At 46.3% G+C, this 66903-nt stretch overlaps 1 protein-coding gene across 1 annotated transcript; it reads left to right on the top strand.

The window, feature by feature from the left end:
• Positions 1-44449: 44449 nt before the first annotated feature.
• On the top strand, positions 44450-45656 carry LOC125946298 (uncharacterized). The gene has a single exon (XM_049669008.1). The coding sequence runs from the start codon at positions 44459-44461 to the stop codon at positions 45620-45622; it is 1164 nt and encodes a 387-aa protein (XP_049524965.1). The 5' UTR covers positions 44450-44458; the 3' UTR covers positions 45623-45656.
• Positions 45657-66903: the final 21247 nt, after the last annotated feature.

The following is a 66903-nucleotide window of genomic DNA, read 5'->3' as shown; positions in this document are numbered from 1 at the left end:
ATTGTAGTGCACGTTAAAGAACCCCAGGTGGTCAAAATTAATCCGGAGCCCTCCACTACGGCGTGCCTCATAATCAGAACTGGTTTTGGCACGTAAAACCCAGAAAGAAGAAGAAGAAGAGAACTCTCTATAAGCATCAGTCGTTAATACATTACCTATCATTCACTTTGAACAGATACAGAAATGGCGGTAATTTCAGTAAGAGAGAACTCAGCTGACACTTTGGTCGCCTGTAATGTATCTGATGTGATTATTATTCAGCCTTTGTGTATGGTTCTGAGGAGATAATGTAAATCCTGTTTCGGGGGTTTTCTGAGCAAATGTTGATCTTGTAAAATTCAGTCTCATGCTATGTTGTATAGCTGGTGTTGCGTTGTTTTGTATAGCTAGTATTGTTATTGTAGTGTTGTTTAAAATGCATTCTGTTAAAACTTTTTCCAATTCTGTTAACTCACCGTGACGCAAATATTCTTTGTCTTTCCGTTCATAGTTATTTCGTCTATGAGGAATTCGAGCGATAGCTGGAAATATGTGAATTATTGTGCATGTGTGCACACTGTTTGCTGTACTATTGCCTTGCCTGGTCTTTTGGGTCACGTCAAGCTACATATGTAGCTTTTAGTCCAAAATGACCGTCTAGCATGTAAACTGCACAATAATTTGATTTGATTGATTTCGTCGGACACGTTGAAAATTATTATCTCGAAACTGGTTTAGTCCTGAGAATTCCTTCCAAGTGGGTACCCCTTGCGAACTCGGCGGCTATAATTCGTAGATTGAAAGATGTGCCATAAAATCATTAATCAAAACGTTAGTTAGCGTAATTCTGTTAATTCTTCAATTGGGCGTTTTGATTTCTCGTGGAAGTAATGGTCGCCTCATCGAGTAGTTTAGATTAAGGATTATAGCTACGCTATCTGCCACAGGCAATCTTTAAAAATTTGGTTCAGCTAAAATGAAACACCCTGTATATTGGTATGCTAAATGACATCATAGAACCATATCGTGCAAATCAAGGTAAGTGCATGCGCACCACCAGAAAAAATAGTAGCACCGGCAATGGGCCGGATTACTGATGTTCCCGTGGGAGAAACAAAGATTTCGGCCTTTTATTGCTTATCTACTGCAGCTGATTAAACCTCGAGAAGGTGAGGCTGACAGATACGGTACAATCCCTAAGTAAAAAAAAAGAACTTTTTTCTTACACGTCGGGCCTGGTCATACACACGCGGGCCCTAGCTAAGCTTAGTAATGAACGCCCGGGCCCGGGCCGGGCCCGGGCTCAGTAACACGTGCCCGGGTCGAGCCCGGGCTTGGAACGACGGGCCCGGGCCGGGTCCGGGCTGGTCTCGTTCATGTACGCCCGGGCCCGGGCCGGGCTCGGGCTTTGTATTACGGGCCCGGGCTGGGCTCGGGCCTCGTAAAGCGGGCCCGGGCCGGGCTCGGGCCGAAAAATCAGGCCCGTGCAGTGCTCTACCGTCCACTGCTGCAGGTGAAGATAGCGTGTGGCGCAGCTCCTTGATGTAGCCGCCGTCCAGCAGCTGGGTATCAGCTATTCGTCGAGGAAGTAGTATTAGCAGCAGGCGGTAAAAACGGTCAGCAAGAGAGGTGCAGGGCGGTTCGCGAAGAAAGGATCGCTTTATAAAAATCGTACTGACTGCAGTATATTGAGTTCGTCTTACAGTCGGCAAGCTTGAAGACAGGGAGGCGCTGGTGTTTCTTGGCTTCGCCGTGTGGCTTCACACGAGCTCAATTTGACATCGGAGATGTCCTCACGACTTATCCAGTAGACAAGGATGTCTTCGCTGTTGGTCGCTCTCGAAGCCGGTTCACTTCCCAGACGCAGCAGCCGCTGAGCCGGGGAAACCAGCAGGACCGTCGACACGGATCCAAGCCACAAACCATGGCTCCTGTCCAGAGATATGCGCAGAAATCAGTAGACAACCGATGACGGAGCGAAAACAACGGCATGACTCGCCCGCTGTCATTCTAGCCATTCACCATTGTCCACTACGTGAAATCGTGGTGAGATATACGACGTGCTCTCCAGAGGGATCTGAACGTTGAACGTTCCTTGTTACGTGTCGTATTTCCAGGCGCCCCCACCGCCGGTCCCTGCTGTGCTGATTCAACAGCAACATTAGTGTGAAGAGCATACTCGACAAAATGCGAGCACCGATTTCGTTCGGGTCATCGTCAGCCTTCATGATATGACGCCTTTGAAACCGCACTCAAAGACTTTTACACCCATTGTAACTAACGATTATATTTCATTTCTTAAGAAATCAGGCAAGCTGCTAACAAGGGGGATGACACAAATCTCGTAAGCATTTTGCTGTAAAATTACCTGATGCATAACAAAAAAATCACCAAAAGGTACTCGAATGCTGCTCTCTAGACTGCTATTGCAAAGAAAATTGCATGCTAGATGCAGTTGCTAACCCCTCTTTTCTTATTCTTTCCACAAGACTCAAGACCGAGGTTACTGGAAACAAAGGTAGGTCATTAAAGATGTGTCCTTTAATAAGGTCCATACGTTCCAGCAGGATTGTAGGCTTTGCTACTTGATAGATACTATTTCTCACACAAGAAGCAGTGCACAAGTGTGAAACATTTGTAGCACGTTCCAGCATTTATTTAGGTTTCAGTTACATTACTTCTATTAGAGAACATGTTTTTATGACATGCTACACCTGTTTGCTATCGCTTATAGACTTATCTGAAAGCGGATAGCTTCCATTGCCCGTAATGTAAGCATGATTACTTATTTTAAAAAAGTGGAATCACCTCTTGCCAATATTGCGAAGCTTACGTCGAGACCAATCGTTCCTGGCTGATCTAGAATGTAGCATTCGTGAAACTTTGCATTTCCTTATTACGTTATTGTGATCTCCTCTTGAGTCCTAGTTACATTGTGCTTCTTCTAGCGTATTTTCTGTGGCGAACCACATCGCCAGCGTAATAAGAAAAAAGAGAAGACGACGACGAGGTCAGACGGAAGAATGAAGGAATCAAATGAAGGTTCTACCTACAGTACCCTAGTGAAATCTTTACATTGGCGCAGTCAAAAGCAGGAACCTGTGAAAAAGATGGACGTCGCGTTCAGCGAGGGACGAACCACCATCGAAGGCTACAAAGCAAGTGACGAACAACATGTCAGGCCACTGGAGGACGTCACCACGCCTGATGTTCTATGGAGCGTTCCAACTGCCTCCGGGTTTACGGCTGACGACCCCCTTCACTGAAGCTACCGTTCCTGCATGCTATGGCCGAGACGAGTCTGAAACTTGTTTTAAAGGACCAATCTCAGCTCATGAAACTGAATCAGCTGTAGCGCTGCTGGACAATGATAGAACTGTTACGAACGCACTGCTTGACTTTCCGAAATGCCAGATGGAGCAACAGAAGCAGCAGGTAGATCTTGTTGCGCCATCAAGATCTGGAAGCAACAGAGAAGAGCTTTTCTTGAAACCAGACATGTTTGATGGAAATTCGTCCGTTGTACAAACCTGGCTTCATTTTTCACTTTCATAACTTCACAGTTGAGGTAATCATGGAATGAGTGGAATGAAAGTTTCTCTCGGGCATTTAAAATGAATTCCGTGGAACTTTGGAATAACACAATATTCTGTCAAATCATGAAGTCAAATCACGGAGTCAAATCACGAAGCTGGAATGACGGCGATGCGGGCGAGAACGATGACTTCGTGATTACGAGCACATACCTAGTAGACTAAGCTAGTGTATAACTTCGGCTGCTGTGTTGGTGTAAAATGCTAGATATATAGACAGGGTGAAGACAACGGCAATGACCAGGGTTCGAAGACGAAGGTGGAATGTCGACGATGGAACGCCCTCGACGGCATCACGGCAGCGATGGACATGGAATGCATGATCACTGTGTGACGACGATGACATTATGAGAGTCAGATGGTAAACCTGGATTGACGGCGATGCCACGACCACGAGCACATCATTAGTGGCCCACGCTATTAGACAAGTTGGTCCACTTAGTTGGCATGAAATGCATAATGACGACGGCATCATGAGAGTCGTATCACGAAGCTGCTATGACGACGATGGAACGATCACGACGACTTCCCGACAACGAGCACATACGTAGTATCCCTAGCTGGACGCTGTGTCGGCATGAAAGCTTAGATAGATAGATAGATAGATAGACAGACCGAGAGACTCAAAACACCTGAAGGAGGCAAAGAATGGTAGTTGCATAAAAATGAAGCTGTCCAGGCGATGTAATATGTGGGGCTGATAACCAGTGGTCAATAAATTTTACAGCGTGGATGCCTAGGGAAGGGTTACACAGTCGAAGTGCGGCAGGGAAATATGTGGTGTGCTTGGGTTCGGAAATTTTCAGGCGCAACTTATCAGTTAGCGCAAGACAGGGGTAATTAGAGATCGCTGAAAGATTCTTTCTTCTGCAGGGAACACAAAATAGGCGGATCATAACGATGGTTATGGAATATCTTTGAGATAAGCGTTGCTATGGTCTGTATTGCTATTTGAGTAAAAATCAACCAAAACACTGAAAAACATTCTGTTTTCGGACGTCCCTCTGCTTTCTGGGGCTTTACGTTCTAAAACCAGTTCCGATTATGAGGCACGCCGTAGTGGAGGGCTCCGGATTAATTTTGACCTTCTGGGGTTCCTTAACGTGCACTACAACGCAAGCACACGAGCGTTTTCGCATTTTTCGACATTATCCATTAGCAAAATTACAATTAGGCGTCATGAAAATTATTTGTACTTATAATTATTAGAAATGATCAGAAATAATGGAAATGAAAATGGAGGAAAAAATAACTGGGGGCCGCCGGTGGGTCACGAACCCACGTCTTCGCATTACGCGTGTGTTGGTCTTACCAATAGAGCTACCGCGGTGCCGTTTTCCCACCCACTTTCTGAGGCATTCATGTTTATCTGCTTGAACTAACCCTGGGAGTGTTAGCCAGCGCCACTACTCACCAGCCTTGAGGACGGATGTGGAACATCGTTTTGCCGCAGGCCTCAAGTGTAGGTGAACGCGTTGGGTGCACCAATGTGCATCTTTCCGATCGTGAAAGCCGGCTAATACGCGCAAAATTGCCGCGCAACTGGCCGCTCGAGTAACTTTTCCTAAAAGGATTATGCTTAATTAATCAACTCCTCAAATAGATGAAGAGTACCAATGAAAACATTTTAAAACAACATGAAAAACCGCCGATACAGCTTTCTGTGTCTCAATACGCGCTACATAAAAGTAAGTTCCGAGCGGGAAAGAAGCCCGCGAATACATACACGCACAATGCCTCGAGCGGTCATTAACGCGGCAATTTTACTTGTACTCGCTGGCTTTTTTTTTGCGCATGTTGTTGCTCTATAAATTCGCTGACGTTTATTTTGTGTATAATTGTACAATTATATTACAACATTACAATCTGATATGCTTAGTTGTACTTAGGTGTTGCTGTACATTTTTTTATAAATTTGAATTGAATTTACTACCATAAACTTTCACAGTAAGCAACGCTTTTGTAACGCGCAAAATTGTGCATGTATGTGTGATCTGCTGTAAAACCTGTCGTTCTAGGGTCTGAGACCTTTGCCAGGCGTTATGCCTTTAGTCTCAGTCTACCCTCGTTTGAATGAACGAGAAATAAAATTTAATTCAATTCAATTCTTTCAAGCTCTGAAAAACACTTTTATCTAGCACGTATTCAAAAACAGAAAGCTGTATCGGCGGTTTTTCGGGTTTCTCTACAGTGTTCTCGTTGGCACTTTTCGTCTACTTATAATATTTGAAAAGTTGATTAATATTTAAGTCTAACGATGTAATTAGGTGGGATGCAACAATTAACCTGAGTATGTCTAAGCGGCGGCAAACAACATTACCTTGGTTTTGTCGAGATAATGGCGTTTGCGTATTTAAAATTTTCGGTGCATGATACTTCGACACCCTGTATAAATATGCCTATAAGTAATCGAATTGGGATTCTCAGCAGTGCGTTGCCAAACCTTTTATCTAGTAGGAAAGGAAACGATCAACTCATTGCATTTACTTGCATAACATTTCACAAACTGCTTCTCGTTATACTTGCATAGGTTCCAAAATTAGCGTTCCTTCTGCATATTTCTTCCTTTATTGAAACTTGTAGAGGTACACGTGGACATGACACACATATAGATTGAGCCTAATCTCCCATTTTGTATCCATATATAATCAGCCGAAGTTTTTGGGTTGGAAAAATGAACAACTGCAAATGCTTGTACATTGCAGGAATTTTACCGCCTTGTATTCAGCGGGTCTGCGAAGTGGAACTGTTACCTTCGCAATGCTTACTTATGGTGAGAACATTTTCCTGTGTACCTTACATCCAAATTACCTGCCTCACAACTTTTGTACTTACTCCAGTGCCGCGCTGTGAATCTCTGTCGATAGAAGTTGATAAGCATAATCTTCCATACTAAAGCATTCGTTTTGTGACGCGTGATAAGATATTGTAGCGGCACGTGTGTACTGGAAGAAAAAGTTCGTGACGTTTCACTTCCTGAAGACGGGTTACGAGCAGGTGTACGGACGCCGCGAACATGCACAGCCAGCACCGCGGCGTCTAAGCACAAACGAGAAGATCGTAAACGTATCGCGGACGCTCGATTTATCTCGACGGTGCAATGCCTGGTGTGCCACATGGAAAGCCATATTAAGGCGAAAACCTCAAATGCTTTATCAGACGGTGGCCTTGAAAATGTTTGCCCAAAGCCAGCGGACATTATTTATCTTCTTATTCCTTTGATGTGCTTGACTGCAAGCGCCGGTATCAGTTACGCTACAGATCATAATACCACACTCCACAGCACTGGAAACACTGTTATTGTGAACGTACATGCAAACAGTGGACCACGGAATCACCACCTCCCATAGCTCGTTAGAAAGGTGTGTAAGATGAATACATTTCCTTCTCCAACGAAGCATGGTGTCTGCCCAAAATCGTGAAAGGCGCCAAATGTAACTTTATCAATGTTCAAGCTGAAGCGTCAACACAATTATTCTTTCAAAGGAGAATGTTAAACGTACTGCATAAGAATGGATAGTTGGGCGAGTTGGTACGGTAACATATTCTTGATATAAGCGCGAAGAAGACACGGACCTAGGCGGAAGAAGACGCGCTCGTCCTGTCTTCTTCCGCCTAGGTCCGTGTCTTCTTCGCGCTTATATCAAGAAAATGATAAACGTGCTGTTACCAATAAAACATTTTGCAATAAAAGAAAGGGCGTCAACATGTTACGCTCCTCTAACGGTAATCGTAATGCATTAAATGCTGGTAATGCATTAAGTTATACGATCGCAGGGGTCAGACTTCTTGCCAGACATAACGAGCCGCTGTGTTAAGTACTTGTGTGGTGCTTTAGGTTGACCTCGTCAACGACACATGCGAGCACTTAATGCGTACTACCTAAAGGTGCAGCATGCTTGTCACGTGTTACAAATGCGTAACACAATCCGAACACAGTTAAAGACACATGATTTTCGTACGTCGTGGCTCTTTATTAGTCAAAGTCCATTTTCAGCGTCGTCCGGTGGGAAGAAATCATCCGACCACATACCGTCACTGGAGCTCCGCGATGGCTTCTCGACGTCATAATCCACTAGGCCCCGGGAGAGCGCCCTCCATCACCGTCTCTCTCGCTTCGCAGTCAACTGTCGCCACAACCGCCGCCGCCACCGTTTGACGTCAGCGACGCAACACCTGCTTTTCTGCCTGCGTTCGCCGCTCGTTCCCGTCTCCACCCGCCACTCGCCCGGAGGTCACTTGTTCTTATTGCGATATCAATTATATGGACACTTCAACCGGATTTCTGCCGTCGCCGTGAGGTTCCCTATAGATAAAATCTTCGCCGCGTGCCGTATGCCCGAGCGGAAGCGTGCGGGGACGCGCACTATCACGGAGAGCGAACGCACTCAATCTCCCACGCGCAAGCAAGGAAGCGGGAAGCCAGCGCCGGATGGAGCGGGGGGGGGGGGGGGCGCACTTCTACTCGGCCAACAACCGCGCTCGTCGCTTGCCGCACCGTCTCTTATCTCCACACGGCTCTGACCTTTATGCGCTGTGCATTCGCCGCTCAGTTTCCGTTGAAGCGATAGACTGCACGTACCTTCGCCCGTTGCGGCGTATGTGCTTGCTGCCAGCGTTTTGACAGTCGTTGTCTGCAGTCATTCAGTGTGATCTGTTCATGTTTGTTTGTGCGCGCTCACGCCACGCTTGTTCATTCAGTTAGTAATAGTCGGGCCACATTTTCCAACGCACGCTACACATGCAATGCTGCCCGGATCGGCAGTGCAGCGCTACAGGTGTGTCCCTTCACACGCGCTGCCCACGGGAAGCGCTTCTCATCAACACCACCGTTTCACACGCGCCTTCTCGTGGTCATCGAGTCTCTCTTCACGTCGGTCTACTTACGCCGCAGCACGCCTGCTTACTTAATCAGCTCATGTTTACTACAATTCATATTGCTACCAAAGCCACTCACCTTACTTCGTATGACACTGCTGTGTTACTATCGCATTCATTGCTTCGCCCTTAGGGCGAAACTGTGACATTTTTTTTGTACCACTCGACTATACGCCGCGTTTTTAAGAATGAAATAGTTTTAACTCACGTCGTCAGAGATCATTTTCGTTAGTTTTCGTTAACTGTTCATTTATGCATTTAACATGTTTGTGCACGTAATGTACGCCTGTTCGAGTAGGCCAGCTCATCAACTAAAATTCTGCTATCTGCCAAACCAACCTTTAAACTTTTTGAAAGTGTTCGCTAAAACACCCTGTATATACGTACGGTTCTTCTAAAGGGGAGAGAGGGTATGGTGGCTTGGCGTGTGGTTAGCGGCGATGCGAAGGTGTAGAATTCGAAAGAAAGATGTCTACTCGACGCCGGTGGAGGAATGTGAGGTAGCGCAACGTGTCAGCCGGTATGACGTGTTACTGTAGGTTCCTCGTTTCGTAGAGGGGGACTGAATGACGTGGGGGCGAATTATCTGCTCCGCTGGAGGTCAGTGAACCTTTTGTTCTCTATCCCAGTCTCTCTGGGATAGAGAACAAAAGTATCGGCGTAATTGGCACTCGTTAAAAAAATAAATAAGTAGATAAATAAAAGAACGAAAGGAATGAATGAAATAAAAGGGAGGTGGGGAAATTGGAATATTATTGACAACCCAATAACCTCCAGCCCCCAAAAAAAGCTAAGCAACCTAATGATGTATAACGAAGTGCTGTTGCCTATAGTTTTCACTTCGTGGATAGAGATATTTGCGGTGCTTTTAATTTCACAGTCGATTTAAAGGTACTTGCAGGATCTGCGCCTGGGACGAGAACGTGCTTTTATTACGGGGGAATGCTGTTGGCTGACTTTTGCATGCATTAACATGTCTTTAATTGTTTATGTTGCGGCAGTAGGCTAGCCTTGGTATCTACGGGTAAGTTTTTCTCAGGCGCTAATTACTTGATAATACTGGGTGGTATTTTCGTAGGTTGTTGTTCATGTTTGGCAGGGCATTATAATATTTGGGAATAAAGGCTGCGGTGTGTCAGCTTCTGGTGTAGGTTGTTTCTTAGCTAATTCCGACTGCCTCTGCAGTCTTTACGCGACGTGATAGGCTCGGTAGAGAGGAATTTGTGGATAGTTTCTTTCCGCTAGCGTTACCTTAAGGTCATTTAGGGGCCCGCTATAATCGTTGTCTTCGCCACTGATTCTTCTTATTCCTTTCGCTTGTACGACAAAAATTCCTCGCTTGCAGAGTCGCGGGTGATGACTGGCGTATTCTAAGTACTGCTGACTATCCGTAGGCTTCCGGTAAAGCGTCGTTCTCAGTTTCCCGTTTTCTATGTAAACCGTCGTGTCGAGGAAGTTGATTTGACTAGGAGAGTGAGTGATGAGAAGTAAATTTAATACACAGTTCAAAGCGGTTTATTAGCAGGTGTAGGTTGGTTAGAAAGTTTTTTCCATATTCCCATATTATGAATATGAATATGTCGTCAATGTAACGTAGGTGTGGGGTTTTAAACGGTATCATTTTCATCAGACTTGCTTCATACTGTGCAATAAAAATGTTGGCATACGTGGTAGCGATTGGTGTTCCCGCGCTTGTGCCGAAAGTTTGTCGGTAGTGAATAGAACCGAATTCAAAATAGTTAAGCGTAAGAACTAATTCAAGGAGTGACATGTAAACTTCAGGAGCGTGAGCTTCAGGACTGACTGCCAGGGATTTCGACACGGCTTCAATTCCATCATTCATTGGTATGTTAGTTAAAAGAGTAGAAACCTCTAAACTACTAGAATAGCGCCGTTGTAAAGGATTTTGTTGGCGTTAGTCGAGTCGATAATTCGAAAGAAGTAAGGGCGTATTTTGAACAAAAGATGGTAGGGGGTTGGGATGTTTCACAGATGGTTATTTAAGAATTTAGATAGTGACTCGGTAGGTGGGTTGTTATTAGACACTATAGGCCTACCTGGGATTTCTGCTATAAATATTTATTCTACGGGAACCTTATGTATCTTATGAAGAACATAAAAGCGGCCGACTGCTTCGTTATTGTTTTCGTGCGTGTTTTCTGTGTGCTTGTACAGTTCATAAGAAAGACAGATTCCTCGTCGCATTGTGATTTGCAGTGCATGCAGCCCATAGAGACGATTGGTGACATTTTGTTTGTTGGCACTAATTGAAAATAGTTTTATATGATGAATATTAAAATACTAATTATCACTATACTGAGTTAACATCAATTGAAACGAGAAGGTTTCTTGAAGAGTGGCGCATACGCAGTGGTACATATCCGGTGTCCCAAGTTGACGTAAAGGCGATTCGTTGAAGACCACCACATATCCAGTGACATATCCAATCACCTAAGATGGCGTCAAGGACGGTTGTCAAAAAGCGTCAAATACCTATAGTTATATATCCAGTAACCCAAGTTCGAGTGAATTAGGGTCATCGAAGTAACGGTACATGTCTGGTTACCTATGTTAACGTCAAAGAATTTAATTCAAGAGCGACACATACACGGTGGCACATACCAAGGGACAGAAGCTGGGGTGCAAGTAGGTCACTGAATAACGGCGCATAACCATTGGCATGTAGCTAGAGACCGAAGTTGGCGTTAAAGATGTTTCTTGAAGAACACCACACTTAGGTGCCCGCGACTGAAGTTGGTCCAACAATTGCTCTTAAACGCCATTCCCTTACCACAGCAGCACGATGGCCTACCCATTTGACCATAGACTACGCAGTGCCCCAAGACAGACATACCGCAAATTTAGGGAAGTTCCCAAAGACGGCAGCATTATCATTCTGGCAGAAACCGTCTCACGATGAATGTCACCGTTAACGCCGTTAGCTTTAGTGAAATGTTGCAAAACAACTATAAGGCCAAAACCTAAGCACTTCATTAGGAGGCATGCATGCAGCCTGGCTCCTCTCTTGCGTTTCTTACTGGACACTACTGCACCGGCTAGCATTCACCACCACTTCGAACAGCGGTACCTGCCCACTCCCGCATCTACACTAGCCCATGTAGGCATAGAAGAGGTCCCTTGAATAGTGACACGTATGTACACATTGCCACAAACTCAGTGATGAAAGTTGGTCCGATGGTTGGCTTCACAACCTGTTACCTCGGCAAGCAGCGCGATATCCTACGCATTCACCCAGTGACTACCCAGGGGGCCAGGTAGGCGGGAAACGGTTAGTTACATAGGTAAGTCGATAAAAACACACATACACGCATACACAGGCTAAGTTCCTTAAGAATGATATTGCAATATTATACAGAGGAGAAGAGGGCACATACTCCACTACTTCATAACCAGTGACCCAAGTTGCGTCAAATGACGTCATTGAAGATGAAGAATGGCGCACACCCAGTGACACGAGGCCAGCGATCAACGTTAGCATAGAAGCGTTTCATTGAAGATCGGCACGTATCTAGCTTCACATACTCAGTAACCCAATGTGGCGTCATAGAGTTTCGCAAAACAGCGGGACGTAGCCAATGTCACATACCCATTGACCCAGTTTGGCCCGGCTGTTAGTTTCGAATCCGGTTCCTTGAGTATAGGAGCCCGATGCTCTACCCAATCGACCATGACTTCTCTGTGACCCAAGTTAGCGGTAAAATGGTTAGAGGCACCGATACATAGATAGAGAGACATATACCCTACAGTATTTGAAGTGTCCTACCAATAATAATCACAATTATAAATGTGGACAGAAGGGTAGCTTGACGCAAATCTAAGTAGAACCCGCCGCTTCCGCATTACGCGCCGTAAAGGGTATTCAGAAGGGGAAGAAAGCCCAGAGGGATAAAGGTGCAGCAAGACGTCCCTGGGGCAAGATCATTCATTAAATCATTTCTCAGTCCCGCGAGCAGCAAGGTCACGTGCGGCCGCCGAGCAGAAATGTGCACGAAAGCAGGACACCTCTCCATCCCTGCCTTTGTGTAGCGTTAGAGAAACGCTCATACATACCCTGTCGGTAAATCGCGGACCCCTTGCACTTGACGAAGTTGACGTCGTGTAGTTTGCTCCCCTTGCTGGGATGAAGTGACCGCATAACTGCCATGGCAGACTTGGGCTTGATCTGCGCTGGCTTAAGCCCTGAGGACCAATTTGTACGCACAGACAAATACTCAATATTGTCACTTTTCATCTAATTATAATATTTGAGAAGTTGATTATTCAATTAACCCTAATCATGCAATTAGCGGAATGCAAAAAATAACAGTATCTCCAAGCGAGGGCAAACAACATCCACCTTGGTTCTTTCCAGCTACGTGGCATGTACATATTTTAAATCTTTGTGCATGATAGGACACCCTCGATAAATTGTCACACAAGTGCCTAAACGTTTGCGGAGACAAAGCTACAGTCTTATTACTTCGCGCAAAACGTAAGATTGTACACAAAATTTGGTTAGGCGCTGGAACGACCGTGTTGAATTGTCTCGTAGTAGCCTGCTTTTACTCAACCACTGTCAGAATATTTCGGGCACAAATGCGAAGCGCAATAAATTCATCATTGTTGTTGCGCGGAAACGTATGCAAATATCCATCGGTTTCAATCATGCGCCTGTAAATTACATTGTTACTTCAACACTCTTCGACAGGAATCACTACAAGAAACATCGTAAAAAAAGTGTAACTAATGTTATACTCAAAATCTACTAAACTTTTGACCTATGGATAGAATTGCATATCAATTGTACTTTTATATTGCTGTGTAACATCGTGAATTTGCTGTTCTTTTTGTGTGTGTGTGATTTCTTGTTTGTATGGCTCCGTCAACTGCTGCGTTGCGGCGGTATTATTTATTGTTTTAGTATTGTAATGTTCATCTAGTGCATTGATTGCACAACATGATTGCACTAGATGAGAAGTGCAGTTATGTGTTCTAATATTCATGTACCAATTCAGCACGTGTTTGAAGTTCTTTCAGTTATGTGCAAATTATTAATGACTAAGTTATTCCTTGCCAAATGTTGTCATGTGGGTGGGACAGGGTTTGGAAGCAGCAACATGTGGCTTTTTTCATTGTGTCGACTCAAATTGGTAACTATAAATGGAGGAATAACGCTATTTCTTAACTTTCATTTTTATTTGACGTATGCTCCCTGCCTCACCATCTGCGGCTCACTGACATTGGCTGGCACACGAATAAGTGAAGTTTTTAGGAAAATGTGTTTCTTGCAGATGAGCAAATGAAGCGGCATCCAGAAACAACTGGCTACTTTAATATCGCATATGCAAAGAAACCATGTTTTGTTGTGCAGAGTCAGACAGGTGAGTAGATTTCAAGAATTAGTAGGATAAATAAATCAGGCATGAAACGGAAAATTCAGAAATGGTATTTTTGAATAAATACATGTTAAATGCTTCTTATTCCTGCTTTACGCTAGATCTTCGCGAATGTGGATATTTGTTCCGAGCGACCAGTTTCAGATTTGTCTATAAACTTTATCGCTTTCTCGAGTCAATGTACCGATCTGCCATGTATATATTGTTATAACTATCATAGAGTGCTTCACGAGAAATTTTTCGATAAAAATGTGAAATCAAATTTACATAGCAACTACTGTTTCAATTAAATATGTTAGATATGGCCCCGATATAACATGCTCTACTTGGCCCACAATTACAGACATTCACATCATCTGTCCGAAAAGGAAAAGCGAGTAAATAAGTATACTATTTCTTGAAGCGTGTACATGTGTAAATATTTACGTGGATAAAGGAATATGATTGTCGATGAACACATAAATGCAACTGTAGCAATTCTTAGAGAGGTAGTTAAAAGCATAGAAACCTTAGGACATCTTAGTCAATTCGAGGCACTTCGATAATCATGACCAACAGCAATATGATCGTTTAACTTCTCGATACAAAGAAATATAGAAAGTAGTAACCGTTGAAATGTTCTCTTTATCCTGTCAACTATGTTGTGTTTATAGAGCTTGACAAAGCTATTGCTGCTCTATGGTGTAATTATTGAACAGAGTTGGTACATGTAGAACACGAAAAAAAGATTAACACTCAAAAACCACTTGAATGGGTTCCGACGTGGACACTGAGTGAAGGAAACACTAAAGGATGATCGTAGAAGTCATAGTCATGAGCATGACTCAGCAACATGACAATGACTCAGCGAAAAAAAAGATTAACACTAAAAACCACTGAAATTGGTTTTGACGTGGGGACTAATGAAGGAAATACTAGAGGATGATGTTATAAGGCATAGTCATGAGCATGACTCAGAAAAATAACAATGACTCAGGGAAAAACGATTAAAACTCATAAACCACTGGAATATGGGTCCGAACGTCGGTACTGAGAGAAGGAAACACCAAGGGATGGGGGTAGGTCAGTTAGTCATGACCATGACTCTGCAAAAATGACAATCACTCACCGAAAAAAAATAAACACTCAAAAAACAATGGAATGGGTTTGGATGTGGTACTAAGTAAAGGAAAAGGCTAAAGGCTGATGGTCAAAGTCATAGTTATAAGCATGACTCAGCAAGAATGACAATGACTCAGCGAAAAAAGATTAACACTCAAAACCAATCGAATGGGTTCCGACGTGGACACTGAGTGAAGAAAACCTAAAAAGATGATGGCAGAAGTGATAGTCATGAGCATGACTCAGCAAAAATGACAATGACTCAGCGAAAAATATTAACACTAAAAACTACTGAAATTGGTTCTGACGTGGGTACTACTGAGCGAAACACTATAGGATGATGGTATAAGTCATAGTCAGGAGCACGACTCAGTAAAAATGAAAATGACCCAGCGCAAAAAGGTTAACACTCAAAAAGTACTGAAATGGGTTCGGACGGCGGTACTAAGTGAAGGAAACACTAAGGGATGGTGCCAGAAGTGATAGTCATGAACATGACTCAGCAAAACTGACAATGACTGTGCGAAAAAAGTTTAACCCTCAAAAACCGATGGAATGGGTTTCGTTAATTGACAGGCTCCCCGCACACTGCACAACTTTCCAATTTCGCGAGTACATCACCGATAAAAAACGGGCTCCGAAAGAACACTTCAGCTCCTGAGAATTACCGCACACTACGATCCAGTAAGTACACTGGGCTTGCGGGAGCAGTAAATTTCTCCTCAGGAATTAAGGCTTGCAGCACGACAACCACGTTGCTGCCGGTTCCCCGAAGCACTCTAACTGGGTTCATTTCCAGAAACCCTTTTTCAATGGGCAAGTCCCCGTTTCCATCAGCCATAACACATCGTCTGACCGCAGTGTTCACGACGGGAATTATCCCTCTATCTTGTAGAACGACAGAACCCCCGTTCTCTGTTGAGCTTGCATGTGCTTTGTCTCCAGAGGCCATACACTATGTTTCCCTCTTGTCCACCCTTCCGGCGGAAAACTTCTCGCTGCTATAATGCAACTTCTCGTCTTTTCTGTTATGCGCTGGAAAACCTATTCTGGTCCGCGACCAGTAGTCAGCTGCTCTATGACCTTTCTTGTCACATAGAAAACAGCGGTTTGCGGTCTTCTCTGTTTTCCTCGCAAGCTCTGACATTGACGCTGACGGCCCTGCTTCCTTGGGGACACGTTCTTTATTTAGGTCCGAGAGTGCCTGCGCTTCCATAAAACTTTCAGCGGTCTCACACAGTGAACTTGGTGTTTTGCAATTTCTTTCCTTGTGAAAGATTCCGAGTTCTGGGGAACAACTTTCCATAAACTGCTCTTTTATTATTACTACTTTCAAGCTAGAATAGCTTTTCTCCGTCTTGCCTATTTCTAGCCAACGGTCAAAGTAGCCGAAAAGTGTTGCGGCGTATTGCAGGCCGGACTCGTTTTCTTCTGGATTGACTTGGCGAAATTTCTCCCGAAAACCTTCCGCGTTGTACCGGAACCGCTGCAGTAACACCATTCTTCATCATCATCATAATCAGCCTATATTTTATGTCCACTGCAGGACGAAGGCCTCGCCCTGGGATCTCCAATTACCCCTGTCTTGCGCTAGCGTATTCAAACTTGCGCCTGCAAATTTCCTAACTTTATCATCCCATCTGGTTTTCTGCCGACCTCGACTGCGCTTCCCTTCTCTTGGTATCAATTCTGTAACCCTAAGGGTCCACCGGCTATCCCTCCTATGCATTAAATGGCCTGCCCAGCTCCATTTCGTCCGCTTAATGTCAACTAGAATATCGGCTATCCCCATTTCTTCTCTGATCCACACCGTTTTCTTCCTGTCTCTTAACGTTAGGCCTAACATTTTTCGTTCCATCGCTCTTTGTGCAGTCCTTAACTTGTTCTCGAGCTTCTTTGTTAACCTCCAAGTTTCCGCCCCATATGTTAGCACCGGTAGATTGCAATGATTGTACACTTTTCTTTTCAACGACAGCGGTAAGCTCCCAACGCCGCTCTTACCTGATCATAATTCAGCGCAGCTGTCGAATTTATTCGGCCTATCCTAGTTAGCGCCTCTCCGGTCCGTGAAATTGCCCACGTCTTACGGCGCCACCCTTGGCACGTCGCTACTCGTTCAAACAGCTGCAGGTACTTGTCGAGGTCGTCGAGTGCTTCATTGAAGGGCGGTATGAGTTTATGAGGAGTGCAGACATCCCATGCACCTGTGGTATTGATGCGATACCCTTCTGGTTCATCAGCCTCAGTTGACTGCACCCTGTTCGTTATTTTTCTTGAAGTCGAAGCTCCAGCTCTAGAATCTCCAGCTCTTATTCTTGTTCTTGAGCATTCTGTTACAGCTCTAAAACTCTCTGTTACCGCTATGCGTTTTCTTTTGTGAAGTCGCGTTTATTTGTGCGCTCGTCGCGACTTTGGGCGCACTCTCTCTCTACCAATTCTCCGTGCTCAGCACTCTCAAAGCCTAGTTCTCGGCCAAGTGCAAAAATGAATTTTCCTTTTCCATGGCTCAGCTCCGTATCTCAGTAGTGGCTTTGTCTGATAACAAGCAACCTTGGCAGGCCCGCCAATTTTGCTAGTTCGTCGGCCCAGGGAATCAGATACATGTAGAAAAGTAATAGACGGGACAAACATTTATCAACAACAAACGGCAACAATTACACTTACAATGAGCTACAAGACACTGAACTATTTCTATACGGTCCACACAGTCCACGACTCTCGCGAGTTGTCACAGCGTGTGTCTTCACTGATTATATCATGAGTCTATCAGTATATTCATAAGATGGTCACTCACAATACTTGATGACGATGTCGGAGGTGTCCGCGGTTAAGACTTGCAGCACCATTTGTACATCGAAATCGTACAGGTGGCCAGCGTACCAGCAGACGAACTGCTCGCGCGACAGCACGGCGGGCCCCACGCATTCAGCAACGCGGCATCGTGGCCAGGACCCCAGCAGGCGGTAGTGCCGTACCTTGTAACGTTGCTCGCCCGAACATCGCACTCTCGACCAAGGTCGTCTGGTACCGCTGGGCTCGAACACCCGTTCAGCACAGGAACAGCACCGACCCGCTTCGTTTGGTCTGCATCTCAGCTCTGGCCACTGGCCACTGAACACTGGTTCACCACAGGAGACGCCGGTCTCGTCCCGGGTGGTCTGGTAGCACCGGCTCGGTCCGTTTTGTGCCTCAGATTGAACCCGTATACGCCCTGGCTAACCTGGCAGCGCTAGCTCAGCCTTTTACGTTCTAAAGCCCGGAGCTTCCATGCACGATCGTCTCGAGCCCGTGCCTTCACTTCCTCTTCGTGGCTTCCGTTGGCTTCTTTTACAGCAAAAGGCAGCGGGTATTGTCGCACCTATATCAGAGCCGCTGAAGTTAACTTCAATTCACATTGAACAACGTCCTTCTTCCCCGGTAAATTGGAAAAGATATCTCTCAAGTTGCTCAGAACGTCCCTGACTTGGGGTCGCTCGTCTGCGTTTCTTAATACTACTTACGACTACTTCTACTATACTAAGAGCGCTTGGACCGCAGACTAACAGAAGAAACCGTCTTAGAATGCCGACATCACACGACAGCGCAGCGGAGGGCAACGAGAGCTCTGTTGCAGTTTTTAAAGGCTCCAAAATTGGAAAAGCGGCTTTACTCTGAAGTGATGTTTCATCATCATCATCAGCCTTTATTTTAGGTTCACTGCAGGACGAAGGCCTCTCCCTGTGATCTCCAATTACCCCTGCCTTTGTGTGCACGTAACTTTTAGTAATCATTGTACTAAAAATTCGCTCCCCCCCCCCCCTATTTAATGCCCCATGGGCCTTTAGGCTAAATAAAATGAAAACAAATTGAAAATGAAACACGTTTTTTGAACGCAGTTCTGATGTACAGGTTCCACTGCAGCATTGAACGAGATAGAATCGGCGATGAACAGGCGACGGAAACACGCATCGCGGGTAAGGCGGGCACAACTGTATCATCATACACGCAAAACACACTCCGAGCAAGCTGCAATTTCAAGAGCACAGGCGAAACTCTGGTGCCGACATTGAGCTCTCCCGTCCGGCAGTCAACATTGGCACTACACAATTACAAAAAGTCAATCCCTAGAATCACGTCACGCGAGGAGCGACGAAGAACAGTAAACTCTGCATTAAAAACTCTCCCACCCAAAGACACATCCACATTACACACACCAACCGGGTTTAATGATTTACCACGGACGTCAATTAAACTTGTGCACTGGTCCCCACGCAACCTAACCTTGCGTCCCAGAAGGCATTTAAAGCCCACACTCATGACCGAGACAGTTGCTTCCGTGTCGACTAAAGCCATTGTAGAGACCCCATCAGAAATTAGCTGGAGGCAGCTTAGTCAGCAGCGCACATTTCACAGCGACCTCACCTCCATGAGGCGCGCCGGCTAGTTTCCCGGCGGGGGCGACACGAATCGGCGCCGAAGCGATGGTGACGTGAATCGCGACCGAGGGGATGGTGATTTGGAGGCTGGAAAGGCTGGTGGTGGCGTCAGGGTACGGTTGGAGGCAGGGGAGCGGTAGCGGTTCCGGGTTCTTTCTTTTCCAAAGTAGGTCTCCTGGGCGGCGCGTCTGTTCTCTCGGAAGTGGCTTCCTGAAGGGGAGTCCCTTGGCCACTGAGTGCGCAGTGTACGACCGCTAGACCGCGTAGTCGGCGCTGGTGATCCGTAATTCAATGCTCGGCGTCGGCTACAGTACCTAGGTAGGTGGCCAGGCGTGCCACAGAAATAACACACTAGCAAAGGGCGAACTTCAGGATGCGGTTTGAAGTATTCTGCCGAAGACATCGGCTGGAGGTAACGAGGCTCTTCCCATTGAGTGTCGTAGGTAGCGGTAAGTCTTTGTGGGCGAAAGCTGCCTGGGCGTGATCAAACGTTGAGGGGGCGAATCATTGCGTGGTGGTTCGGTCGTATCGTAATGTGGTTCGTCTCTGGAGCCGTCAAGATCCGCGACGCTGTTTAGTGCTTCTAACTCCTTATTTGTCAATTCGCTACCTTTTGTTTTTACTTACAGTATAGAAGGCCCTTCTGTTTTCGTGATACTTCTCATACTTATTTTGGTGTAGAAATTATACGTTCAAATCACCTTTATATCCTCAAAGATGAGTATTCTTGTTTACTAGTGTCACCAAGGGCGCATATTATACTCTTACATAAACTACGAGAATGATCCCGGCCTAACGCGTACATTTATAGCGTACACATACCGTAGGTTGCGTTTCAGCCTAATTCGGGACATCGGTTTGCTGTCAAAGTGAACGTCTATGCAGTACATGTTGCTAGGCTAGTCTATTCATAATAAACAATTTCATTACTTAATACGCATGGCTGCTTAGTGCCAAATGGAAATCAATAAGAGGAGGAGACAAGTTGAACTTTGACTTCGTCCCTTCCCCCTTTTTATTTCTGTTTTTCGCTACGTGGCGGTAGGTTTTATGGTCTGAGATTTTTTTGTACGTCGAAAGTAGGGAATATTTTCTCTCATTCATCAGACATGCCAGAGAAGTATAAATTTAAGCATGCCACTCATAACAGGCGCCAATTTCTGTAGGACTTCGATCACTTTGAAGGCGACAAAGTAACAACATAGACTTAGCAGTTCACCTGGAGTGTCGTTGAAATAAAAATAAATATTGGGCTTTACTTTTGTAATCATTCTGTCAGTAGTATCACTTTGATTAGAAGACGATACGGAGCTTTCCGTCACTTAAAAGTTGCTTAACGCACTTATCGAATCTGGCCTCCTAAGTATATCTGTCATGGTTGTTTTCGATGCCGTGTAATGGTCATAAGTAATTTTATATTTATTTAAGTTCATCGTCTCACTTTGCAGATCCCTCAAGTTGTCTTACCTGGGTATTAATGAAACATATGGACGATAATCTGGACGACTGCATTGGAGCATTTAGTGAAACATGCGTAAATTCCACCACTACAGTACATCAATATGACAAAAGTGTTTGCGGAAAATCTGAGAAACAACTATAAAAAATGAATTCCTCTTGCTTGCTGTGATAAGTTTCTGGTTCTTGGAAACTGGGCTTGTTCCAATGCAATGAATAATCTGCTTGCTCATATTACTCATTTAGCCCCTTCTGAAGGCAGCGGCGGCGTTCAGCAACAAAATTTGTTACGCACACAAAAGAGCACGACCAATTGCTATCAAACATTAATTATAAATTTCTGCATGTTCAATGTAGCTGCTTCGATGTTGTTCGACAGCTATTTGCCAGAGGGGGAGGGGGGATACAATACCTTATCCAACGATATACTTTGGTGGTGCCCTTAACGCGTTGTCTGAGGAGAATATAACGCTCTATGAAGGAGGCGTGATATGAGTGGTGAGCGTATCTCCTACTTAGAAGTATCTAAAGATCGCAGATTTTTTACAGCTATAGCTATTGAGCAAGCACGCCTCTAGTCGTTTTCGCGTTCAAAGGTGTTGCAAGGGCATGTTTAAGAATAAAAAGGTGTGGGCCAAAAAGGCAGAGAAAGAAAAAGTAATGTTTTGTATCATCACCACACACAAGGAGCAGCGTCTCGTCACCAACTTACATTTTCTTCGTTCCAAACATTGTTTGGGAACATCTGCCCATGCGTACATCAAGCGTTACCACACCAAACAATGCAGTTACTGCGCATGAAATTGGTCAAATTGTCGCGGTAGTGCTTCACCACATGGCGAAACTGCAAATTATATAGAGGTTAAGGCACGTGCTAAACATTAGGCAAATAATATCCGCAGCCACTAAAGGATCTAAATAAATTAGCTCACGCTTACGTGAACTGCACTGTACGCTCGTACAACTTTATTGGCATAGAGAAGTGTCCCTCTATGAAGAAAGCGCTTGTACTACTGTTCAGCAGGCCAGGCGATACTAATGAAACGAATTGTAAACGTTCAGTTACGCACAGTGAAGGTATCGCTCTGTTGAAGGTATTAGATCATGGTCACTACGGCAGTGAGGTCCCGAAAAGAATGGGCCCGAACTGGGTGAAATGTTAGGTGGGACCAAATTCAAAGAAACTACGACGCCATCTTCGGAACCAGCCAAAAAGTGGTAGCCACAGATCCTGAGGAGGCGGTCTTCGCACTTAAACAAATGCACCAGACTTCAGAGATTGCTACTGCGACAGCAGCAATATCCCTCACACTCTAAAAAATAAGTGAGTCTTGGTAGGCTCAGTGCAGCACCTACTCCACAGAAAATGCATTTACTGTTTTCGAACTAACGATAGAGTAACAGATTACAGAGTATTTCATACAATTGTTCCTATTGCCCGCCCAACTAAACTATACACATCAACTCCACGTTCCTGGGATACTAAAATTTCGCTACGTTGAAGTGACCGAAAAAAAATTTGTTGGTTAATGTCAAACAAGGGAAATATTTATGTTATGCGACGACATGTGCGCCTTCATGAGGGTCACGCTGAATCGATGCGACACCCAAGCAAACCTGGCTTGCATCAGTATGACTCTCGGTGGCCCAATCTTACCTAAAGTGGCTGAGCACCGGACATCAGGATTGAGGACTCGTTTACTTGGGATGGGCCCCGTTCAATCTTCGCTCTCTTTTTGAGGTGGCCCCTAAAAGAAGGATCACGTGTTGGAAAATTTGTTGCAAACTTCCTGTAATACGTAGCGATGCCAAAAAAGAAATCTCGCAGTTTCACCCGAAAGGCGAAGGATCAATTGTGCTATCAAATTAGTAGAGAGCGATACGGAGTAAGGATAGCAGTTTTATCAGCTGTATAAACTTGGACATGCAGCAGCACAAGCAACGCGCAGAACTGTTGTCGACGCCGTCGGCGTTTCGCCCACGTTCGCACCGAACGCGCGCGGCGTTGGTTACTGTTGCCAGTGCCTCTGGGGGCGGCTCGGAGGTTTTCGACGAGATCAGAATGGGACACTCGTCGAGAAGCGTCGGCAATCTTACCCACCTTCTCGCCTCGCAACGTCTTTATATAAATACGCATTTGGTGCCGCAGCTAAACGTCACCTCCCCTCTCTCCCTCCCGTCCCCCCACGGCCTTTCGGCCGACGGAAGAAGTCGCGTTTGCTCTCTGCCGTGTGTTCGCGCGCTTTCACTCGCACATACAGCATACGGCGCGCGGCGACGATTTCATCGCCGTTAGACTTCATACGGAACCTCACGGCGACTGCGACGACGACGCCGACTCCAGAAATTCGCTTGGAGTGTCCATATAATTGCTATCGCAATAAATATTTCAGAACTCTTCTACTACTTGGAAGATGGAAGCCAGCGAAGTTGTGACTATGATGGGTCTGCTGTGGTGAATACTGCTATAGTGAAGTTATATCTTACCATTATTGATTATATTGAGCGTCTTCGGCATGTTCGTCAAAGAGAAAGGACACCGGCGCGATGGCCAAGCAGTGCGTTTGCTGCGCCAAGCCCGCCCTATTGTCATAGACTAGCGTGAGCCACAGCGTTCATAGCCGCGGCACATTGCACTGCAGCGTCAGTATCATGTGGGATCTCACCCGCTCCGGCTCTCGGCGGCTCATACGGATATATTCAACGCGGGTATGAGCCACACGTGATTTCTTTTTTACCTTCTTCGTTCCTGTCTTTCTTCTTTTCTTTCTTCTTTCTTTCTTGCTTTCCTTCCTTCTTTATTTCTTTCTTTATTTTTGTCTCTGGCTCATACCCCCATATCCCTGGCTGATACCCGCATATCCAATGTGGGTATGCGCCACATGTGATTTTATTATCGTCAATCGTGACGTAACTGACGAGGATTTGGTGTAATTTATGTCATGTCTTATCAGTGATGTTAGTCATCCGTTTTGACACTTGTGCTAAGGGACAACTGTCGGGTAACCGCCACGCATATGGAGCCAACCACCATGCACATGGAGCCGAAATGCTGATGATGATAGTTTTTTAACACGAAAGTGTTTTATGCCAGGGTCCACCAAGACTTCACTGACGTATTTCCGTCACGGAAATACGTCATAGAACATAATACAAACAAAGAAACCAGAAGAAAAAGTTCCACAAACATGCAAAATTTGGAAATCGAACCCACGACCTCTCGGTCCGCGACGATAGATCGCCGAGCGTTTAACCCATTGCGCCACAAACGCATTTGCAGAGAGCTACACAGACGCGCCTTATATATCTAACACTCCTCCGTGTACCCGCGCTCTTGCTCGGGCGGTGCCGCCGCCTACGAGCAGAAAAGAGAAGTACTGCATTATGACACTAACGCGCACCGACAGTGAACGCTTCGGTGGTCTCAGCACTACGACGCCTCGATGCCAGCATTCGAAGGACGCTGGCATCAAGAAGCACTACCAACGCCACTTAGGTACTTAGGTGGCGTTCACCGTACTCAGCACAGCGGAGCGTGGCCTCCGCAATTAGCTCTGAAAATGTTTCTGAAGTTGATCGCGGAGGCTGCAATTACGACGCGCTGTACGCGCTGATTTGACTCGGTGACGATTCAGTTACGTGCTTTGTCTTGCGCGTTTTATTAGTGTGTCAGTTACGTGCTTCGTATTTCGCGTTGTGCTAGCGTGTGCAGCGTAGTGCAGCTTCCATATGCACGACGGTTGCTCATGGTCATCGACGTTGGTAGTCGTGATGGAGGAGACGTGCCACCAGGCGTCAGCGTGGGTGCATCAACGCCTAAGGGCGCTTTAGCCACAAAACACCAATAGACATTATATATCAATGTGCAATAAACATTACACTACTTCTGTGAAGACACGTTTCACTTTCGTGTTCTATACCGATTCCTATATAAGAGGGATCAACCACATTTTTTCTACACGTGGACACGATCCTTGAGGAACTAGCCCTTAACAGCTTCGCTGTAAAACTACGGCACTGGCTTTAAAGAGGATGGCTACCGCTGATATTCGCGTGAGAAGAGGCTGGCCACATTGCCTGGAGATGGTGTAACCGATGTTAGAGAACAACGACAGGGCAAACCGACACATCTCTTGGTTCAGCTGAAATCCTGAAATGCACAACATTTTCAAAACACCATCCAAGTTCCGAAGATGTTCTTCACGTGTACAAACGAAACTAATATATCGTCCAAGCGAACAACGCAGCGGAGCCTAGTACGGTGTTCGTATCTCTCTTGAAAGTGCTCAGAGCCGTACGTAATGCGAAAGGCACGTGGTTGAACTCGTACCATCCCGGAGCATTATTGAAGGTCGTTTTAAACTTGTCTTTTGGGGCATTCTCCATTTGCCCAGAGCCCACACGTAAATTCATCAACGAAAACATTCCCAGACAGCGTAGATAGGATGACACTATCAATATGATTGTACAGGCTGTCGGATACATACTTCCATTTCGTCTGAGAGACACAGGATAGGCCGCAAGGAACGAGTAGCCTAGCTTGTCATATACATGTACACGGCTATATCTTTACTGTGTTTGCGCTGCTGAGATCTCATCTCCATAAAACAGGCGTCGTACGCACTACGAAAGTTGCTGAATGCAGCTATGAAGGTGAGACCCAAGCTTGTCCAGGTTAAGTTGTTGCGTCCTTCGTACAGGTGCCACGCATGAGCGGCCACACGGATATAAAGCCAACAGACAATGAAGCCAAGTACAGCATCATGAAAATAACTGGTTGACATTGAAATTTTGAAAATAAGGAAGAAAAGGGAAATGAAAGTGGACCAAAAGGTAACCTGCCGGCAATTGTAGCCAAAACCAAAGCTTCTTGGCTTGATATGGTCATCGCATTTCATCCTCAGCTCATACTTATGTCCACTGCCGGGCTAAGGCCTCTCCGTGCGATCTCCAATTACCCCTGTCTTGCGCTAGCTGATTCCAATTTGCGCCTGCAAATTTCCTAACTTCGTCACCGCACCTAGTTTTCTGCCAACCTCGCCGGCGCTTCCCTTCTCTTGGTATGCATTCTGTAACCCTAAAGGTCCATCGGTTATCCATCCTACGCATTACATGGCCTGCCCAGCACCACTTTTTCCGCCTAATGTCAACTAGAATATCGGCTATCTCCCTTTGTACTCTGATCCACACCACTCTCTGCCTGTCTCTTAACGTTAGGCCTAACACTTTTTGTTCCATCGCTCTTTGTACGGTACCTAACTTCTTCTAGAGCTTCTTTGTTAACCTCCAAGTTTCTGCCCCATATATTAGCGGTATGTTACTGGTATTTGTTATCCCATATATTACCGATAAAAGGCAATAGTTGTACACTATTCTTTTCAACACCGGTAGAATGCAATGATTGTACACTTTTCTTTTCAAAGGCAATCGTAAGCACCCAGTCAGGATTTGGCAATGCCTGCCTTATGTACTCCAACCCAATTTTATTCTTCTGTAAATTTCCTACACATGATCAGGGCCCCCTGTGAGTAATTGACCGAGATAAACGTACTCCTTTACATACTCTAGAGGGTGACTGGCGATCCTGAATTTTTTCCCTTGCCAGGCTATTGAACATTTTCTTTCTATTCGGCATATTCAACTTCAACCCCACTCTTACTCTTTCTTGGCTACGGTCCTCAATCATTTGTTGTCATTGGGTTGCTGAGATAATCGCCGTTGATGCTCACTCCTAAGCCTTCCCAGTCAAACAGCTCGAATACTTCTAACCATGTAGTGAATAACATTGGAGAGATTGTGTCTCATTGCCTGACCCCTTTCTTCATACGAAACTTTCAACTTTTCTTGTGGAGGGCCAAGGTAGTTGTGGAATCTTTGTAGATATTTGCCAATATATTCACGTATGTCTCCTGTACTCCTGCAATGCCTCTATGGCTGGTGGTATCTCTATTAAATCCAATGCCTTTTCATAATTTATGAAAGCCATACAGAGAGGCTGACGGCACTGCGCGGATTTCTCGATTACCTGATTGATGACTTGGATATGATCTATCGTATAATATCCCTTCCTGAAGCCAGCCTGCTCTTGTGGTTGACTGAAGTCAAGTGTTGCCCTGATTTTATAGGAAATTATCTTGGTGAATATTTTATACAAAGAAATCAAAGCTAATGGGTCTATATTTCTTCAATTCTTTTACGTCTCCTTTCTCATTGATTAGTATAATGTTGGCGTTCCTCCATATTTCTAGTGCACTTAAAGTCGTGAGGCATTTCGTATAAATGGCCTGAATCTTTTCAAGCCTGATATATCCTCCACCTTTGCTTAAATCGACTGTTATTCCAACTTCTCCAGCAGCTTTTCCCCTGGTCATGTCTTGCAAGGCCTTTGCAACTACATCGCTAGATAACTACATCACTACTTCGAATGAAAGTAGCTTGGCTGCTCCGGGAACTGTACAGGTCAGTATAGAATTATTCCGCTGCTTTTACTGTGTCATCGAAATTGTTGATAATATTACCCTGCTTATCTTTTAATACATACATCTTGCCTTGTATTATGCCAAGTTTTCTGCTTACTGATTTCATGCTATGTCCATATTTTGCTGCTTCTTCAATCTTTCACGCGTTACAATTTCGAATATCCCTTACTTTCTTTTAACACGAAAGTGTTTTATGCCGGGGTCCACCAAGACTGCACTGACGTATTTCCGTCACGGAAATACGTCATAGAACATAATACAAATAAAGAAACCAGAAGAAAAAGTTCCACAAAAATGCAAAATTTGGAAATCGAACCCACGACCTCTCGGTACGCGACGATAGATCGCCGAGCGTTTAACCCATTGCGCCACAAACGCATTTGCAGAGAGCTACACAGACGCGCCTTATATATCTAACACTCCTCCGTGTACCCGCGCTCTTGCTCGGGGCGGTGCCGCCACCTACGAGCAGAAAAGAGAAGTACTGCATTATGACACTAACGCGCACCGACAGTGAACGCTTCGGTGGTCCGCGACGATAGATCGCCGAGCGTTTAACCCATTGCGCCACAAACGCGAAGCACTACCAACGCCACTTAGGTGGCGTTCACCGTACTCAGCACAGCGGAGCGTGGCCTCCGCAATTAGCTCTGAAAATGTTTTCTGAAGTTGATCGCGGAGGCTGCAATTACGACGCGCTGTATGCGCTGATTTGACTCGGTGACGATTCAGTTACGTGCTTTGTCTTGCGCGTTTTATTAGTGTGTCAGTTACGTGCTTCGTCTTTCGCGTTGTGCTAGCGTGTGCAGCGTAGTGCAGGCTTCCATATGCACGACGGTTGCTCATGGTCATCGACGTTGGTAGTCGTGATGGAGGAGACGTGCCACCAGGCGTCAGCGTGGGGCATCAACGCCTAAGGGCGCTTTAGCCACAAAACACCAATAGACATTATATATCAATGTGCAATAAACATTACACTACTTCTGTGAAGACACTTGTTCACTTTCGTGTTCTATACCGATTCCTATATAAGAGGGATCAACCACATTTTTTGTTGATCAGTTTTGACAGTTCAGCCAATTCTATCTGCGCTCTTGACTTTGACACTTTCATGCGTTGTCGTTTCATTATTAGGTGCCTTGGTACTTGGGAGAGCTTACCTACTGGTTGCCTAGGTGCCTTACCTCCACGTCCTATTGCTGCTTCCCAGATCAGCCTATTTAAGGTTACATTCACTACCTCTATGTTTTATTCATCTTTTCTGTTCTTACTTTTGTTTCTGCATCTAGGTTGGCCTGATTCTTTCTATATGGTCATAATTACCAACAAATCGAGCCCCTTAGTTCCTTTCTTGCTCTCCTTGATTCATAGCGACGATCTTGAACATGATATCGTTGAGGTCATTAGGTGCCAAGCGAGGGTTTACTAGCGAAGTGCCTGGTCTCCTAAGTTCACGTGTTATGTTTTGGCATTTGGCAAAACACGATGTTCCACATCCACCCGGCTTCGCTTTGAGTTGCGCTTGCCAACAATCCCAGGGCGAGATGTAGTACACATAAGTACCCGAGATATTCATGGTCATCGCCGTAGCAAAATCGGTAGTGATGCGTATGTTCTGGGTTTGGGTCTCCCGAAGGATGTCACAACATTTATTGCGATAACAATTATATGGACACTCCAAAGCGAATTTCTGCCGTCGTCGTCGCCGTGAGGTTCCGTATTACGTCAACCGGACGCTGCATGTCCGAGTGAAAGGGTGCGGGGGACGCGTGCTTTCACGGGGAGCGAACCCACGTCGGAGGTGGTGGTGGTGAAAACATTTATTTCACAGTATGCTTGGACCAGCCCGTAAGGGACTGGTCCTTATAAATACTGGGCGGAGGTCCCTAGTTCGGGACCCCAGTGGCGGTGGTCGCCGCCCGGGCGCGCCCAACTAAGGCTTCTTGGGCCTTTAAGTCGTGGCAGCCGAGCAGGGTTGCCTCCCAGTCTTCCCGGGTTGGGTTGGGGATGGGGGGGATGGCCGGGTTGGAGGGGCAGGCCCACACCATGTGATAGGTGTCTGATGACACCGCACCACAGTGTGGGCAGTTGCCAGTAAAGGAGGGGTCAAAATGTTTTAGAACTGCCGGGCACAGCAAAGTGTTGGTTAGAAGGCGGAGAAGGAGCCGCTCATCCTCCTTCCTAAGGCCTTTACATGGGCGGGGGTAAAGGCGATTACTATCTTGATAGTATATTGTAATATCTTTAAAGGTATAGGCCGGATTAAAATTGGGTTCCTGATCGGGTGGGGAGGAGAAAGCAGCCCGGTGAGAGAGCGCGCGGGCGGCTGCGTCTGCTGCCTCGTTTCCTGCTAACCCCTGATGAGCAGGGCACCACATAAGGTAACGGTGTGCGGGGTCCCTATCCCGTATGCAATTTTTGTAGATATGATAAGCTAGAGAGGGGGTCCAGCCTTGTTCGACGTTCCGACAGGCCCTCGTGAGTCGGTGATTATGTATTTCGAATCGGAATGTGAGGCCGCGAGAGCGATGGCGACTTCTTCCGCGTGTGTTGCATTGCGGGCTCTAAAAGGTGAGGCCGTTAACTGTGTTGCTGTTTGTGAACTACCGCCGCCGTGTACCATCCCCGTGGTGAGGACCGGAGGCATCCACGTAGTAGACACCTATTTTGTTGCCATAATGTGGGGCTAGAGCCTCCGCACGCGCCAGGCGCTGGCCATTATGATCTTCATGTGATATGTTATTTGGAACAGGTCGCACGTGGAGGGCGCGTCTCCACAGTTCTGGGATGCGAAACCTATCATCCATGGGAATGGTGTGTTAGATATGGAGTCGAGGACGAAGGCGGCGACCTGACTCCGTTTGCGACAGGCGTGTGTATTGGTTTGTGAGGTGCGCTTCCCGGAGCTCCCGGAAAGTGTTCACCATCCCAAGGGCCATAAGACGGCTGTTGGACGTGGTGACGGGGAGGTCCAGGGCACGCTTAACAATTTTGCGGAGGATGACCTCAAGGGCCTCTTCCTCTTGCTTCCGTAGGTGCAGGTAAGGAGTCGAATAGAGAATTCGACTGTCACGAAGGCGTTTGCCAGCCGCAAGGCATCCTTACTTCGTAACCCCCCGCGTTTGTTGGAAACCCGGCGGACCATGCGGCCACCTGGTCCCCCGCCTTACGGAGGTTTGGCCAATGTAGTATCTGGCCGTCTGTGTTTGTGGATGTAGAGTCCGAGTATCCGGATCTCTTCAGCTTCGTGTATGGGACCACTGTCAAGAGACAGAGAAATTTGAGTTGTGCACTTCGGCGAGGGGTCGGAAGGTGCACAAATTCTGATTTTTGGGGGGAACATTGAAGACCGCAGCGGCGAGCCGTAGTGGTCTACAATCGTCGCCGCTGTTTGCAGGCTTGGTTTCAATGTCCGCTATGCTGCCCTGCGTGGCCCACAGGTGATGTCATCGGCGTACAGGGCGTGCTGTACGCCGGCGACACCACCCAGCTGGGCCGGCAGGTGCATCATGGCCAGATTGAAAAGTAGTGGGGAAAGTACCGCGCCCTGGGGGGTTCCCCGCGTGCCGAGTAGGTAAGGACCGTGCGGATGCGGATGTAGGAATGTCGATCCGTGAGAAATTGGCGTATGTATCGGAATGTGTTGAGGCCACAGTCGGTCTGATTTAGGTGAGTGAGTATGATCTCGTGTGTTACGTTGTCAAATGCCCCTTAAGATCCAAGGCGAGTACTGCTCGGTCATTATGGGGCATTCGAGGGGGTCATTGACTTCCCGATTGAGTTGCAGGAGGACATCCTGTGCGGATCTGTGTGGGCGAAATCCGAACATGGTGTCCGCAAACACATTTTTGTGTTTAAGATGTGCAGATAGCCGGTCCCGCACCATTGTCTCCATCAGTTTGCCCACACTGGAGGTGAGAGAGATGGGGCGGAGGTTATCTGTGTCAATTGGTTTGCCTGGTTTAGGAATAAAGGTTACCAGAGCCGTTTTCCAGTCTATTGGCAGGGGGGCGCCCCCGCGCCAAATTGCATTGATGTAGTCGAGGAGGGACTGGTATGCCGTGTCGGGCAGGTTCGCCAGAAGCTTCACGGTGACCTTATCCCTTCCCGGGGCAGTGCCTCGTTTCATTTTAGCAAGGGCCGCCCGCAGATCATGGAGCTGGAACGGTTGATCCAGTTCCGTGTTCTCTCTGCCTGCATAAGAGTACGCAGACCCACGGGAGTCTTGGGCTGTGCACAAATACTGGTCCCGGAGTTTTTGTGCCAGTTGAGTTGTGTTGCCAGGGAAAGCGTGCACGGCTCTCTGCAAATGTTTCTGTGTTTCGGTTCGTGTTGAGTTGGTCGATGAGGGCTCGAAAGAGGCGCCATGTGTTGCGGCTGGACATTTGTCGCGCGGCCGTGTTGCATCTATCCACCCAGTTGGAGTCGGCGAGTTGGGCCGCGTACTCGGCCGCTCTTTGGGTGAGCTCGGAAATTCGAGCTTTAAGCTTTGTGTTATGTTTCTGGCGTCGCCAGCGGCGGACAAGGCTGCGACGGGCTTCCCAGAGGTGTAGGAGGTGGTTATCCACGTCCGTGACTGCCTCTGACAGCTGGATCTGAGTTTCATATGAGCGAAGGTGTTTCAGCAGGTGTTGGGACCATGCTGAGTAACCCTGGTCGGAAATTGGTGTGTTATCTAATGTGTCAAAGTTTTGCCTAAATGTGGTCCAATCTGGGATACGGGCTTGTGTTTTGGAACGCTTGAGGGGGCGTGTGTATAGTGTAGTGTTAGGGATGCAGTGGTCGCTACCGAGGGTTTCCTCGGTGTTGAGCCAGTCTGCGTGTCTTATGTTGCGAGTGAAGGTCAAGTCCGGGCACGTATCTCGTGTCACGGAGTTTCCTAGCCGGGTTGGGTGGACGGGGTCTGTGTGGAGGGTGAGGCCCAACGTAGACGCAAGCTCCGCCAGCTTACGTCCGCGCAACTCCTCTCTGCGATACCCCCACAGCTGACTGGGAGCGTTAAAATCGCCCACAATCAAGAGGGGATCGCGACCCGTTACTCTTAGCGCGCGGCAAAAGAGGTCCGCAAAAGTCACTCGCTTGAGTTTGGGAGAGCAATACACGTTGAGCACATGCAGTGGAGGGTCCCTACGGCGGAGTGGTAGGATAGTCACTATTACATAGGAATACTCGAGCTGAAGGCCGAGATCCACTAAGTTGGCTGTGTATGCTTTGTGTACGAGAAGACAAGACGCGGGATGCTGTTGGAACGTCGTGTAGTTTGGAAGTGCGGTGCCCAGTCCTGGCTCCTGGAGGGCAATCACGGCTGGTAAAGACTCGAAGGTTTCAAGGTAGAGGCGGAAATTGGCCCGCTTAGTATGGTTCTTAAAACCTCTACAATTCCATTGTGTTATTGATGTTGAAATGGCCGAATTGGAGGTGGGGGAACGCCTTTGATTAAGGTGTCTCGCCATGGCTAGAATTTTGTAAGAGGGAGGAGGAGGCAGTGGCTGCCCCAGAGCCAGCTCTCTGCGCCACCAAGGGGGTGATGACAGAATGAGCGGGGCAGTTGTCCTCATTCTCCGACTCATTAATCAGACAGTTGAATTTTGAAGGACGGGATACGTCCTTAACGGGCCCCAACCGGCGGAGGAGGCGGGGGTTGTCCATGATGTGTTTTGAGATCATCGCGGGAACGGCAGTCATGACCTTGATCAAGATCTGGTCCATGGCGGTCTCGATCATAGATCCCAGTTTGGAGGTAAGGCGCTCCTCCACCGCGGAGATGGTTGCCACGAGGGCAGGCGAGAGCTCCGCGTCGCTCTCCATAGCGTCCGAGTTCTGCGGGCTCGGAGCGGCGGGCGCCAATTTTGATTCTAAATTTGAATTTTGTTGAGCAAAGCACATTTGTGCCCGGAGCACGTCGATCTGTTTTTTGTATTCCGCGTCGAGCTGGGAGACGGTGGGAGGGGAGGAGGAAGGGCGGGGGGAGGAGGAGACAACCCTAGCCCAGCTGCTCACCTGTTTGCCGTGTTGAGGCGTTGATGCCCGGGCGCCGGCAGCGCCATCTGTCTTGAGGGCCGGGAAGTGGCAGGTGTCCTTGCCGCAGGGCGGCGGCGGTGGGGGTGCCGTCTTCTTCCCGTGCGCTGACGTCACCGACAGGGGAGGAGGTGACAGTGTTTTGGGGTTGGCGCCGTGAGCACCACGCGGCGCTCCGCCATTGACTTCTGGAGTCGGATGACTTGGTGGCTTCTTAGGTCGCCGGGTTGTTCGGAGTCGCTGGAGTTCGTTGCATGGGCTTGCCCACAGACTGCACAGGACGGAGTGCATTCATGAGGTGCCTTCACTCCGTCGGCGGTCGGCACCGTATGGCCACACAGGCCACATTTGTCGTTGTCTGGGCAGGGGCATGTGTCCGCCCGGTGGCCCACAGTGCCGCACCGCCCGCAGGCCGGGATGGTTCTCTTGTACGCACGCACAAGGGTCACCTCTGAGTTATAATGCACAAATCGCGGCACCACTTTGCCCACGAAAGTGAGCGCCGCAACGTTGGAATTGCCAAGCTTGCGAATATCGGCAAGCTCTCCAGCACGCCACTGGATCTTGCTTTGGAGAGACTCACTGGTCTCGTGGTTGGCTACGGTGATGACGCCGCGGCACACCTCGCCGGTGAGTTTCAGGTGGCCGTGCCTGAGGAGCTGGCCTTTGATGAGTCAAGTTGAAAGTCACGCAGAAGCTTATCCGCGACGTGCGGGTCTCGGTTGCCTGCGACGATGAGATTTTGCTCCCATGTGGGGAGCAAGCTGAGAGACGCTGCGGCCTGGGTGCCCAAGTAGGCCGCGAACGCTGCTCCTAGCTCGCCATGTTGGTATACATCCTTAAGAGCGACGGTCACCCGGGGCTTCAGGATGAGAACAATGTCTTCGCGGTGAAGCCGCGGAAGCGGCTTTGGTTTCCAAACGGGTCCGGGCTTACGTGGGAGCCCGCCGTGAAGCGCTGAAACGCACGCACTAGCGTTTTGCAGTGTTGAGTGGTCTGCCGACGTGGCGGCTGGACTCTTGGAGTTGGCGTTCCTCTTGCGGGAGCGGCGTTCGACTAACTTGAAAAGTCCCTCGTTCTCGATGGGCGTAGAATCCGGGCTATCAGGCACTGAAGTTGCAGGAATCTCGGACCAGGCCATGGTGTCCGAGGCGGGGCCACGTTGTAGCTCTTGGGAAGCCATCTTGTCGTGGTAGGGCGACTCACTCGCGCCCGAGCGTCGGCACAGCCGTTAGGCCCAGCGCCGCAGCCACGAGACGCAAATGAAAATCGGCCCTAAAAAGCCGAAAAATAGTTCCACCTGGGTGCGAGTGGTGTCCCCAGGTAGCTCTCAATTTCAGGAAAGCAGTTGCAGCTGTTTTGGTAGGGTTCCAGTCGAAATTTCGTGGCTTCAGCCAAAGTTGGCGGAGCCGATGCACTGCACGTCCGCTCGCTCCGTATGCTGCGTCTCTCTCTACATTTGGCAAAGATGTTTCAAAGGTTGCTTTGACGCGCTTGAGTAGCGACGCGCGAGCGCGCGTATTTTGCGGGCTCATTAATAAAGTTATGTCTCTCTCTCTCTGTTTTAGGGGCGAAGCTCCTTAGGGTGTGGGTCTGTCCCTCCTCTGTAGTATGTAGTAGTAGTAGTAGTCGTCGTAGTAGGTAGCCACGTCTACTTTTATGAAAAAAAAAATCCGAAAGTTGTGTCCGTAGCGCGGAATCGAACCAGGAACCCCTCGCTTCCGAACGCGCGGCGTTAACCACTACGCCACGAAGCACACATGGACACACTCACCACGACGAAAATAAATACCCAACATTAACGAAAGACTGCGCGTTTCTAACGCGTTTGTGCTAGCGCGTTACGGCCCGTGTAAGAAGCTGGTGTAAGACGCTGTGGCCTCTCCGCCTTACCCCCGTATTCATAAACGCTCATCGACTTGAACTTGACTTGCCACCGCCTTGGGCAGAGCGTTCGAAACGCGTTGAAGGCGGTGGATAGTCAAGTTCAAGTCGAGGAGCGTTTATGAATACGGGGGTTATACTCTCTCAGCAGTCATGTGATGGCGTCGGCAAACGCGGTGCACGTTCCGGCATGTGTAAACGGTTGCGTAAGACGCTGTGGCCTCTCCCCCTTACTAGAGAGTACTGCACGTTTCTAACGCGTTTGTGCTAGCGTTCCCGTAAGCGGGAGATGGTGCAATTATAATGAAGGGCGCTGTTACAAAATAGGAATGGCGTCACATATGGCGCGTGTCATTGGTGGAAGTCAATCGTTCGATTTAGTGCGGCGAGACTGGGCGAATTACACGGAAGATTCACGGTTTACCGATGATTCCCTCCGGAGCTTCGCCCACTCATCATCATTCACCCCGTGGATATGCGGTGTTTTTTTTTATTGCGATGGCAATTATATAGACACTCCAAGCGCATTTCTGCTGTCAGCGTCACCGTCGTCGCCGTGAGGTTCCGTATAAAGTCGAACGGCGATAAAATCGTCGCCGCGCGCCGTACGCTGTGTGTGCGAGTGAAAGCGTATACGAGGGTGAGCCGGCAATCGCGGCTCAATGTAGCGCACGCGCGGTAGGAAGGCAGGCCGCAAGCGCGCGGTCGTCTTTAGGCCGTTTCACATGGCGCGGTTGGGGCGAAAAAAAATCGTTTCTGTCGCGCACGTCGCAGAGCCGATTTTCGCTGGCAGCTTTCACATGAGTCTTTGACCGCGCGATTTCCGTCGCAGCGATGCCCAAGGTTGCTCCCTGCTCACAAAGTATCCATGCCTGCATCGTTAAATAAAAATAACATGGAAACTAGTCAAATATTACCATTTCATGTTATTTTTTTTGAAAATAGAATATTACACAATTTTTCAGCCTTTAAACGCGTTGAGACTGCGATCGCTTAATCCGTAGTTGCGGCTAGTGAACATGCTGCACAAACCGCATAAGCGTGCGGCGTGGTGGGGTGGTTTTGTTTTGTACGCTCTAGTTGTGTTGTTGCGGTGCGATGGAAGCCACAACTCTTCTCCTGGAGGAGTATTTGCCTCTCCAAAAGAAGTAGCTACTATTAAGTGTGCAAGTGCCTGGCACGGTTTTTAGCAAAGAAGACGTTGACGACGGCGACGATCGTGAGGGTACGTGCCGTATGTTGAAGGCGGCGTCAGCTCCCGACCTGGATAGCATGGAGCTTCTACTTTTAATTGAATTGTGCGAGCTGGAGAAAACAAACATTGCTCATGAAGCTCCTGAGCCACAGGTGCTGGTGGGTACGCTTTGTTAAAACATCATTGAAGACTGGTGCGCGACATTGCTCCGCCGAGCTTCCAACACGCGGTAAAACAGGAAAGTGCCTATTTCGACGGCGCTAGCTGTTACGTCACGTTGCTCCACCCACATCGCGCCGATCGCTGCGACTCAGCGACGGAAATTCCAACATGTTAGAATCCCGTCGCGGAGAGCCTGCGACGTCGCGGCGGTCGCTTAGCGACGGAATTCGCTGTGTCGCTGTGTGAAAATCGCGCCATGTGAAACGGCCTTCTCGCGCGCGCGAGGAAGGGGGTCGAGGCGACGAAGAGGAAGAGGAAGAGGGGAGGGTGCGTTCTGCCTCCGTCGGCGTATGCTCACACTGCGGCCGCTCGGGCGCCGTATCTTGAAAGCAATCTGCGATGCGGGCGAAGTGCGCGTCCGCGGACCTCTTCTTCAAAGCGATCTGCGTTTGGGACAACGTGTATGCGCCGAGTGCCGGTAGCTTCGTATGCGCTTTGCTTTCGACGTTCACTTCGCGCTGAAGCGAGACGAGGGACAGCGCGAAAGGTCAATTTGCCCGCTGCTGCTGGCGCGCTTTCTCACTCCGACATTTTCAAATTGAGTTTCCGCGGTAATCGAGCGAGATGAGTTCATGCTTACCTGTGCGCGCGTGACACCGCGCTTGTCTATTTAGATAGTAAGCGAATGTTTACAATTTTATACGGCCCATTCAACTGTTATCCTTGCTTCGTATAGCTCTTTCCTAATTTGCTATCGCAATCGATGCTTCGCCTTTCGCGTGAAACTCCAACTTTTTTTTCGGAAAAAAACAACCAGGCACATTTCAGCACGAAATAAATGCCTGATTCGGAGGATATTTGAGGCGCCATACAACATTGTAATTGACATGTTTGCGATTGAAGCGATAATGAAGAAGTTCACTAATTAAAAGCAATTATTAATTAATACTTCGTGATGAAAAAAATACTGCCTGTAAGTACACACAACTACCATGCAGTCGGTACAATTTCTCTAGAGCTCTTGCGGTTTTTGTTAATCTTGGTCCAAGTTAACTAGGACACCCAGTATAATACACGAAGGCTCTGAACGGAATATCTCGAACGTGATGGAGCCGCACGACAGTACTTTCGCCACAAGCAATGTCTTTCACAATCACATTTGTTGGACAAGGTACATCCGCATTTTTTGTCAAACTATTTATTTAATATGTGCAATAAACCCAAATAATGAATGCAGCAATGCACCATTTCGCATTTGGAACATGACTTTTAGTACTACTGCAATAAATACTTTATATACCGCAGGGCCATCCGGTATATAACGAAATCGCTTGCATTTAAAGCCGTCTGTATGAATTTTTATTCATGAATAATCTACATGCTCCCGAATGTATTTTGTTGTTATATCACATTTTCAGCTAAAGAACCGTCCCGAACGAGTGATTACGCCAGTAAACAGCAAAAATGTGCGCTATGCTTGGAGAAAACACTTCGGGAAACATTTGAAAGAAAAGTGACTGCTACCAGTGTCATTTTTACAACCACTGAGCCTTGATGGCGTCAAATTCGTACATCGCAAAATTAGCTGTTATATTTACCGCGAAAAGCACATTGCTACTATTTTTCAACATATTTCAACATATTTTCATTGTACAACAAAGTTATCAAGCGGCTAGCCCAAGTTGTTTGGCACTGAAAACGTCGTAAAGGGAAACGAAGGGTGTTGCCGCTACTATTGATTTTCTTCGAATTTTACGCAGAACAATGCCTGTAGTGTTCCTTTCAGCCTAAATTTCTGGCAATTGCCTCAAGAGACCACTGGCTCCGCGTCGAAAGCTTAACTTTTCCCACTTACTTCGTCTCATGAACTTTGAGCCAGGTTTTCTATAATGTCGTCAACTGACACCATCAGGGCCCAAAGGTAATGAAATCGTGAGATTTCGGAACATTCTACAAAATATGCACAACAACATGTAGAATATAGCAAGACTGCATTTATAGTTTCTGTCGCTGTAAGTTAGCTCATGAACCGCAAGGAATCATCGCAGATTTATTCATTTTAATCATAGCATAAATTTATTTTGCGACGGTTTTTCTTGCGGGCGATGGTTTCTCGCCGGTCTCATCTCACAAATCACCGAGGGGCGACGCCTGAAAAGCCACAGGTGAGACTCCTCAAAATGTCATTTTATAAAACTCCTAGTAGCTACGAGGCCACTATTCCTTCCTTCCAGAAGTAGTTGTATTGCGCGCTACGTTGTTATACCCCCGTATAGTTAAAACACCGTCCGGGGAGATCGAGCGCTGCGCTAAACATCGTTATTAGGGTCAATGCTGCGCCCTTCGCGCGAGAGTACCAATTTATTTGTGCCCATATTTGAATTTGACATACCGTGTGGACATGGCAGATGCGACCGTGATTTTAGGCACCGTATTTGCGTTAATACCGAAAGCACAAACTGCAGCTTACTCTAAGTTATTCAGCCATGAAGATCGCCACATGTAGTCTGCGTGCGATCAGGTGGAGGCGATAAGTAACTTAATCAATTGTGGCACCTGATTTGCAATCTGAAAGATTACTGTGATCCTTCTACTAAATTTCTGCACACATCACGGCTTCAGCTGTGAGACGCATGAACTATTGACTAGGGCTGTCTGTGTACCCGGCTTTACGAAGGTATTTTCAACTTGCCCCAGACGTGCCATTCTAATTCGCATTAGATCTGCGTTATTGTTGATGTCTTGCGAATGCAGTTCGTTCTGTGTGTATTATTTCTTAAGCGACTGCATTTAAAAACCCCGAGTAGCATGATAGGCTATATAAGGGCAGTACAGCCGAACCGCTCTACATCTCTATACCTTGTCTTTTTCTTTCTTTTACTGACATACAATACTGTAGATGAGGCCAAGATGTTCTCGCCAAGAACAGATATAAAAATGGAGCAAACACATGCTGAACCTAAACGAGCGACGCTGAGGTCACTGTACCCAGCGTGGTTCGAGTTTCCGCGTGACGCACAATCGCGCTTATAACACTTGAGCGCCGACCAGTTTACAGTCCTTATCAAGGCAGCAGTAACACCTGTGTTTTTATACTTCCAGAACAGCTCCGGCCGGCGCGAAGCCTGAGCAGACATTAGCGCATGCGCGTGTGAATACGGACGTGATTCCAGCCGGCGCTCGCTGCTTCATGCAGACTTTTAATGGCCGGCTCGCGTTTCCAGGCGCGCCTCGGAGTTCGGTGAACGGGCTGATTGGCGAAAAAAAGGCGCCGCAATCGACGGCTCCACTCAACTGTGGGCGTCCGTGCTACGGCGTTGGCTCGTATATCGCGGGGTGTGAAGACATGCGCGTTTGCCACGCTGCATGTATACGACCTTTGCGAGGATCGCCCAGCCCGTGTGCGCGAGCGAGCGAGCGCCGAAGAAGCCGTTAAATCCCGTGTACGTGTAAATCGTGAGCGAGGTTTTATGACGCAAAACAAGCCCTGGTCGTGCGCTCGTGTACATGCGCGCCAAAACTCCTATTCTCGCATTTGTGACGACGATCGAAGGCGCACAGAGAACACCTTGCTTGTCTTTGGGGCGGCCGTTAAGGTTGACGGAGCGTGAAAAGAAGCGAATGGCCGCCGTGCGGGACGTTGGGAGATCGAGCGGTGATTAGCAGGTTTCCGGGAAAGATATAACGCATGCGGCAAGAAGTGATACAAACGGACGACACATAAAAAAAATCACACGCAAAAAAAAAAAAGTGGACGTTGTTGTGCGCTGTCATTGAGAAGCACATGCATCTGATAGCAACGGCAAGCGTTGTCATAGACTCCGTCTTCGATATTCACGTGTATATATATATATATATATATATATATATATATATATATATGTGTGTGTGTGTGTGTGTGTGTGTGTGTGTGTGTGTGTTTAAAGCGGCAAAGCAGCTTTTCTGTTTGCTGACTGCGAATTACTAACAATAAATCTGAATAAATATTCAGGCCTAATTTCGCTGCCAAAATTTCATCTAATACTTTTACGATAATTGATACATGCACTAGTGATCCCAATATAATTGATACAGCTTTCAACAATCACTCTCGTTCAGCCTTTCCCGCCAAAAATGAAAAATGTCGACATTTCTCCTTTCAGCAGTAAGTATAACTGTTCAATTATTGATATATTTTTAATACGGAAGGCGTCTTAAGTTTGCTTCTTAACTTGAGTTTTAAAGAGTTCTGTGGTCCTCAAAAATTGTCAATCCTTTTCTCCTTCGGTATTTGGTCTAGCAGGTTCCTTACCGTATGTTTAGAAATCCTTCTGTTCCTTCCACCTGTTAAATAGCAAAAAAAAAAAAAAAAAAAAAAAAAAAAAAACGATCCCGTTTCATATAAGCCTGGCGGTAAACACGACCTTTCTAACGACACACCAATTTCGTTAGCCTCGCAATGCAGCTAGCTTCTAAATCACCGAAACTATAAACATACGGTTGAGTTCCTTGAAGCTAACAACATGTTATCTCCCCGTCAACAAGGTTTTTGTAGATGACTAAGTAGTATCACTCAATTATCTAATTTTGCACATGATGCCTGCCAATCCCTCGATTTAGGTTTTCAAATTGACGCCATATTCATAAAGTTTTTCAAGGTTTGCGATATGATTGCTGACTCGAACCTTTTGCATAAACTGAATACACTTGAACGCCTTTATAACGAAGTGCTTGATGCTTTCGAAAGCATTCGTTATACTGGTCACTTCGTTGTTAAGGTCGTGAATCACACAGCTCACCATAGAGCAAGGACAAAACTTTTCCTTCCTTATTCAGCTCGTTTGGTTGTAGAGGCACTCACTGAAGAGACGCTCGACTGTAATATAATAACCCTACCATTTTGAATCGATATCTTGCTTTCTCATAGGTCACAATATGTGCGTTTCAGTTCAGCTAAATGGACTATCGCTGATGTTACTTCTGGAGTTCAGCAGAGTTCGGTATTGGTTCGACCCCTTTTGTTGCTGTGCTTCAATAATTAACCCGACCATGTTTCATCTAAGCTCTTAGTTTACAAAAACGAGTGTCATTTATCGGTCCATTATATGTAATGATGATCACCTTCTTTTTAATAGCTCTTTGAACGTGTTTGTACTTGGTGCGATGTTTGGCAAATGAACATGAATTTCAACAAGACTGTCTGGATGTCCTTTTCAACATCTACAGTGTTCAGCGATTCAAACGCGATAATCGTACCACATAGCGGACGGAGCTTGTCACGCCACCGGTGGGCGCTGGTTACAAGGAACTGATAGGGTGCCTCGATGCCAGCGCCGCCATTCAGGGTGGTGCCATCCTTTGACCACCCCCGCGCCACCGCTTTCTCGCTGCGACGCCATCTTGAATCACAGCGAGCGGTTGCGATTGCTTGGTGCCGGTGCTTAGTTCGAGACACAGTGTGCGCGGATGCTTCGCTGACGCTTCTACTTGCTGGACAGTGTTCAGCCGCATGAATGACCAGCTTGTCAAGTGCATCGAGTCGACATGACGCGCTGTTGTGTTCCCAAGTGCACCGGATCGACGCGTAAAGGGCTTCGTTGTTTACGCTTCCCCCGGGACCCAGAGCGAAGGAAGAGATGGGAAGCCCAAGTAAAGCGGTATCACTGGAAGGCAACGGATAGCTCCTACATTTGCGAGGCAAGTGTAGAAAGTTTAGACTATCGCATCGTGTTTTTCATAAATAAGAAAGTATTCTCTGATCCTCGCTCACGTACCTACGTTCGCTCACGAACTAAGCACTGCACCGATGCTGAGTAGCCTATGGTTTGCGAGCGCGCGTCGCATAGGCTTTTGCCGTTTTGATCGGCGCAGTCTATGCGAGTAGTACCCTTATTTTAAGGACTGACGAAAATGCTTCGCCGCGAAACAGTCTTACATTAGCGACAAATCGTCATGTAAACCACCTATTTTACTTTATCACGGGAAGCACACATCGTGTGTGTCTCTTGTTTCTTTTTTTTCTCAGTTTCTTTTTTTGCTACTGGTTATTTGGGACTAAAGAACGCAGTGCTTCTTCTGGGGAGAGCGGCTGTTGTGTACGTGGCAAGCGAAGCATTGTGATTTTCTCTGATTTCTCAGCAGATATCTTGCGGATCTCAGGTTGTTACGTTATATAGCTGATTTTTTAGACGAATATATTTGTAGCGTGGTGCTCGTAAGCCGATGGTCATTCGTGCTCATTCCCGATCGTAGTAGGTACTGTGACGGTCTTTAAATGCCTGTGCACGGTATGCCCAGGTGTAGTAGAGTTAAGGGGCATCATGGGACCAAAATGTTTCGGCGCTTTCTGGCATGGTGTCTGTTGTGGCCTGTGCATTTCTTCAAAACATGTGAAGCGAGGTAATACAGCATTACTTCTGCGAAAATTTATTTTTAAGCACTGTAATGGGTTCTCTGTATTTACAAGGCAACTTTTCATATCAATAATACTTTTGTTGTCTTACTTGTACTTAGAAACACTTTGAAGAGGACCAGTACGAGGGAAATCGACAGGATGGGCGCCGTCTGTTAAAGTCAACAGCCTTACATCATCATGGACTATATTTTCGAAGTGAAAAACATTGCTAATCTGTATTTTATTGTCTTAGTTTCATTTACAGTTTTTGTACGCGATATGTACGCCGTGTTGTTTATTTTTTCAATGTAGTTATCAGTGTTCTAATGGTTATTTATAAAATGTTCTGTACTCGCCATCGATGTGTTTGGCTGATGCGACGTATTCGATGGTAGCTGATGTATTCGGGCTGGATATCTTGATTAATATTACCCGCGGTTGCGTTTTCTTGTTTGTATTCTTGTTTTAGATTTATATTGTGTGTAATAAGGTTGATGTACTCACTTGAAATCCCCCCCATGTAATGAATAAATTAAAAAAAAGACTCTCCCTATCCCGCATTGTGTGTGTCGAGCCTACCTTGCGAATTTTTTTTTATCTCGTCTTTGAACACAACCTTGAGGCACCACACATTACACACAATTTTTCATGTACATATCTCTTTCATGATTGACTGTACTAGACATTACTAAGTAAATGTATTTTGTGCATCGTTTGGTTTCTTGTGTGTACTACGCAAGATTGACACAGACAAGTTACGTTACATGTTTCTCTACGCACAAACTAAACCTTATTTTCACATCGCAGTAATTTTTACACCAGCTTAATCCTGTCAACACACAGTTTTGTGGGCGAAAAAAGCAAATTGCTCGTAGATATCGTCAAATAATTGCAACGAACGCGAAGAGCACGCGCAACGCAAGGGAAACTAACCGCCGTGCGCGAGTTAAAGTTACGGTAAAGGAGGCGTGACGTGTAAACCAAAATACAACAGCGAAAAACAAAAACTTCCACACACAGGAGGTCGCAAACCTTATATACCAAGCATCGAAGCGCAAAAAAAGTGCGTATTTGAAACATACACACGGCATATTAAATGTGATTGAATTAGGCAACTTGGGGTATGTTCCCGGCGCCAGACATTTACGTCTTCGACCTTCGACGAGTTAACGGCTATTGGTTATAAAGATGTGCAGATGCGATACCGATAAAAAAATCCTCATCAAGGCAAAGCACTTGGAAGTGCGCCGCGAGTAACACTATTTATGAACGCAAGCGTAGCTGAGTCTGAGCTCATGTGATTCAATATGGCGGCGCCAGCGGGGTTGTCTCCACCCTGAACGGCGGCGCTGGCATCGAGGCACCCTAGGAACTTATGCATTGTGGTAAATGATGAAAGCAAGGACATTTGTGAATCATTGGGACTCTATTTGCCCGGCGGTTACTCAGCGCTCACAGTTATCTTTTACTTACTCATTTCCCATACTGAATTTCCCATACTGGTAGCGGCACGACACCGCTACCAGTATGGGAAATTCACCGCTGCTGTACTTACAGGTTGCTGCCATATGTGCCGCCTGTCCTTCGTATGCGCAAGGATCGCTCCCCGTAGTACGTGATACGCCCATTCTTCTGCCGGTGGCTCATCTAAGCCTGCTGCGTTTAGACACGACTCACGAGAACGGCTGGCAACCCGGATCATCGACGTCACCTATCAACGCCTCCATCACAGAATATAAGCAGCAAGCTACGGCCACCCACTTTGGGCACGACACCGCTACCAGTATGGGAAATTCACCGCTGCTGTACTTACAGGTTAGTTACCTGCAGGGTGCTTCTTGTTTAAAAACTAACAACTATTATCTGGTTGCGGTGTCGTGCCCACACGATCTCTGTGAAAAACTGAGGTGTTTGTCTAGTGCCTGCCGCTCTTTAATACGCCTGTCTCTACTTCTTTCCGGTGATGTGGAAGAAAATCCCGGGCCCGAACATGACACGATTACGTCTACACTTGAGTCTGTTTTAGAAACAATGCGCAGACTTGAAGTTGGACAGGCCGCCATACTTAACGAACTTAAGTGTGTTAAAGAAAAACAAGAGGCAACAGAAAGCAAGCTTAGTCTACTTTCTGGAAGAGTCGAAACGCTTGAGGCAACTGTCGCTTCCATCAATCCCGTCGGATGTGCTGCGCCCAGCACTCAGTTGCGTGAAATATGTGACCGCCTGCGCTCAGTTACGCTTAGATGCGACGATACGGAAAACCGTCTCCGAAGGAACAACTTGCTCTTTTTTGGCATAAGCGATAGCCCAGGTGAAGATTGGGCCGCATCGGAGCAGAAAGTAATTAATTTCTGTTCTGAGCATCTCGGCGTGACGGCAGTGAGCTCTCAGTTTGAACGCGTACACAGATTGGGCCGATTTCACAGCGAAAAATGCCGACCACTTATTGCAAAGTACAGTTCATTCAAAGACAAGCAAGGTATTCTGTCCGCTGCACACAAACTGAAGGGAACCACGTTCTCGATACGGGAAGACTTCTCACCCGCCACGCGGCAGGCTAGGCGAAAACTAATTGAATTTGCTAGGACTAACAAAAAACCTTTCAAGTTATCACTGGATAAAATGCGCATGGATAGTAAAACCTACATGTTTGACAATGTCACTGATGGCGTTGTGCTATCAACCACATAGCTACAGAAAAGAATTCCGCATGTAACAGCGAAAACACGACCAGCGTGCTCTGCGCCATCGTTATCTGTATCGTACACTAACATTCGAAGTTTGTTGCCGAAACGTGATTACTTGTGCGCGTACCTAGATGATAGTAGACCTGACATTTTGATATTAACGGAAACATGGCTTTATTCAGATATCGCAAACGCAGAACTACTCTCAGATAACTGTGGTTATAATATTTACCGGTGTGACCGAGTAGGGAAAAGAGGGGGCGGTGTCCTATTAGCGGTCAAAAGTGCGTTACCTTCCTTTTCAATCAATGCTTGCGCTGACATTGAGATTGTTTGGGTCACATGTGTTGTTTCCTCCGTTCGATTGCTGTTAGGAGCATGCTATCGGCCACCTGATGCCTCTTCCTCATTTGTTCAAGACCTGCATAATAATATAGCTTGTGCTATTGAACTTTCAAAGGCAGATATTGTTTACCTTCTGGGTGATTTCAATTATCCGTTAGTTGATTGGTCGGCTTTATCGTCTTCCTGCCGTGTTTCCACCGACTTTGTAAACTTAACACTGGACTATCATTTATCGCAAGTCGTTGACCAGCCTACCCGTGGAACTAATCTCCTCGACTTAGTACTAACAAATGCACCTGAGACTACAGGACCGGTAACGTGTATTGATGGTTTTAGTGATCACAGGCTACTGCAATTCAAAATTGCTGTTCCCTCACCTTTTAGCTGTAACACTATTAAAACCATTCGCGACTATAATAAAGCTGACTACAGCAGCATAAATAAGGAACTTGAGAATTTCTTTAATCTTATATTTCGACCATCGTTTAATTCACGGACTGTAGACGATAACTGGGCTCTTTTCAAACGTAAAATTTTAGAACTCGTCGCGAATTTCGTTCCTTTAGTTGTCATAAAAAACGACAGCAGAAACCCATGGTTCAGTAAGCAGCTCCGAACACTAAGAAACAAAAAGAAGCGTTTGTACAGTAAGGCTAAGTGCGATAAAGATGCCCTGTCTTGGAATGCGTACACGGATTGCTTGCGCACCTACTGTAAAGCCTTATGCACTGCAAAGAATAAATATTCTTCTCAGGATTTGCCCTCTCTTATCAAAAATAACCCGAAAAAGTTCTGGTCAGCCATTGCACCTGGTAACTCTACCAGTAACATCACTTTACACGAAGGAGACACTCCCGTTCCCGAAGAACAATGTCCAACCGTATTCAATGAGTTTTTTTCCTCTGTGTTTACCACTGAGGATTCTTCTAATGTACCTCTTGTACCTGATCAAATCTCTGCATTCATGGCACCAATCGAGATCACTCAGAAGGGCATTGCCAATTTAATTGATCGACTTAAGATTTCTACTTCATCAGGCATTGACTGTATTAATTCAAAGATATTAAAAAATACCTCTGCTATTTCCAGTCAAATTCTATGTGACATTTTCAGGCAATCATTATCATCTGGACAGTTGCCTAATGACTGGAAGGTGGCTAAGGTTGTGCCGATATTCAAAACTGGCGACAAGCACACACCTGGAAACTATAGACCAATATCACTAACCTGTATTTGCTGCAAGCTGCTTGAGCATATTATAGCGTCACATATTTATGAACACCTTGAGTCTAACCACTTTTTTTTCTCTAAGCAACACGGTTTTAGGAAGGGTTACTCATGCGACTCACAGTTATTCGAACTCACAACGGATCTTCATTTTAACATGAACTGTAACAAACAGACTGATTGCGTTTTCTTAGACTTTTCCAAAGCTTTCGACAAGGTTGCTCATTGTCGCCTATTTTCGAAATTGTCCGCACTACGTTTAGACTGTTTAACAATGTCGTGGCTGCGTAACTTTCTATCTTTTCGTCAGCAGTTTACCGTAGTAAATAACTTTTCTTCAAACATTTGCGACGTAACATCCGGTGTACCACAGGGAAGTGTTCTCGGACCTTTATTGTTTCTAATATACATAAATGACTTACCCTGCGGTTTATCTTCATCTGTTAGGCTATTCGCTGATGACTGCATCATTTACCGTACTATTAACAATTTTGATGATCACCTTTCCCTTCAAAATGACCTTGAACTAATTTGCAACTGGTGCGACACCTGGCAGATGTCTATGAACTCATCTAAATGCAAGGTGCTCTCCTTTAGTCGTAAGCGCATTAACTCCGACTTTTCTTACTCCATAAATGGTAGCGTGGTTAACAAAGCTTCATCATATAAATACCTCGGTGTTCATCTAACACCGGATCTCTCATGGAGCACGCATATATCTGCTATCTGTTCTAAAGCATCCAAAACACTAGGATACCTTCGTAGGAATCTACGCAACTCGCCTCCCAATGTGCGCAAATTAGCTTACCTTTCGTTTGTTCGTCCGCAACTAGAATTTGCTTCGTCTGTATGGTCTCCTCATCAAGGTTATCTAATTAGTATGTTGGAAGGTATTCAGAACAGGGCTGCACGGTTTTTTCTCGTAATTATGCCCGTCATACCAGCGTAACCCAATTAAAGCTAGATATCTCACTCCAAGAACTGGATATACGCCGAACTATCTCCTTGTTATGTCTGTTCCATCGGTACGTTCACAATGATACGTCACACTTTCTGCCACTTCACACACCTGAACGCACGTCAAGCCGCCTTCATAACAAATTTAGCTTCAAGCGCGTTTTTGGCAAAACTAAAGCGTTTAATTCATCTGCTTTTCCACGTGCCATCACCCTGTGGAATAGCCTTCCCGATGATATCGCTATGTTATCTAACCGGGATGCTTTTCGTGAAAAATTACACGCTCTGTATGACTAATTACTGTATAATGATGTGTCACTGTTGCACTGTTAGTGTTTCTGTTATTCTCGCACTGCGGGACCTCTTTATAAGTGTCTTGGCAGGATTTTATTTTAGTTCTACTTGTATTCGTTTGTTCATTGCTTTCACACCTGATATGTACTTATGTTATTCGTTTTACTGCTTTTTCCATTCATTGTATTTTCTGATTGTAACCCCCCTTACTCAATGTCCTTTAATGGACCTGTAAGGTACGATAAATAAATAAATAAATAAATAATTGTTCTCCCTTGCAAAAAGTGTCTGAATATCAGTGCCTCAATATTCTATTTATACACAATTTGTCATGGTCTAAACATATTGATTTAACCTGTACTAAAGCGTTTTCGCGTATCGGTTACTCACAACGCATGCTTCGTACACCTCCTAAGGCTACCAAATTGTTAACCAATAGGAACCTTCGGAAAATGGCTTGGGAATTCGGAATCGCTACTTAAAATCAGACGTATCAAACTTAGGGTCTGTTAAAGAAAGGCCATCCGCTTTATAATACAGCGTTATCATCGTGACTTTTGTCCCTCTTCTAACCTGTCATCTTTCGATCTCACTACTCTTTTGCACGTAGTCAGGTTGAATGCTTTACATTTCTTTACCCTTTATTTAACACTCAACGCTACTCATCTTTACATTACATGAAGTTTGCCAAACCTTCTAACACTGGAACTTTTCACCCTCTTAACATTGTGCAGATTTATGCCAGAGCAAAATATATTTAAAGATAGCCTTTTCACTCGTGCAACCGAGTATTGGTATATGTCGTGCCCGGTGATGTTAGGCCCTTGTCACTGAAGGAATTTGTAGCTGCTGTTGACAGCTGTTCCTATTGTATTTAAGTTGATTGAGTAGTACACAATATTTTTTTTACCCTACAGCTGCGATAAACCTTCCTAGGGTTGCAGTAGGTAAAATCAAAGAAATAAAAACAAAAAATACGCATTTGGTGCCGCAGCTAAACGTCGCCTCCCCTCCCTCCCTCCAGCCCCCCCCCCCCCTCCAATTGCCTTTCGGGCGACGGAATAAGTCGCGTTTGCTCTCTATATATGATGATTGTAAAGGAGGGAAGAGACGCTTAATTCTGCAGCCCTTCAGGGAGCATGGCGCAGAACGCGCGTTTGCTCTCCGACGTGCGTTCGCTCCCCGTGAAAGCGCGCGTCCCTCGCGCTCTTTCACTCGCACATACAGCGTCCGGAGCGCGGCGACGATTTCATCGCCGTTGACGTCATACGGAACCTCACGGCGACGACGATGCCGACGGCAGAAATCCGATTTGGAGTGTCCATATAATTGCTATCGCAATAAAACACTGAAACCATAATTATTACTAGAGTGAATTACGTTTAAACACAGTGGTTCTAAGTAAAGGGCCAAAAGTAATGGCGACAAGGGACAACCTTGCTTCACAGAGGAACGAATGGACATAGGCTTGGACAGGTGACCATTAACAATCAAAATAGATGAACAATCGTTATAGCACAGTTTCACACCTTTAAATATAACGGAGGCAACGTTAGCATGCTCGAGAAGAGAAAAGATAAAAGAATGACGGACCCTATCAAAAGCCTTAGCTAAGTCTACTGGGAGCATTTCTAGTTTATCATAAAAACAATATGAATGTTCCAATACTGTACTGGCGATGTGTATGTTTATTTGTATTGAGTGGCCTTTCAGACCGCAGGTTTGGTGAGAACCAATGAGAATCGACGTTGCAAATTGCAGTCTGTTTGATAATACCTTTGCAAAAATTTTATAGTCTACATTAGACAGTGTAATAGGTCTGTAGACTTCAACAGATCACAGTTTCTCTCTGTCGGTGTATTTTGGAATGAATATTGTGTGGCTTCTAGTGAATGACTGAGGAAGAGTATTCAGATTATAACCAAGCTTGAAAATCTTGAGTAACACGGGAGAAAGTAGGAATTTAAAGGCTTTATAGAACTCGCCTGAAATGCCATTCGGACCCGGCGTCTTTGATATCAGTAATTGGTCAATAGCTAATTCTATTTCTTGTTTAGTGAAAGAATCGCTAATGACAGCCCACTCTTCTTCAGCTAAAGGGGTTACAAAGGACACAAAGCGTCTTACTACATTATGATTTTGTTTATCAGAAGGGGCGTTAAGCAATTCCGCGTAGTAAAACTCCAATTCGGACATAAATTCCTTTGTATTAGACACCAAAGACCCGTTCGAATAAATATCTGGTATCAGCCTGCTTTTTGCATTGCGGCATTCATCAAGTAAAGTTTGACGTGTGGGTTCCTCAGAATTCAAAGTACGATTATTACGCGATCGAACATGGGCACCTCTGTAGCGTATTGCATCATATTCCTGAAGTGCACATTTATCTCTAGTAATTTAGTCCACATAAGAGCCAGGTGCCTCACATTCTAGATCATAGAAATTATGAAGATTTTTCAGTAAAGTATTTTTTTCAAATTTTCTATAGAACTACCTCAAAGATCCAATTTCTATCGCAATTGACCGAACTTCTCGTTTGAAAAGCTCCCAAGAGGCACATAAAGACATATCAGCAGCCAAACAAGTTTAGAGTGCCAACCGCACACGAGAAATGAAGTCCCCATCATTCACAAGTAAAGAGTTAAGTTTCCAGAGCGCCCAGTTTGGTCTCAAATTTGAACGAGTGTAGCAGTAACAATGCAGTGATCTGAAAAAAGAAATCAGGTTCTGCTTTACAGGACATTTCAAGAGATATAAGAACCTATGAAACATAAATGCGATCAAGTCGTGTGAGGGTACTTCCTTGTGCATGTGTATAAGAGGGGAGGCTACTCGATGCCCCTGTGTCAGTCAGTCCAGCCTTCTTAACTATAAGAGACAACACTTCAGCACTCCTAATACTACGACTAGGCCCAGTACGGTCATTTGGATTGCACAGACAATCGAAATCGCCCATGATCACAACGTTACGGTCACAGTCAAGTACGCTAGCTATGTTCTGAAAAGGTTAATGCGTCGCGGTGCATCATTAAAGGCATATACATTGACTCGGCACCATGGCGAGCCATGAAACATAAAATCGCACTGTATTAATGACCCCTCACTGTGAACATGAAATGCGAGAGCAGAATATGGTAAACTCTTCCTGAGAAACAAAAGGCAGCCCGCCGAAAGGCCCACAGCGTGCAACACAAATACATGAAATATATAGAGAAATGGCTTCAAACCTTCTCAGCCTCCTCATCGCTATCAATCTTCGTTTCTTGAGCGGCTACGAATTCAAAGTGTCTGCTGAACAGCAACCGGCGTAGCTGCACCTGTTTCTGGTGGGACCGGAGGCCACATACGTTAACCTTTGCAAAAAATGTTGCAGTTTCGCCCGAAAGGAGAAGCATCAATTGCTATAGCAAATTAGTAGAGAGCTATTCGGAGTAGGGATAGTAGTTTTATCGGCTGCATAAACTTGGACACATTCGCTTACTAACTGAATTAACAAGCGTGGTGTCAGCGCGCACAAGCAAACAAGAATAGATCACACTCGGTGACCGCAGACAACCACTGTCAAAACGCTGGCAGCAAGCGCAGCCGCCGCAGCGGGCGAAGGTGCGTGCGGTCTATCGCTTCAACGGAAACTGAGCGGCGAATGCACAGCGCATACAAAGGTCAGAGCCGTGTAGAGATCGCTTTCAAGATACGGTGCGCGCGACAACACCGACAGCCCGTACCGGCGCAAAGTACAAGCGCAGTTGGCAGAGTAGAAGCTGCCCCACCCCCTCCTCCCTCCCGCGCTGCCTTCCCGCATTCCTCCTTTCGCGTGGGATATTGAGTGGCCTATTCCCCTTGCGCCCGGTTGCAAGATACGCATTTGGTGCCGCAGCACAGCGTCGCCCACCCTACCTCCCTCTCATACCTCTACGGCCTTCCGCGCGACGGAAGTCGCGCTTGCTTTCCGCCGTGCGTTCGCTCTCCGCGATAGCGCGCGTTCCCCGCGCGCTTTCACTCGCACATACGGCGCGCCGTGACGATTTGGTCACCCTTTGGACTTTATACGGAACGTCACGGCGACGTCGACGGCAGAAATCCGCTTGAAGTGTCCATATAATTGCTATCGCAATAAACTAAGTTGATGGGACAGCGCCATGGCGACTACAAGTATTGCCTTTACTGCATGCGTTGATCTGGCGGGCAAGGCGGAGGCGAATCCTCCCCCGTATCAACTCCAGGTCTCCTTGATCTCGAGGGTCTGCGCTTCCCCGAATGCGTTGATGTTCTCCGACGACGTGACTGTCTAGGGCCGCTTGTTGAGTCACTTTCTCCACTCGTAACAGTGTTACACGATGCAGGGCGCTTAGTTGCAGGTATTTCGCTGCAGACATGTACGCGTACGTCTGCTGTGCATGCTGTAAGAAGGTGCTGTGCTCTAGGTGGTTCCGTCTCCAAAGTTTCTGCCGGAGTAGCCCAACCGAGATTATCCTGCTCTCTCGCCGTTGGCTCAGGAGCAGTCTGCGTTTCCTTCACATAGTGGAGCATCATATCTGCATTTTCTGCGTTGTCTTCAGACATCACCGCAACTGTGCACTCACTTCCCGTGCCTTCTCGACAGCATTGGCGTCGGACACCGCAGCACCTGGAAGGTCGCCCGTTGCATCTAGGACCTCGGTAGCATCCATGATAAGGTCTTGCAAAGCACCGTCAGGTGGTCTTGCGCGATTCCGTAGTTTAGCGGCGTATGTCACCACACATTCTTCTGCAAAGTGTCCGAACCGGTGGCAATCCTCGCATCGTGGCGTATGGCAGTGTCGACGAATGTGCCCGACTCTGTGGCAACGTAGGTATACTGGTGGCCTGCCAGGACTGAGTACTAGGCTCTGTAGGACACAAACAGTCAGTAGATGCGGAATGTCGCTGACGCGAACTGCATCCGCCAGTGACACTACGACGTCTCGATTAAGTGTGCGCATCTGTTCCATATCAGACACCCTCTAAGTTTCTGCAGATATGGCTTTAATCTCCCTAAATGACTGAAGCGCTTCATGCATGTAAATATCTACCATGCGTTCAGGCAGCCATAGCAGCTTCATCTTAACTTCTGTAGGCTCAGGGTCTATCAGAATACAGTGGCGGCGTCGAACCAGAAATTCACCACAAGTGACTAGCTTTATTTTAGCTAGCGCTGTCCTGCAAGCCACCATCCACACATCGGGCATTTGAAATTGACCGATAAAGCTTATGTCTTTGAGATCGATAACATTCCGGAGAGCATCTCTAAAGTCTTGTGCCCAGTACGGACAAACAACGAGGTCTGCATGCAGGAAAAGGGGAGTCGGCGCCGAACCTACCCGATGGCAGACGAGGCAAGACGATACGATAATCATTACTGCTCGTAGAAACCTGTGCAGTACCTCGGCTTGAAGTCGATTGATCCTTTGTGGCGGAGAACATGCTTGCTTGCTTGCGGAGAACATAAAAAAAACGCGACCGTTTAGAACGGCGTCTTCATCTTTCTCCCACTAGACCACGATCTCTCTTTTAAGCTTAATTGTCTACTTTTGCACAGAATACAGTCACATTTACAATATTAAAATAGATTTAAACACGCCCGATAATCATTGGCCGATTCAGAAGTTAAAATTAGTTCATGCATTCAAGGGCATGGCTCCACTTGGTTGAGAATTCTGGTGCAGGGTTTTACTGACCATATATTTGAAAAAAAAAACTTGCGATGAGTACGGGGAAATACAGACGAATCGGCAGATGGTATGCATACGTCTCTGGGTACATGGCCAACCAGCTCTTTGAAACGGTCAGCGTGTGCGCGCCTCTTTTTTTATTCTCTCTCCTTGTGACAGCTCACGCTCTGCGGCGCCGTGTATTACGGCAAAATCTACGGGATAGGCTGACGTTCATCATAATTTCCTCGTAGCACGCTACGCAGAAATTGTGCAACGTTATTCCGACTTCAGGATCGCCCAAGTTAATCATGGTTTACCATTTCTTCATCGGAGTTGAAATGTCATCCTCGCTTTACATAAACCAAATGACATAGCGATATATGCGCACGATTGCATATTACGTAGTCGCTTATGATGTCTCAAACTGTGAGTCTCTCGTTAATGTTGCTCTGCAACCTGTGTAGTAATCAACCATTGCACTTTCGTAGGATCTCGCCGAAGCGTCGGCTTAGAAATCAAGGCCCGGTTAGGGGCGATACAATTGTATTCAACCTGGTCTTCGTCGCTGTCTTCACAGACACGTACGCTCTTGACGCACACACACTGCTACTCAATTTACACAAACACGTTGGTCCAGCTGGTATCGCTTTGCGGAACCCCAAGCGATTCTGGGTATCCAGGTACCTGCAAGAAGCTTAGCATAACATGGTTTCGCACACAGCGTGGAATCTACACATTTTTTCTCGCTATTACTGGGAATCATTAAGGTAGCTGAGTAATCAATACTATTTGCTCATAGATGGATATTTTTCTCGAACCTTTCTATTAGTGTTAGGGTTTCCCTCTGACTTACTATTGGTATATTCTGAGTATAGTTAAGTACCACTCGATACATAAGTGATTGCGCAGCCGTATGGCGACAGCAGCCATGCAGCAAGCACATAGGATTTCAAAATTTAGAGAGAAACACCTGTAAGGCGACCTAAACATGTTACTCGAAACAACGTGAGAAAAATCCTTGCTTACTGACACACTCCTTGCATAATCCTTGCATACTACGACACTGTCGCCACCCCTGTATAGCGTGAGAACGCTAGATGTCACCAATTCACTGTGCGCCCCCCTCAATAGTTATTTCAAAATCGCATTTCAAATAGATACATCTTGGCACTACGTCGAAGTTAGTTGCAGTAGCGTGGACATACGGCAGACACTGCAGAAGGCTAGGCGTGGAAGCTGCCGGAAGAGTTGTGGCGGCCGGCCCGATCTGGGTGAGCGGTTACTACGCGCAGGAAACTGACGATTGTGACAATAGTCAAAGAGTGCATGTCTGCATGCTTACCTTTAGCGCGGTTTCCCTCCGTATTACTGGCTAGAAGCGCTGACGCTATTCATTGTCACTTGGGCATGAAGTATGGAGCAAAGATAAATACGGTGCATTGTGCAAATGTTATAAATGTACCTGTACCAATAAACCATCGAAAAGCATCCTATTTACAACCGGCAAATGCATAATTCATGCTCCAGTCCTCTAGGAACTCCTGCTATGGTTCTGCTGAAAGTAGAGTTGCATGCAACTGATAGAACACGCAGAAAGCGCCGCCAGAGAAATCGGAAAATGTGCCTGCGATACTGAAAGATCGCCGTATTCGCCATAACTCCTACATCCAATAACATCATATGACATATGCGAAAAACGGGTTTTTGTATGCGATCCTATGTTTCATATCGAATTATTGGATATGGCACGTATGGCTCTGGCTCCTGCAAGGTAAATAAAGTGCGCACACTGGACTATGAGGCATGCATAGAGATCTTCAGCTTTTGTAGTCGAAGGCTGCAAGCCAGTGTTCTCCATGTTCTTAGAAAAGAACATCGAATAATCCACTACTTCATTATTATGTTGAATGATATGCTGTTTCTCACACGCGCTTTGGCTGTGAATGCTGCAATCGAGGAGAATATTTTCATTGTGTTTCTCTTCCTTGCGGCGGACGCACTGTGATGAATCAATCTCACAAGGCTTTCAACTCAAATCAAAGTAATCTTTATTTTATCTCTTAAGGACAAAGAGGGAGTCGGGTAAATGTTCACAGGTACAGCTTCACAAAGCCCGGTTTGCCTCTGTACAGTTCGGCTGGGGACCGGCCTTTGTCAAGCGACTCGTAATAGCTTTTGCATTGGGGTGGAAGGTAACTAGCCGTACATTCTGCCAGGTACAATTGACTTTTACAGCTCTGATTGTATACAAAAAAATATCGTCATTCATGGCTGCCACTGCCTGAGTTACAGCTTACATTTGTAGACACTTCACCTTCCAAGGCGGACGCAAGCACGCCAACAAACATTAACTGAGTGCCGAATGCACCTCGAGAGGAATCAGAAACTGTCGGCGACATCGTCGTCGGAAATGTCGGTGGCATCCCTCCATCGACGGCAGCTTGTCTGTCACAGCTCCTTAAAGACCCCACGTGGGGGTATTACATAAGGGGTGGGGTCAGCAAAACATGAATGACAAAGCCACATGTGTTTATATACAGAAAAGGTTATTTAAATTTTCAGCGAATGATGATGCATAGGTGAAGTGGACGATATGTTGGGGAAGGCGTTCCAATCTTTAGCTGCACGTGGAAAGAAGGAAGCTGAAAAAGTAACAGTTCGGACCCGTAGACGAAAAACTTGAAGGGTGTGGCTGGCGCGGTGGGAAATGTATGATGCTGGCATGACGTAAGATGCACGATTAAGTGATGAGTAATAGAATTTGTGGTGCAGTAATATAGAGTGGCTATGCGACCGCGAACTGAGAGAGGCGATATCACAGTTTCAGTTTTTAAAGCTGAAACACTGACGTCATACGAATAAGAAGAATGGATGAACCTTATAGCGCGAATTTGGACTGCTTCTAGATCGTTTATGAGGTTAACATGATGCGGGTTACACATGGCAGATGCATATTCTAGTTTAGGTTGAACGAGTTACTTGTAAGCGAGCAATCTTAAGTGATGTGGGGCGAGGCGAAGATGACGTTTAAGAAGTCTAAGTGTTTTGTTTGCTGATGATATGACGTTAGCGACATGGGCATGCATTGTATGTTAGGTCATTAGATAATGTAATGCCTAACTATTTGAAAGACGATACGGATTCCACGCATTCGTTAGCGATTTTGTACTGAAATGCATGAATCTTGTGTCGACGGGTAATGGAAAGGAGCTTGCATTTGCTAGGGTTAAGAGTCATGAGTCAATTTTCACACCATTGTTGGATGTGGTTAAGATCCTGTTGGAGGGCTTCTTGATCAGTAGTGTTAGTTACTCGGCGGTAGATAACGCAGTCGTCAGCAAACATTCGAATTTGCAATATACACTGCGGTGGGAAGTCGTTAATATAAATCAAAAACAAAAGAGGGCCGAGAACGGAGCCTTGTGGGACACCTGATGTTACTGGAAGAGGATTAGACGACTGGTTATTTATGATGACTGATTGAGAGCGATTTGTTAAGAAGGCTTTGATCTACTGTAGTACGTTAGGATGTAGGTTTAAGCAAGATAGTTTTTGTAATAACAGTTGATGTGGAACTTTATCAAATGCCTTGGCGTAATCCAGAAAAATAGCGCCAACCTGAAAGTCAGTGTCGAAGTCAGCATACAAATCGAGCACATCCAAAAACTGGAGGACGCTTAAGCTTCGCTTTTAAGAGTAGAACGCGATAGCATTGGTGGATGGATGAAAAAACTTTATTAAGCGAGCGAGTTTGAACCCTTCAAGGGCCCAGGGCCACCGCACAGCCCTCACATTACGCGCATGTGTCCAGACCAAGTAGGGCCATAGCACTGGCACCTCGGTTGATGCAGCGAAGTTGGATGGCCTGCGACGCAAGGAGGGCCTCTCATGTTCCAATGGCGGGCTGTCCCTGCGGGGGAGGATCGGCAGCCGAAGAGGATGTGGTCTAAGGCGGAGTGCGACTCTCCACTGAGAGTCAAAGATCCCGTACTGCTTCCCACGTTTCCCGACAACTGCAGCTTAAGCTACCGTAATGGCTAACCGGGAAACACTGGCGGCGAACGCTATGCACGAAGGCGAGCTTTCTGGTAGAAGCGCGGCCTCTTGTGTGGGGCGATCCCGGAGATATTGTACAGCCGCGCCAAAACAAATTGTATAATTTTCAGGTTTCCGTTTTTGTTTCGTACTTTTATTATTTCAGTCTGAGAAGATTTAACATAAAAGGCACTGCGATGTGGGTGTTTTGTTTCATGACATTTGTTTGTGGATTGTCATTCTCAAAATTCCGAGGGAAAGCTTAGCCAAGAATGCAAGACAAGGTATGAGCAACATTACTGACAGAATGGTGTGGCAATATAACCCGCATGTGCCGCATGTCATATAAGAAGGCATGGCATATACATGTACCCAAATATACTCAGAGGGCCTGTGTGGTTGGGGGTGATTTTCTTCGCCACCGGTCGACATCACACGCCAACGACATCGCACGCCGGTTGCCGACGCCGGATTTTCAGCGACACGGGGCTCTTAACGCTATCGCGTTGCTGGTTGGAGCTCACTGCGCACAGGAGCACCTTTCGCTGAAGAACAGAAGGGTGCTGGATTTGGTCAGTGTTATCACATCCATGGCTAGCGTCGCAAGTACTTACGCGTCCAAAAGCTACGGGTAGCTTCTTCTAAGCCCCCATTCGCAAAGCGCTATTACGCTAGAATTGTTGGTAGGAGCCAATTCTTATCCTAGACATTGCCAATGGAAAGTAGCACTACGAACGAATAGCTTCGTAAATTTGGGCCCCTTATCTTTAAGCCGCCCATTGCCAGCCACTAAGAAAAGACCGCTCTGAGCACAGGCTGTGCTGGAACTCAAGCACTGTCGGCGGCCTGTCTCATCGCCACGTTCGCTCTCCTCCGCCACAACAGACGCGGGGCGCTGAACGCCGACGCCAAGTCTGGAGTAGGGATTGACCGTTCGCCACCGCGCCTCACGGCACTACGACATTAGCAGGGCATATTAATATGCTTGTCTAAAAGCAAATCGAGATAAGAGGGTGCGGGACATGTGAGAATAGGGTCCAGCCCATAAATGTGAAGAGTAACAGCGAAACACAAATTTTATTTAGCCGACTTATTGAAGCAAAGGTCAGAAAGTACTACGATGAATGAGCGTCTTTGGCGGCTTGAGCTAGTGCTTGGCTAAAATGAACGTTTAACAATCAAGAAGTTTCTGTTGAGCACCATATGTTGCAGTCGTCTGATTTTGGGAAGAACTCCAGTAAATTTGATCGCGATCTTATTCGCAGTTTTCTTCGCGGCTATGTAACTTACACACTCGGAAATACGAGGACGCTTTAGGACTGTAGTTCCTGTCTAACACAGAAAGGTAACACAGAACCAATGCACCAAGTTTACCAAAGCTTGTTGTATTTAAATGAAAGTTAAATAATACACACAGGAAAACACGGTTTTTATTTGGGTCGTCATTATTTTCACACAAATAGTAGAGAATTGCGAAATTAGCTCTTTGCTGCATACGGGGTTTATAGAAATCGTTCAAATGGTCAACAGTTTTTCTACACGTCGCTAAACATTTCTTAGGGAACTCTTCTACTGGCAACACCATGCACCGTCTGAAATGACGAGTGAACTTTAACTATTCATCAGATTTGACCATTTTTGACAGATTGTGGTATCTGGAAATATTAAATATCGACAAGAGGTATCGTCGAAACTCCAGTGAGTGCTCCTAGCACTTGCTCAATAAACCGACGCCAAATTCTCGCTATGGTCTATACAGGGCAACATAATTTTTAAATGACATCAGCAGTGAAAACTCAAACTCTTGTCGGGTTGTCTAATTTTCCTATCCTATATCTCGGCTGTTTGAACGATTTCTCAAAAAAGTTGTCGCAGTTTCACTTGAAAGGCGAAGCATCAATTGCGATAGCAAATTTGTAGAGAGCTATACGGAGTAATGATAGTAACTTTATCAGCTGTATAAACTTGGACATGCAGCAGCACTGGCCACACGCAGAACTTGTCGACGCCGTCGGCGTTTTGCCCGCGTTCGCTCAAAATCCGTGCGGCGTTGGTGACTGTTGCCGGAGCCTCTGATATAAATAGGCACTTGGTGCCGCAGCTAAACGTCGCCTCCCTTCCCTCCCCCCCCCCCCCCCCCCCCCCCACGGCCTTTCGCGCGTCGGAAGAAGGCGCGTTTGCTCTACATATATGGTGATTGTAAAGGAGGAAAGAGACGCCTACTATGTATGAGGGCGCGCCTACTATGTGAAAGGGCGCGCGTCCCTCGCGCCCTTTCACTCGCACATACAGCGTTCGGCGGCGCACGGCGTCGATTTCATCTCCATTGACGTCAAACAGAACCTCACGGCGATGGCTACGGCAATGGTGACGACGACGGCGACGCCGACGGCAGAAATCTGCTTTGGAGTGTCCATATAATTGCTATCGCAATAAAAGCGGTAGATACTGATGAGTGCGTGTTATTTTGATAATTGTGTTCGACTAATATACAGTGCAACTTTATTTTTCCCACCGTGCGTTGCTTTCATACATCAATATTCAGACAGCATTTGTACAAATTATTACGAGCAATCCTTCCCGTCCTGTGGGGTTTTCACTCACGCAAGAGTACCAAGCAGTTTTCAGACCATCCTTCGACTGAAACTTGACTAGCAGTCTAATCCCTTACATTTTAAACACGGCCTATGCAGGTGCCCTACATATTTACTATTCAATACTGTACAACGCTCTACATTACTGTACAGTACTGTAGAGGAACTAAGCAACGCACGGGGAGTGTCCAGCGCCTGCTGAACGCGCATTAGACCAGCTTACTTATACAGAAATGCCAATCGTACGCAAAAAAAAAAAAAAAAAAAACTAGTCAGGGAGCATGCAGGCTTCTGCAAGCTCCCTGACCTGAAAAACCATTGCTTCGAGAGCCTAAAGTGTGGTGTAAAATTTAACCAGATGCCCGCCGCGGTCAGTAAAAGCAGATGCTACCTGCACAATAGCAACTTACCTGTTTTTGCATTTCCGAAGCTACTGCTTTCCTGCATAACATGGGCATCACTATGGATAGTATTGATGCCAGCAAATCAGCCTAATATTTTTCTTTTTGCGTGGTCTGATTTGCAGAAGTTTGAAATTAGGAGCCAGGCGCATATTTTCACGACGACTGGTAGGCTCTGGTTTATTGCCTATGAGTACAAATTGAATGCACGGTGTTCAAAAGGAGTCAGTTATTGAACATGGGAAGTTTCGCGAACGTCTACTCAGTCAACAGAACCAGAATACGAAAAACTAAGTGCCTTGGAATTAGTGATGCAACACTGACGTTCCGGCGCTGGGATTTCGGCAAAGAGTTTCAGAATTTGAAAATGATTTTTTTTCCTATAATAATCGACCTGCCATCGCAAAATTAAAAAAAGCAAGTTTTTAAACAATTCTGCTTCTTTCAGTTCATAGAATTTACCTTTCTCTCTTAAATGTGGCACATTTCATTCAAAATGGTCTTGCAGTTGTATCGTGAGAAAGTTTCTGCGATTTACACGTACGTGAACAGGGAAGACGGAGTTGGCCCCGAGTTAAAGCGCCCACTTAAGCAGTGGTGACCGCATGATAAGTGGCAGAATCTCAGCAGAGAACCTCACTAAAACAGTAAACGATTGGTTTCGGGAGCGATTTGACAATGCGCTCTACAGGAGCAGTATTTGTGCAATATGCCGGTAAAGCCGAGCTGTGGGGCTTGCATCCCGAATCAGCTATTCCTTGCAATGCACACAACACTGTGAGTAGGCACATAACAAGGCTACAAGCACCAATACAATATATTCACATTCATACGCTATACCCATCGCTTACGCTTAACGCATTCTTCGGCACGAAACTAAGACCGCGATAAACTCGAAGAGACGTGGAAGAACACCACAGCACTCTTGAATTGCCCCCATCCATTCTTGTGAACAAAGACTTATTCCGTGTTAATTCGAGAAAAACAGTTAACGTGAACTTTATGCAACGTTAAATGCAACTGGTTTAATGCTTTGCTGGCTTGAAAGCAACCACGCGCATTACTCTACAACAGTGAACAAAAGTGGGCCAGAAAGCATGTTCCACGCTGAATAAAACTAGCAAGAACAGGCAGGCACGCTAGCGTACTACAAGGAAATGTGTGAGTGATGCCGTAGTAGCCGACATGAATGAGTTTGGTGGGGTAAAGTTAAGGTGAGGTCGGCTTTCGCGTCTCTTACGGCAACCTCAAGAACTGCGCGGCGGGATGACAACGCTCGGTGCCGCTCTCGTAGAACAGGCTGTAATACTGCTAGCGGTCCAGCGTGGCCGTGCTGTGAGCGAGGCTAATAACTGACAGTTTTAACTGAGCGTAATTGACGTCAAGCTCCACCAGCGTTTCACCCGCTCGGGCACTGCAGAAACGTGCGTTGGTTTTGCATTTCATATACGCGAAAACAAGTCTCCAGAGATAGGAGCGAGAGACGCTCAGTCCGTTTGGCTTGCAAAATGAAGGCAAGTGGGCGCAACGTCACATTTCATTCAAAGGGTTCGGCAGCAAAACGAGGGCAGCATTCTGCCTCCCGCTGCTGGTATGCTAATCTTTCTCACGCGCACTAGCGTCTCTACTGAGCAACTGTGGGCAAATGCTCCTCTGTACGGAGCGGATAGAGCTTCTGCTAGCACATCTCCGAACTGCTGCCTCTTCGTTCCTATACGTGTCCCCTCCTTCCTATCCCAACTCCTGACGTACGCCGCTGTTGTCAGCAGGTTTTTTTGTTCTCTCTCAATTAATATCTTTCTTAACGGATAGAAAACGTCAAGCTTCATCTGTCTAATACTTTCAATTGGCAATGAAAAGCGCCGACTGTTTGCCGTCGGTTTCATCTCGCGCGCCATCGAGGTGGTAGGCTTGCAACGCTGTTGCATCAGTCAGTGAGCATGAACATTGTGGCTATCAAACATTCCAGCAGTAACTTGAAGAGCGGCGCAAGTATCACATCAAGCTAGCGCAGGGAAGTGTTCGCGTTCATCTGTCAGAATCGTGGTCATTGACACCCCATTTTACACATTTAGGGCACTGTCACTTTCTTTGGGAAGTGGGAACAATAATTTTCATGCACAAAGTCGGATATCCAGTTTTGCCAAATATAGCTTTGCTCTGAGAATCAGGTATTATGTTTTGACTGTTCTGAAAGTGTACAAGAGCCAATGTTTCAGGCGTTTGTCGGTGTTCGTTTGTCACCCCACCCGATTAGTCAATTTTTGTTACTATTTGATTATGAATTTTCATTTTTTGCGCAAGTAATGTCCGCCCCTTCGAGTAGACCAGCTCATGTACTAGAACTGTGCTATCTGCCACAAGCAATCTTTAAAAATTTTGGAAAGTGTTCGCTGAAACATTGCAGCATTCCTTTCAATAAATGACAAGCACAAAACAAGCATTCAAACCACATAACACGCATTCAAACCACATAATTCAAACCACATACTTGAAGCACCTAGCTCTCCCCGCAAACGATTGTCCTTAAAGATTACTGTTGCGCAAGCTGCCGCGGCGACGGCAGCTTGCGACGTATGGAGTGACGTCACTAGCCTTTCATATATAATAAAACCAGCCTAGCAATTGATTTCATTGTTGTCGCAGCACCGCTATGGGTAGACAACGCATAGTTAGGACTCCCTAGGAGCAGCGCGAATGCGAGGATCGGCAAAGGGAAAAGAAACGGCAATACGACCAGCGGCGGCTTGCTGCCAAAATTGACGAACTTTCTTCCCAAGAGGCTCAGTAGAAGCGACAGGCCAGAGAGGGCCCGACTGTTCTTGCTCAAGAGGCTGTAATGTTTGCGACTTTTGTGGGACTTTAAGGCGACTTTATTGTTGACATTGCAAAACCCGACAAGAAGGACTGGTTCCTGTCCTTTGTCAAGAACCACTTTGGACTCGCATGCTACAACGACCCCAATAAACCAACCACGCAGTACAGATCGTGCTTGGATTTGGTCTTGGCCACGAATGTAGCGAAAGTGGTAGCGGAACCCATCACGGTGTACCACCAGTGACCAAAGAAACGATCCCTACCATTCTCTAAAGTAAAAAAAAAAAGCACTACACACCCCCTCAGCAGATGTAGGGGTGGTTTTCAACTGCTTCGCTGGACATCCACTTTGCAGGTCCGGGATAAGGAGTAAATATTTTTCCTATTGCTTCTACATTACAATGAAAACAATTGGAGGATGCTTAAGCTTCGCCTTTAAGAGTAGAACAACCCAGACCCGCTGCATGGGAGTCGGATACTTTACCACTGAGTCACGCAAGCGCTTGCTATCGGCGTCAGAGAAAGGCCCTATAAACGCGCCCTATGCAGGCGCGCAGGCGCAGACGACCCGAGCCTCCACCGGTATGGTGGCGACTGCAAAAGCCGCGTGCACAGGCGCAGACGGACGAGATGCGATTCAGACGAGGCGCGCAATAAACGCGATCCCGATATTAGATGTGCGCCACGTATTCTCGGTACCTCTTCGCTACACGTTATGGCCTCTCCTCGCAAGGTACGAACTGCTGCTGTTTAAGTGTTAATCTTTTTTCGCCAGGCCATTGTCGTTTTTGCGGAGTCATGGTCATGACTATGACTTCTACCATCATCCTTTAGTGTTTCCTTCACTTAGTGCCCACGTCCGAACCCATTTCAATGGCTTTTGAGTGTTAATCCTTTTTCGCTGAATAATTGTCATTTTTGCTGAATCATGCTCATGACTATGACTTATACCATCATCCTTTAGTGTTGTAACCACGTCAGAACTCATTTCAGTGGTTTTTGGTGTTAATCTTTTTTCGCTCAGTCATTGTCATTTTGTTGAGCCATGTTGATGACTGTGACTTCTACCATAATTCGTTAGTGTTTCCTTCACTTAGTGCCCACGTCCCAACCCATTTCAGTGGTTTTTGAGTTTTAATCCTTTTTCGTTGAGTCATTGTCATGTGTGCTGAGTCGTGCTCATGACTATGACTTCTACCGTCGATCATCCTTTAGTGTTTGCTTCCCTTAGTACCCACGTCCGATCCCATTTCAGTGGTTTTTGAGTGTTAATATTTTATAATATTGTTAATTTGAGTGTTATCATTGGGTCATTCTCACGAACTACACGGCACGCGACACGACACACATTTAGAGCATGACGTATCATTTATGCTCGTCTCTTGTTATACTATGCCAATTTTGGTGCGTACCAAGCTAACGAAACGACCATGAGAGCACCAGGACGTATGCGGCTGTTTCATGACCTACATGACGCGTATTTCATGACATTCATGTCGTGACCTATCATTATTTTCGTCATACACTCTTGTCATACTATGCCAATTTTGGTACACACCAAGCATGAGAGCACAAAGACGTAGGCGGCTAGATAGATAGATAGATAGATAAATATAAATATATATATATATATATATATATATATATATATATATAGATAGATAGATAGATAGATAGATAGATAGATACTGTCAAAGTGGCAAATGTTAGCGAAGAAATCATTTAATATAACCAATACAGCCCACTGTGCGTTCTCTTGTCCATTATCTCCATTTTTGTATGGGGGTAACTGAAGAAAAGGTCAAACCCATCGGATCCCGATATTCGTATCGTTCATGTATGACGAAGGGTCAACTGATTGGCCATTTTGCAAGGCTTGAAGCCCTTCTTCCGAGGAATGCATGACCATTTTCAGACATGCCAGAAGCTTACGCTGGCAATGAATTCCGACTAATTTCATCCAGAAAATGAAGAAATTGTTACTAAGCTGCAGAAGAGCGAAACTGACACGCCCTCAGCACGTGTTCATGAGAGGTATGCTGTTTACGCCTCATAGTCCGATGGGAATACTGCTAGCGACATCGCGGCTTGATAAGGACACTTGTTTATCGCGGCTCGCTCGACGGCGAGCCGTAAACAACACGTCATTCATGGGCTTCTGCTGACACGCCCTTAGCAGACGTTCATATACATGAGTGGTCTGCTGTTTACGGGTCATCATCCGGGGTGCCTGAAGCTGGCGATATCGCGGCTTGATAAGGACACTTGCATATCGATTCCCGCTCGATGGTGAGCCGAAAACAGCGCGTCATTTGCGGGCGTCTCCTGACACGCCCTTAGCAGACATCCGTAAGTGACGTGCTGTTTACTCCTCACCGTCTGGCAAGCATGAAGCATCGAGATAACAACTGCAACAGGACGCTCGCTTGATGATCGATCAAGAATAAGATGCAGGCAACAAGCATGTTAACCATGGGAGCCTGCTAAGGGTGTTTCAGTTGCACTCTTAAGCAGTTCATTTCAGATTTACTAGATAAGATTGCTCGCAATTCATTACAATATAGAATTGAGCAGTGTCAGCGTTTATCCCGCAAGAAAACCGTAATGCTCTCCTCGTAATACGGGTTTCAATACTTCAATTTGCATCAAATGCGTGAATCTTTCAGCTAAAAAGGGTTTAGCATAATTCTTATAATTATTTGTCATTTCATTACCACAAGTCATTTTGGAAGGTATGTATTTCTCGTAAAAATAATGCCGAAGCCGTCACCTAATTATCGCGTCCTCCCTATTTTTAAGGCATATACAACTGATCTTTTGAAGTATCAATCTATAGGAAGCAACTCGAACTATTCTGCACATCTCGACTATTACAAATAGCCGAGATTGTTTATTAAATTCGCTCGTCCCAAGTTCGGCGAAAAGTTCAAGTAAGATATTGCA

Source organism: Dermacentor silvarum, chromosome 6 (assembly GCF_013339745.2).
Source record: "Dermacentor silvarum isolate Dsil-2018 chromosome 6, BIME_Dsil_1.4, whole genome shotgun sequence".
NCBI classification, from domain to species: domain Eukaryota; kingdom Metazoa; phylum Arthropoda; class Arachnida; order Ixodida; family Ixodidae; genus Dermacentor; species Dermacentor silvarum.
Note: the sequence above shows the minus strand (reverse complement) of the source record. Positions and strands in the feature narration are given on the sequence as shown.

Coding starts and splice junctions, on each gene's coding strand:
- LOC125946298 (XM_049669008.1), top strand. CDS start 44,459: ATGGGAAATTCACCGCTGCTGTACTTACAGGTTGCTGCCATATGTGCC.